Source organism: Urtica dioica, chromosome 4, assembly GCF_054948205.1.
Source record: "Urtica dioica subsp. dioica isolate 48M chromosome 4, U.dioica_male_clone48M_v1_H2, whole genome shotgun sequence".
Classification (NCBI taxonomy): Eukaryota; Viridiplantae; Streptophyta; class Magnoliopsida; order Rosales; family Urticaceae; genus Urtica; species Urtica dioica.
In genome coordinates this window covers 17,872,738-17,944,826 of record NC_142759.1, presented here as the reverse complement: position 1 = coordinate 17,944,826, position 72,089 = coordinate 17,872,738, and the positions used below count along the sequence as shown (strand labels likewise).

The following is a 72,089-nucleotide window of genomic DNA, read 5'->3' as shown; positions in this document are numbered from 1 at the left end:
TATTCTTTTCTATTTCTTTTATAGAATAGTGTGCCTTATTGTGAGAAACAAATAATATATTAATTATGTTATTTATTGAGATTATCATGAAGATATTCTCTACTACTCTATTCATAGAATAATATCTCTTACTGTGAGAAATAAGAAATAAATAATGTAATAATTTATTATTTATTGAGAATATCATTGATATATTTTATATTAATCAATTACCTGATTAATATATTATAATGTGAGAAATAAATAAATATCAGCTATGATCTGGACATTCTATTTATTAAAGTATCTAGAAAATCTTTGATTTTTTTTATTCATATAAGAAATATCTCATATTTATTAGAATAAGATAAAAAAAATCAAGGAAGTGCATATTCTATTTGGGATAAGCTAGAAAGCTATAAATAGGGGCTTAGGCCAATGCAAAAATCGCCCATCTACCTTGTTCCTCACTTGGAATTTTTGCCAGCCCCTCCCTTGGTGTTGCAGATGTTTTACCTCTCTCCCGGAGCTGGAAAATTCGTTCATACCATCTCCCAAAGAAAGAAAGAATTATTCCGACATCTTGTTGGAGTAATTAGTGAGAAAGAAGTTATCTCACACCTTGGTCTCTATCCTTCCGGAGATTACATATTGAAATATTCTGGTATCGATCAACAGATGGGCAACCGAGGAATCTGAGGCGCTTGAAGATCCGAAGTTCCAAAGAGCAAGGAGTCGTCTAGGAATCCGAGAGCTTGAAGATTCGAAGATCTAAGGAGTAAAGAGCCACCAAATCATCCGAGAGCTAGGAGATTCAAAGATCAAATCAGCAAGGAGCAGCGATATGAAGATCCCTGGAGCCCTAATGCAAGAAGAAAGAAGATCTAAAGCTAGGAGCGTGGAAGATCTGTAACTGAGCCGAAAGATATGTAATCCAAAATTCTCGTATGGTATTGTGTTAACAATGTTTGCTGAATATTTAGATATGTTGTTGTTGAATGATTTTGAGTATCTTGGTAATTATTGTTTACGTTAAATATTAACGATTGTTCGTATATTCTTCTATTCCGTACTAGTAAATATATTGTAAGGTTAAGAGATTGGTTACCCAATAAGAAGTATTGACACGATTGTTCGTGTTCAATACATGAGAACCGTAATTAACCCTAGGGAAATAATTTACCCATCAAATAGCATTAGAGCGATCGTTCGTGTATGGTACCCAACATACATTTCCCAACAATTGGTATCAAAACTATTGTTCGTGTTTGATATTATTGGAGCGATTGTTCGTGTCTGATACCACTTGATTTCCCAACAATGGTGTGATGACTTGGGAGCAGCTGCAATGACTATAATCTAGTGTTTCATGCAAGAACAGAGCACATGGAGATATACTTGCACTTCATTAGAGACATGGTAGTGAGAAAGGAGATCGAGATTCGTTATGTGCCTACAACATATCAAAATGTAGATGTACTCACTAAAGGACTATTAGTCAAACGTTTCCTTAAGCTATGAGATATGCTTGATGTTCAAAGATCACCCTATAGCTTGAGAGGGGATGTTGAAGTCAATGCTGACTTAGCTGAGGAACAAAGTAAGGCAGCTAAGCAAGCTGTGATTGATGAGTCTCATGACAGCCTGGCATAACGATCAACACAACAGAGTGTAACAAAATTTTATTATTGGCTAATAGAGCCTTTGTACATCGTGTAAAGTATATACATGTGTTGTAATCTATAAAATTCATTCAATGAAAGCTTATCCAAACAGCGAGCATTCTCTCTCTAACAATCTCTTCTTTCTTCTTCCGATGATTTCATCTCACCGATGCGCCGTTGAAGGACACGGGTTGAGGCCAAGTAAACATTTGTGAAGCACACGAAGGTTTTCAAGAAATCGAACTAGCTTGATACTCTCAACGGCGTTGAGATCTCCGTCGTCGTCAACTCCCACGGCCCGGCCTCGGACGTTTGGGCATTCGGCGTGACCACTATAGAGTTGGCTCACGGAGGACCGCCTCTTTCAGTTGTTGCGGTTCCAAATCAGAAGCTGCTATTCTGATTTTGAGTTATTTATTTTTAGAACTCTTATTTTTTATTTAAAAATAATTTTATTAATGTTATATATATATATATATATATATATATATATCAATTCACTTATTAAAACTGATAAATTGACAATTTATTATGAGAGTCCACGTGGCATTTAATAGGTTAAAGGTAACAATGGTGCTACACACTTACGTTATGTATTTTTGCCATTGAAAAAAAAAATTAAAACAATAAAAGGAGATTGAGTATTTATGCCAAAAATAACCCATTTTATTATAACAACCATGTGGTATTGATCAATATTATTTGAATCAATTTATTGATTAGTGGAGCATCAAAGAAAATTCACACAATATAGGCCTTATGTGTTTGAAATATATAATCTTCGAAGATTTTAAATGCTAGCCAAAAAACAAGTTTAAGACAGTCTAATTGAATTGATTTCTACAATTTTTTTTTCCATGTTGAATAATATCCATTTATAGAAAAATAATATGAATGTATTTAAATCAATGTTTAAAAATAATATGAATGTTCTTGGTCATCTCCTAAGTCCAGTGTTGTGGCGATTAGTGTGGACACGACTCTTGACATCCGGATGTGCTATTTTGGGATGGTTAGTAATCTCCTGTCACTTTTTACAGTCAGAGACTCTCGCCTCCTTTAGCAGAAGCTGCGTGTTCAATCAGATTCCATGAAGGCAGTCAATTGATGCAATAAGGATCCAACATTGGCTTCAGATCTTGGTTTTATTCTGGTATCGATTTAAAGGATTTTTTTCTTCATTTTATTTATATATATTCTTTCTTCCTAGAAACAGAAAATGCGTTGCCCATAACTTAGCAAAATATGCTTTATCCCCCGGACAAGGATGTGCGATGGTTTGGGGCTTGTCCATCCGCGTGCCATGAGTTTGAAGGACTTCTACGACTAGGAGAAGGAAGAAGATGTAAATAGTACTTTTGCGTCTTTTGTCTTTATGTTAATGTGTTTTATATTATATGGTACTCAGAGATAGATAAAAGATACATAGTATAAAAAAAATATTGCAAATTTTCATAACTGCCTATAATTAATTTATTTTGGCTTCTTAAAAGAAAACCCTGAAACATATTATAATTTTGACCATAATTTAAATAATTTATAAAAATAAATTACATATCCTTAATTAAAAAGAGAGTAAATAAGATAACATTAATAAAGTACATAATATTAATGAAACGTAATACATACTATTTAAAACACTATACCAATTATACCAATAAAAATACGAGTACAATCCTAATAAAAATTAAACTTAATAAATACGACATTATAGAGAAAATAAAATACAAATGCATGCTTAATCAAATAAAAACACAAAGTTAAATTACTTGAACAATACTCTTTTTTATTTTTTTTACTTTATTTTGACTATTTAAGTTTGTCTATGAAATGTAATGTTTATGTAATCCTTAACCTATGAATATGATCCCAAAATATGTTTTTTTTTTCAAGGTGATTTCTTAATTAATTTTGTAAAAATAACATAATATTTAATATTATGATAAATTAATTTGATATAGAAAAATAATATAACATTATTGATGTAATAAATTAATAGAGGGATTGATATGAAGTAATATTGAGGAGTATAAAAATGAAATATTCGTTTTGGTTTGAAAATTAGAATGAAATATTCGTTTTGGTTTGAAAATTAGTGTTGTAGGGCTTAAGGTGAAAACACTTTTTGATGTGGTAGATGTGAGTTGTACTAATTTAGTGTAAAATTTGTACCAATTTAGTGTTAGAGGACCGAGAAAAAAGTGATGTTCTGTGAAGATATGACCTACGCTCTCCGTACGCCTCCGCCTCCGTACAACTCCGTCCGGCTGCTGGTTTGAGTGCTGAGAGCCTGTGAGGGTGGGAAACACAGGGAAACAGGGGTTTTGTTTCGTAGGATACTTGCAAGTAGTCCTTGGAGGGTGGTTTCTTTGTACATCAGCCTTCCTACTCAATATGAGTACGTCGAGTAACACCGCGAGTGGTGTTAATGGGGGAGCGAGTCAAAATCTTTACCAAGACCAGCCTGATTCGCCGGACCAAACGGTGTCGATTACAGCTGAGGAGTTTTCGGGGGAGACTGATCCATCGGCTAAGGCTCATTCTGTTGGAGGAGGTGAGGTTCTCCTAGCTAAAGTTCTGTCGAGGAAAGTGATTAGCAAGTCAACCATTGTAGCTATCCTCTCTCGGGTGTGGAAAAGCACAGGCAAATGGTCAGTCAAGGAAGTGAAGACAGGGCTCTTCCTGTTTAGCTTTGTCAAACGTGCAGATCGGGATGCCTTTCTCGCCCGTGGACCATGGACGGTGAAAGGAGCCCAGATGGTGGTCAAACCTTGGCCAAAGGAGCTGAATATCGAAGAGATTGACTTTTCAGTCGCTTCGTTTTGGGTCAAACTCCTGGATGTTCCTCCTGCATTTGCCCTCCCTACAAACATCAAGAGATACGCTGGGCTCTTTGGGAAAGTCAACGAGGGAAGCATAAACAGGAGAATCAGAACCTTTCCAGAGGTGAGATTCCAGGTGGAGGTTAACCTTGAGAAACCTTTGTGCCCGGGTTTTTTCTTGGACAGAGCGAACCTTCCGACGATTTGGATCCAAGCGAAGTTTGAAAATCTTGGGCTCTTCTGTTACAGATGTGGAGTCGTGGGGCACGAAGCCTCTGAGTGCCTCCGAGCCCAGGACTGCCTAATTCGTAAACAAGGTTTCAAGGAGGTCCCCAAGTTCGGAGCGTGGTTGGATGTGCGTTCAAGGATTCACACCTGCTTCACCGATGGCGGTCGGGCTCTCTCGTCTTCGTCGAAAGCCGCTCCGGGGGCGCCGATGGTGGGAGGGGACTCGGGGGTTGTGCCGAGAGTGGAAGACACGCGCCAAGTTACGCATCTCGCGGGCGGGGATCACGAGAAGGCTGGTTCGAGCAAAGCCTTGGTCAACCCTGAATCCTCGGAAAAGCAGGGGCTAGACATTTCGAATGATGGGATAGAGGAAAGACCGCTGAAGAGAGCAAAAGGAAGGTTGCAGAATTCCTCTTCAGGATCGCCGATTTGTCCTCTTGCTACACCTGCTACCCGTACGGCTTCCTCAGCAAAGCGCAAGGCTCGAGAGTTATTTGAAACGAAAAAAAGAGATGAGGCTAGCAGGGTTTTAGGGGAGGAAGTGGGCCTGGGCCTGGTCTCTCTTTCGGCCTTGACCAAAGCCCAGAGTGCCTCTAGTCCATCTGGGTTGAGGAAAAAGGCCTCTGAAAGGCTGGGGACTTTTACCCAGTCAACTGGGCCGCTTCCCATTTCGCCCATTGGCCCGGGTAATGAAATACTTCCTTCGGACGCTGGAGTGGGTAAGGTGACGCACCAGCTGGTTTTTTCCTCTACACCACAGGGGCCCGCGCAGTTGAAGAAGTCAAAGAGAAGCCGCGGCCTTAGCTCAGGTCATCAGCAACAAATCCTCGCCAATGATGTTGCCTCCTCTCCGGCTGCCCTTTCTCCGACAAGAGATATGGGTAGCGGTATGGTTCCCTCTGCAAAAATATCGGCAGCCGCCAAGGGGTAGGCTGACCGGGCCCAATGAAAACCATAATTTGGAACGCTCGTGGGTTGGGAAACTCGCGAGCGATGGGCCGCTTGCGGAGACTTATCCGCGAGAGGCGTCCGGACCTCATTTTTCTTTCGGAAACGAAACTAAAAGGAGCACGGATGGATAGACTTAAATGGAGAATCGGTTTTGCTAACGAAGTCGGTGTCCAGGCTATGAGGCGAAGTGGAGGGCTCTACTTAGCTTGGTCCGACGAGATAGAAGTGGCGGTGCGCAGCAAAAGTAAAGGCCATGTTGACGTGGAGGTTCGTGATAAGGAAGGCAGAGCATGGAGATTTACCGGGTTTTATGGTGAGCCCAAGGAGTCTCAGAGACATATCTCTTGGGACCTCCTCCGGAGACTTGACGACGGGACTGGGGCGCCGTGGCTTTGCGGTGGGGACTTTAATGAGGTGCTTTTTGATTTTGAGCACGTTAGCAACACTAGTAGACGGACTAGTGACATGGAGGACTTCGCTTCGGCGCTGGAAGATTGTGGCCTCTGTGACCTCGGTTTTAAAGGGGAGCTGTTGACGTGGAACAATAAAAGGAGCGGGGAGGCGAATGTGAAGTGCAGGCTTGATCGGGCTTGTGCGAACGCGAGTTGGAAGAGGCTCTTCCCAGCAGGGTCCGTAGAAGTGTTGGATTTTTGGGGGTCCGACCATCGAGTCCTTTTGATCGAAACGGAAGCTAGACAACCAATCTCTGCTTCCCGGTCGATCTCTAGGGCGCGTTGGGCCTTTGAACCGGGATGGCTTACGGACGATGGGTGCTTGGATATCATCAAACATGCGTGGCAACGGGGTGAGAGGCAGGATAGGCTCGCTAGAAGCATGGGGTGTCTGGACGAGTGCCGGGCAGCTTTCCGGGAATGGGCGCGTACCTCGTTCGGGTTCCGTGAACGGCGCATAAAGGAATTGGAGGCAAGGCTGAAGAGAATTAACAACGAGGTATGTTCTTTGTCCAACTGTAGGGAGGCAAAGCGTCTGGAGCATGATCTTGAGGCCTTAGTTCTTGTCGACGAGTATTATTGGAAGCAACGAGCTCGTTTGGACTGGCTCAAAGGTGGTGACAAGAACTCGGCGTACTTTCACGCAAGGGCCTCTAGACGGAAGAGCCAAAACTCCATCCGAGGAGTGGTCGACGAGAAGGGTCGGTGGGTCTCGACCGAACCGGAGGTGAGGGGAGTTTTTGAGAGGTATTTTCACGACATCTTCCGATCGAATGGGGCCTCCGAAGCGGAGTTCAAGTTAATCACGGAGAGCGATGTGACTCCTCTATCGGAATTGCAAAGAGCGCCCACGGAGGAAATTTTCACCGGTGAGGAGATTGAGAAGCCGCTTTTTGCTATGGGACCCCGAAAAGCTCCGGGCCCCGACGGCTTCCATGCTCTCTTCTTTCAAAAGAATTGGAACGTGGTGGGCCCTACCGTCAAGGAGGAATGTCTCGGCATTCTTAATCGAGGGGATTGTGTTAAGAAGTGGAACGAGACAAATATCGTTCTAATTCCGAAGACAAAAAAAACCAACCAAGGTTTCGGATTTTAGACCGATTAGCTTGTGTAACGTTGTGCTCAAGATAGTTACCAAGGCGATCGCCAATCGTATTAAGGGATGCTTTCCGTTGATCATATCCGAGATGCAAAGTGCTTTTGTCCCGAACCGGTTAATCTCGGATAACGTGGCTATTGCGTTTGAACTCCTTCACTCTATGAGATTGCGAACGAAAGGCAAACGAGGGGTTTTGGCGCTCAAGCTAGACATGAGCAAAGCGTATGACCGGGTAGAGTGGGGCTTCATAGGAGCAATGATGAGAAGAATGGGCTTCGGGCCAAATTTGGTTGACGTGGTCCTCAAATGCATATCCACACCCGTGTTCTCCGTGGTCATCAATGGTAGAGTAGGCAATGCTATTATTCCCGGAAGAGGATTGAGACAAGGTTGTCCTCTCTCACCTTATCTCTTCATTCTTTGCGCGGAAGGTTTTTCCGCTCTTATTAGAGGTCACGAGAGGTTGGGCCTTTGGAGGGGGTTTGCTTGTGGCACTTCGGCCCCATCGGTGACTCATCTTTTCTTCGCCGATGATAGCCTTCTATTTTGCTCCGCTACCGAGTCTAGTTGTCGTGCTATTCGGTCGGTTTTGGCTACCTATGAGCGGGGATCGGGTCAAGTTGTCAACTTGGAGAAGTCGGTTTTTTGTTGCTCTCGGAACGTGGATGAAGGTCATATCCCGAGGTTCGAGTCTCTCCTTGGAATATCCGCTACACCGGAATTGGAAAGTTATCTCGGCCTCCCGATGCGAATTGGTAGAAGGAAAACCTTGGTTTTTAGCAATATCACGAGCCGGATTCGGAAACAACTCCTTGCATGGCGTGCTAAGATTTTCTCGGCCGGAGGAAGAGAAATCCTCATCAAGGCCGTCGTTCAAGCTATCCCTACCTACTTCATGAGTCTCTTCAAGCTTCCCTCTACGCTCATCGATGAAATTCACCGGTTGATAGCTCGGTTTTGGTGGGGGGGTACGGGGGATAAAAGGAAAATTCATTGGAAAAGGTGGGATCTTCTCACGCGACCTAAGACCGAAGGTGGTCTTGGATTCAAAGACCTTGGGACTTTCAATCAAGCACTTGTGGGACGACAAATTTGGAGGATTATCAACTTTCCGGATTGCTTGATGTCACGCATCCTTAAGGCGAAATACTTCCCCCACTCTTCGGTCCTAGAGCTCAAATGTAAAGACCATTTTTCCCATCTAGGGAAGAGCTTGAGTTGGGGGTTGGAACTCATGCGGAAGGGGGTGAGATAGCGGATTGGTAAGGGTGACTTGAGAGCTTTCTCGACGCCGTGGATACCTAGAGCCGGGGGTTTTTCTCTAACCTCGGACGAACCGGAGGACGGGTTTCCTTGGAGAGTGGCGGATTTTATGTCTCAAGGGGGCTGGAACCGTGATCTTGTGTACACTTATTTGTCCCCCTACGACGCGGAGGCGGTGTTGAGTATTCCGGTAAGCGAAGCAGAAAGCGAGGATCGGTTGGTGTGGCACTATGAGGATAATGGACTCTACACCGTTCGCTAGGGTTACCGGTTGGCGAGACAAGAGGAGTGTGGAGGCCCCTCGAGCTCGAATGAGGCGGAGAAGTTGTGGTGGAAAAAGTTGTGGTCGCTCCATATCCCTCCGAAGATTAAACATCTTGTTTGGAGATGTTGGTTTGAAACCACCCCCACCTTCGGCAACTTGAGGAGGAGAGGTGTGAACTGTCTGCCGTTTTGTACTTTTTGTGGGGAGCTCCCGGAAAGTGACGTCCATGCGGTGTGGGGATGTGCTCGTGCTCAATCAATTTGGCAACGCTCCTTTCTTCACAAGTGGGTGGATAAGTCCGGTCCGCTTCCGTTCAAGGAGATATGTTTTCGGGCGAGTACAAGCATGTCGGATGAGCATTTGGGATTCTTCTGTGGTCTCATTTGGGCATGCTGGTCAGACCGAAACCAGCGGCTGTTCGAGAACGTTGTGAAGACTCCGGAAAGGTGGGTCAGCGAGGTGGCGGGATGGCTGGAAAGTTTTAAATCCTTTGCCGGCAGGGTGGAGCGGGCTTCGGTAGCAGCTACGAGGGCCCCGGAGGCGTGGATTCGACCGAGCAGGGGAGAGCTCAAACTCAACGTGGACGCGGCTTGGGAAGCGGGTTCAAAGCGTGGAGCTGTGGGGGGAGTGGTCCGGGATCATGAGGGCACAGTCCTGGGAATGTTTGCGATATGGCCCTAGACTCGGTCGACTCGGCACTGACCACAGAGTGCCACGCCATCCGGGAAGGACTCAAGTTTGCAAAGGTGAGCGGCTGGAACATCTCGGCAGTGGAGACGGACTGTGCTCGGGCGACTCAACTGGTGGCGGGGAATTTTTGCCTCGGCCGACAAGGCGCGATTATTGCTGATATTCGGCTCCTGCTGAATTCTTTTGATTTATCTGTTCGTTGTAACTGGATTCCCAGAATATGTAATGCAGCGGCTAATTTGGTTGCAAAAACTCGGATTAACTCTCCGATGACAGACTGTTGGCTTTTGTCCTGCCCTCAGTGGCTATCAGGGTGTATTTCTGAGGATATTTTCAAATCCTCTGTGATAATGTGAAGCTCAGTTTTTTCCTCAAAAAAAAAAAATTTAGTGTTAGAGATTGAAAATGATCTACATATTATTGATATAATAAATTAATAGAAGGATTGATATGCAATTGATACGAAGTAGTATTGAAAAATATAAAAAGATAATATATTTTTTGGCATGGAAATTGATGTTGTAGGTTGGAGATGAAATTATTGTTTCATATAATTGATGATTGATGTGATTTTGTATTAATTTAGTGTTAAAGTTGTATCAATTTAGTATTATGAGTTCAAGATGGATCTAAATATCTGAATTCTAACATATTGATTTTGATGTGGTTTTGTTGTGGCTTATTGCTCGTAGATTTTCAACCTAAATGTATAATATATATCCTTAAAACTAATAAGAATAATATTGAATTTGTTGACTTTTTTACGTAGAGCATATGTTTTGTAAATATATTTCTTAAGCTTGATGTGGTTCTGTTGTAGCTTATTGCTTGTAGATTTTCAACCTAGTGTGTATAATATATATATATACTTAAACTAATAATAATAATAATATTGAATTTGTTGAATTTTTTCGTAGAGATTATTTTAAGTATATTTCTTAAGCTTATAAATTTTCAAACTATTTTTTCTTTTTTTAATATACGATAAAGTTAAATAGCCACATACAATAGACAGTTTTTTGTTTTGTTTATTATTATTTTTTTTTACTGTAAACCAAAAGTACAATTCAGCGGTACAATAAAGCATCAACCAAAGTGTCCATGATATCACAATAGTTTTGTAACTCCAATTTCGGAATGAGAGCTTCACGTATTGCTTTATAAAATAGATTTCAGATAAGTTGTTGTACTTGTAGCCTGCAACACTATTCATTTTGGCGTGCGTTTTTTATTTATTTTTTATTATATAAATTTTTGTTACTGATGTAAATTATTTCAAGTATGTGCATAACCTAATATGTTTTTGATTGATTTTTTATTTATTCGTATTTTATGCACAATTTAGTGTCATAAACAGTGGTAATAGTCTATTACCTCGACTGGGAATCTGCTTTCTGCAAAAATTTACTGTTCATTCAACGTTCAAGCCTCAAGTAAAGGCAAGTACTGTCTGCATATTGAAAACCACAGGTTTTGATCCTTTGGACATGAGTCATGACTCATGACATGGAGAGTTATAAATTCTAATAAATATTACTATAATTTCTTGTTATAATATAAATATTTACTCGAACATTTTTTTTAAGATATGAACTAAGCAGAGGTCCAGAACAAAGGAGAGAGAGAGAGAGAGAGAGAGAGAGAGAGAGAGAGAGAGAGAGAGAGAGAGAGAGAGAGAGGTTACCCAATAAGAAGTATTGAATCGATTGCTCGTGTTCAATATATTGGAACCGTAATTAACCCTAGGAAAGTAATTTACCCATCAAATAGCTCAGAGCGATCATTCGTGTATGATACCTGTTAACGCCGTTTTCGGGTTAAACACTTAGAATCACACGTGGCTTGATCTAGGGCCGGACCCTATGATCACACGTGGATCGAGAGATGGTGAAGTTGATTGCTTCTTGAATTGTTTCGTCTGAAGTGGTTTTCGGGTTCGCTTTATTCTCCGAGATCTTCGTGTTCTTCGGTTTCTTCGAGTTTGTTGTTTTCTTTGGGCCCTTGGAGTCCTTCGGTTACTTCGGATCCTTCGGGCTAATCGAGCCTCTCACCTAAGAAACAAAAAACGTAAGCTTAAAGAGACGCGGAGGGTTTCCCCTCGACGCGCGCTCCGACGCTCAACATTAGTCCAATCGTGGTGCCGAGGTGGGTGATATCATGTTCGTCTCTAAGGATTTCAGAGAGAGGAAACGAGTTGTGATTTGGGCAGCCTTTTCCCAAGTTTTTCTCACTTACCTTATGTATTGTGAAGGTGGGGTATTTATAGGTGAGCTTTGAGGCTGTGGCCAAGATGGAGAATCATTGAAGACCCTTGAGAATGGCCTAGAATCTGAGCATCTTCGTCCAAAAACGTGACACCGAGCATCGTCATGAGACTATCGGCATTGAGTCTTGCCGATAGTCTATGGGATGATCGATGGTTTGTGCGCCGAGGTTTTGCACGCCGATAGTCTGATGGGCTCGTGTTCGCCGAAGGTCACGATCGCCGATAGTTTCACGCCGATAGTCTCGGCCATGAAGTTCGCCGATGGTCTAGCGCCGATGGTTTTGCGCCGATAGTCTCGGTCGTGTAGGTTCGCCGATGGTCTAGCGTCGATGGTTTTGCGCCGATAGTCTCGGTCATGTAGGTTCGCCGATGGTCTCGTCACTTGGAGGCTCGCCGAAGGTTTTCATGGACGATGGTTTTGCTTGCATCTTGTCAATAAATTTATTGACAAGTCGTCGGTTCGAGAATTTTTCCTTCATAAATCGCCTCGCACGATATTATTTATGAATTTTTCTCAACGGCATTCTTGATGACTGACTTTAGGATTTTAGCTCGTTGAAGTATCTTGAGTTGTTGGTCTAAGAGTTGTTACGTAATTCACTTCGAGATTTTTCATAGAGCTTTTTTGTCTAAGGATTATCCCCTAGTTGACGTTGCGGGACTTTTCTTGAGATGTCGTCTCAAAGCTATTCACGGTTCAACGCCGTTCATGGGATTTGGTTAGGCATCGATTTTAGTCCAATCTCGACACATCAAGTTAATGGGCTTCGTTATTGGAGGGATAGCCCAATACTTCGTGGGCCTATTTTTTCGGTGGTCCGCTAATTTCACATCTTGGAAAATAACGTAATAACAATACCCAACATACATTTCCCAACAATTGGTATCAGAGCGATTGTTCGTGTTTGATACCAACTTGTAACTTTCCAACAATTGATATCAGAGCGATTGTTCGTATCTGATACCACTTTACTTCCCAACAATGGTGTGATGACTTGGGAGCAGCTGCAATGACTACTAATCTAGCGTTTCACGCAAGAACAGAGCATATGGAGATTTACTTGCACTTCATTAGAGACATGGTAGTGAGAAAGGAGATCGAGATTCCTTATGTGCCTACAACATATCAAAATGTACATGTACTCACTAAAGTGCTATTAGTCAGTCGTTTCCTTAAGTTACGAGATATGCTTCACGTTCAAAGATCACCCTATAGCTTGAGAGAGGATGTTGAAGTCAATGCTGACTTAGCTAAGGAACGAAGTAAGGCATCTAAGCAAGCTGTGACTGATGAGTCTCATGACAGCCTGGCATAACGATCAACACAGTAGTGTAACAAAATTCTATTATTGGCTAATAGAGCCTTTGTACATTGTGTAAAGTATATACATGTGTTGTAATCTATACGATTCGTTCAATGAAAGGTTAACCAAATAGAGAGCTTTCTCTCTCTAACGATCTCTTGTTTCTTCTTCCGATGATTTCATCTCACCGATGCGCCGTTGAAGGACACGGGTTGCGGCTAAGTAAACATTTGTGAAGCACACGAAGGTTTTCAAGAAATCGAACTAGCTCGATACTCTCAGCGGCGTCGAGGTCTCCATCATCGTCTAGTCCCGCGGCCTGGCCTCGGACGTTTAGGCGTTCGGCGTGACCGCTATAGAGTTGGCTCACGGAGGACCGCCTCTTTCAGTCCTTTCGGTTCCAAATCAAAAGCTTCTATTCTAATTAGTGTTGACAATTTATTCGATTATGAGAGTCCACGTGGCATTTAACAGGTTAAAGGTAACAATGGTGCTAAACACTAACGTTATGTATTTTTGCCATTGAAAAAAATAATAATAAAAGGAAATTGAGTATTTATGCCAATAATAACCCATTTTATTATAACAACCAATTTTATTATAACCACCATGTGGTATCAATGAAGGCCTTATGTGTTTGAAATAAATAATCTTCGAAGTTTTTAAATGCTAGCCAAAAAAACAAGTTTAAAACAGTCTAATTGAATTGATTTTTACATTTTTTCGATGTTGAATGTTGTCCATTTGTAGAAAAATAATATGAATGTATTTAAATAAATATAATGTTCTTGGTCATCTCCTAAGTCCAGTGTTGTGGCGATTAGTGTGGATGCGGCTCTTGACATCCGGATGTGCTATTTTGGGACGGTTAGTAATCTCCTGTCAGTTTTTACATCGCCTCCTTTAGCAGAAGCTGCATGTTTATTCAATCGGATTCCATGAAGGTAGTCAATTGATGCAATAAGGATCCAAAATTGGCTTCAGATCTTGGTTTTATTCTTGCATCGATTTAAAGGATTTTTTTTCTTCATTTTATTTATATATTCTTTCTCCCTAGAAACGGAAAATGTGTTGCCCAAAACTTTGCTTTATCCCTCGGACAAGGATGTGCGATGGTTGGGGCTTATCAATCCATGTGCCATGAGTTTGAAGGACTTCTACGACTAGGAGAAGGGAGAAGATGTAAATAATACTTTCGCGTCTTTTGTCTTTATGTTAATGTGTTTTATATTATATGGTACTCAGAGATAGATAAAAGATAAAGGGAAAATAACACATTTATACCCTGTGTTTTAGTGAAATGTCGAGTTTAACCATCGGTTTTCAAAAATGTCGAGTTCATACCATTTGTTTAACTAAAATGACGAAAGTATACCCTCCGTTTTAACTAAAATGACGAAATTATATCCTGAAATAGACAACAGTGTCACGAATATTCTTTTTATTGACTTTTCATTGACGTTGACTATAATATTTATATATAAACACCAATTATCTTTATTCATTCGCGCCATATATGTAATTTATTTAAAAACTAAAAAATAAACAACGGTCTCTTAATCGTGAAGAACACAGAAATAGGTAAAGGGGTAAACATCGATAGTTGATAGTCATCAAAATCGCATATTCGAACAGAGAATCCAGGATTTAGAGTTACAATTCGAACACAGAATGAAGTCATTTCTTAGGAGGTATGAGTTTTATTATTTAATTTCAATTTAAGGCTATTTTTATTTCAAAATTGAGAATTTGGAAGTTAGGGCACTGATTTAGATTTGATTTGGTTTTTCTTAAATAAGAGTTAATATCAATGAAAGAGAGATTTGTGACGCTGTTATTCATTTCAGGGTATAATTTCGTCATTTTAGTTAAACAGAGGGTATAATTTCGTCATTTTAGTTAAACAGAGGGTATAATTTCGTCATTTTAGTTAAACAGAGGGTATGAACTCGACATTTTTGAAAACCGAGGGTTAAACTCGACATTTCACTAAAACACAGGGTATAAATGTGTTATTTTCCCAAAGATAAATGATATAAAAAAATATTGCAAATTCTCGTAACTGCCTAAATTAATTTATTTTGGCTTCTTAAAAGAAAACCCTGAAACATGTTTTGGACTCCTAAGTCTAACTATTTGAATTCTAACGTTTTGATGTGGTTATGATGTGGCTTATTTCTTGTTGATTTCAAAACTGCCTATTTAATTCATTTTGGCTCCTTAAAAGAAATATTGAAACGTACTCCAAAAACATCTTCAACCCACACTAAATTTGGTGTAGGAATGACACATTTGGTGTGTGAATTGCTCCAATCAACAGCAAATATTCCATCAAATTGATGCAAAAAATTTGATGTGATGAATAGTTTGTAACACAATTTTTTGTTGCAAATACATCTCCAACAAAATAATTTATAATTTTGACCATAATTTAAATAATTTATAAAAATAAATTACATATCATTAATTAAAAAGAGAGTAAATAAGATAACATTAATAAAATACATAATATTAATGAAACGTAATACATACTATTTAAAATACTACACCAATTATACCAATAAAAATACGAGTACAATCCCAATAAAAATTAAACTTAATAAATATGACATTATAGAGAAAATAAAATACAAATGTGTGCATAATAAATAAAAACACAAAGTTGAATTACTTGAACAATACTATTCTTTATTTTTTACTTTAATTTATTTTGACTATTTAAGTTTATCTATGAAATGTTATGTTTATGTGATCCTTAACCTATGAATATAATCCCAAAATATGTTTTTTTTTCAAGGTGATTTTTTAATTAATTTTGTGATATTAACATAATATTTAATATTATGATAAATTAATTTGATATTGTTGATATAAAGAAATAATATAATATTATTGATGTAATAAATTAATAGAGGGATTGATATGAAGTAATATTGAAGAGTATAAAAATGGAATATTCGTTTGGTTTGAAAATTGGGTGTTGTAGGTTGGAGGTGAAAACAATTTTTTATGTGATAGATGTGATCGTTGTACTAATTTAGTGTAAAAGTTGTACCAAATTTAGTGTTATGGATTCAAGATGATCTGCATATTATTGATATAATAAATTAATAGAATGATTGATATGAAGTAGTATTGAAAAATGTAAAAGGATAATATTTTTTTTGGCATAGAAATTGATGTTGTGGGTTGGAGATGAAAATATTGTTTCATGTAATTGATGATTGATGTGATTTTGTATTAATTTAGTGTTAAAGTTGTATCAATTTAGTATTATGAGTTCGAAGATGATCTAAATATCTGAATTCTAACGTATTGATTTTGATGTGGTTTTGTTGTGGCAGATTTTCAACCTAAATGTATAATATATATACTTAAAACTAATAATAATAATAATAATAATATTGAATTTGTTGACTTTTTTTCGTAGAGCATATGTTTTGTAAATATATTTCTTAAGCTTGATGTGGTTCTGTTGTAGCTTATTGCTTGTAGATTTTCAACCTAGTGTGTATAATATATATATACTTAAACTAATAATAATAATAATATTGAATTTGTTGAATTTTTTCGTAGAGCATATTTTAAGTATATTTCTTAAGCTTATAAATTTTCAAACTATTTTTTCTTTTTTTAATATACGATAAAGTTAAATAGCCACATACAATAGCAAGTTTTTTGTTTTGTTTATTTTTTATTTTTTTACAGTAAACCAAAAGTACAATTCAACGGTAAAATAAAGCATCAACCAAAGTGTCCATGATATCACAATAGTTTTTTTAACTCCAATTTCGGAATGAGAGCTTCACGTATTCCTTCATAAAATAGATTTCAGATAAGTTGTTGTACTTGTAACCTGCAACACTATTCATTTTGGCGTGAGTTTTCGATTTATTTTTTATTATATAAATTTTTGTTAGTGATGTAAATTATTTCAAGAATGTGCATAACCTAAATATGTTTTTGATTGATTTTTTATTTATTCATATTTTATGCACAATTTAGTGTCATAAACAGTGGTAATAGTCTATTACCTCGACTGGGAATCTGCTTTCTGCAAAAATTTACTGTTCATTCAACGTTCAAGCCTCGAGTCAAGGCAAGTACTGTCTGCATATTGAAAACCACAGGTTTTGGTCCTTTGGACATGAGTCATGACTCATGACATGGAGAGTTTAAATTCTAATAAATATTACTATCATTTCTTGTTATAATATAAATATTTACTCAAACATTTTTTTAAGATATGAACTGTCCAGAGGTCCAGAACAAGGAAAAGAGAGAGAGAGAGAGAGAGAATAGAAAAAGAACACGACGCCCATTCTCCGACGATCTGAAGGAAGCTTGGCCGGTCAAAGATGAGAGAGGTTCCAAAGTTTTTCTCCATAATCGAAAGAAAAGCTCTACAGAGAAACAAAATTGTGAGCATTTTGTCTGATTTTTATTTATTTAATATTATAAAATATCACATCGTCATACTTGTATATAGAAACGCAAAGTTGTGTTGTGATTTTCTTAAGTTCTTATTATTGATTCTCACAAAAGCTATCCAAACGAACCGTTCATCACAGAGTTCATAAAAAAAAAAAAATGTTTTTGTCTTGAATGTGCCGGAAAAAATTCTCTGAAAAAGTCTGTTGAGAAATGTGGGTGTATTCTAAGAAATTGTGTTGCTGAAGCTTTCAGATAACTTGAAGGACAAGTAACTCATGTAATGACTATTTTTTTTCATATAGCTAGGATTTAGTAAATTTTGATTCTTTAAAAGTCCCAAAACTTTTGGAGTCTTTCGAATTTTGTGTCAAGGATTGACCTCCTTGTTGTACGAAATCGACCGATAGTTTGTTTGTTATGCAATCACGAGAAACCGTTGCTCATCTGTTCCGGTAGTGCCAATTCATGCCAGGCCTCAAAATGAAGATTATATCCCAGATTGGAAGCTGAGAGGAAAACTGGTTTGCTATTTACTGTCATGTTTTGTTGATTTTAACTTCATGTGGATTTCAAAGAACTTTAAATATGTAAGTGGGCCACCAAGAATGTGGAGGCTGAAGCTTTAAAAGAAGTTTAATCAATGAAAGATATCACTTTCCTAGCCAAGTAAAAAAAAAAAAAAAAAAAAAAACTATATAGTTGAGGAATTTTTTTTAGAGAGTATGAGTACTTGGAATATCTCATTTTTGGTTATCTCTAACTATCGAGATTGTTTTGGACCACTTTGCGAGATAATGTAATCTGTATATGATCACACGTGTTTTCAATTTATATTCTTTGGTGTTGAAATGTTGCAGCTAATACCTAAGAAGATTGTGAGAAAATGTGGAGATAGTTTGACAAAAGAAGCTTGGTTTAAGGTTTCATGTGGTTTGGATTGGAAGATCGGCTTGACCAAATCAAGCGACGGCAAAGTATGGATTGATGAAGGCTGGCCCGAATTCTCAAAACATTATTCACTAGCTTTCGGCCACTTTTTGGTTTTTGGGTATAAAGGGAATTCCCAATTTCAAGTGGCCATTTTTAATGATCATACCATAGAGATTGACTACAAAAGCTTCAACAAAGACAATGAAAGGGTCGATACGCCGCCAAGAACGAGTTCACGTCAATCTTGTGGTACTAATTATTTTGTTAACGCTTGATGAAACTATTTGTATCTTATAACATTTTGAAATATGGTTTGCAGGAAAGTTGATTTCGCTTGGTAAACGAAGCGAAAGTGAGAAATTTACTCCTTTTTTGTGTTGTAAAGCAGCAAATAGGTCCGAAACTCTGAAGTCCGTTACTGGTTTTGAATCTAAGTTTCCTTCTTTTATTTGTCGAATGGAATCAACCCATGTCGAAACAAGAATTTATTTGGTAAACAACTTCTCTTGCGTAGTACGTTTTTTTTTTAGAAATTTCACTGCATTGATTTTTAAATGACATTTTTTTCTTGTCAAGAATGTTCCGAGGAATTTTGCAGAATCTCATCTCGGGAGAGGTATTAAGCATGTCAATTTCAAAGTTGTGGATGGAAAAAACAAGTCTTGGCAAGTGAAGTACAGTTTCAACGGGTTAAATAGACCAACGTTCGGGATTGGATGGAGGGCCTTTGCTCGGGACAACGCTATAAAAAAGGGTGATATCTGTGCCTTTGCAATGATTAAAACGATCAAAATGATCGTATTTGAAGTTAGCATCTACCGAGAAAATGGAAAGGCTAATTTCACTTTGTTACCCGGTAATTTTATTTGTTTTCATTGCCTAAAGAATTAATAATCCGATCCCAATTGGAACATTAATTAATTTTTTATTTTTCCAGTGGTTTGGTCGAAAGAAACAAAAGCCACATGCCTGAAGAGAAATGCAAGTAGCGGGAAAGCCAAAATGTCTCCGCAAAAGAAATCAGCCGTTAAGGAAGAGCCAGACGAGCTTTTGGTTGGAAATGATGGTAATTAAGTGTATATATGTAGAATGTGCATAAGCTATCTCGTATTTATTGCAAGCTTGAGAATATTACATTGGCATTTTTATGATTGAACATGAAGTAGATACCAGCTGCAAAGTCAAGTGGACTAGCAAAGCCTCTGAAGCGGCCAGAAAATTCCATTCAAAACATCCATTCTTTCAAGTGCATTTTCCATCGAGTCGCATTGATATCAGAGTGGTAAGTAACTAAAATAAACGAAAAGTAAATAGGAATCAGAATAGTGTTACGTTGATGAGTATCTTATGCCTTTGTTCGATTGGGTTACGTTGCAGCGCTTGCCGGTTTCTTTTGTAAGGAGTTATTTAGAGGCAAAGACACAAGTTGTGAGTCTTCGGGTTGGTAAGAGGTCTTGGGATGTGAAGTTGCTGTATTACCATTCATACAACTTTGCGAAGTTCTCACGAGGTTGGTCTGTGTTTATGGCGGACAACTCTTTGTGCTCGAGAGATTCGTGTATCTTCGAGCTAATCGATAGAGGCCAAGCTGTGTTTCAAGTCTCCATATTTAGGCACCAGCTTTGAGTTGTTTTTTACTCGATAGAGACATATAATCTTTTTGTGCTTTTTGTTTTTGGGTCCATTTTGGTGGATTGAAGACTCTTGTAGTTTTCAGTCTGTGTAGAGACAAATAGCTCTTTTGTAATGTATGGGTCTGATGTCTGTATTAATTATGCACTTTGCCTATTTAATCATATGTTTTACTTGTTTGACTTTGAACCAATGCATGTCCTAATGGTTCGTGTTTTAAGATAAAATTAAATTTTGTGCGATAGAGTACTGCCCCATTAAATATTTTGATGTTGAGCCGCTAAAGCTTAATAATCACCGAAGCTCATTTCAACGAAATGATTTAAACAATTAATAAACGATATTTATTAATTGACTTTTGTTTATTATTGTTGTATGACTTTTGTTTTTTCAAATTTGCTAGAATATCATGCTATTTTTAAGTAAAATTTGATAAAATCTGAAAAAATTAATCTTAAAATTGAATTTTTATTTTTTTTAGATTTGTTTTTATTTCCAATAGTGACAAAGACTTAAAATTGGAAAAGCATGTGTAGATTTTCAATTTTGGACAGGTGTAGTATTAATTCAATTGCTACTTTGCAATGGGGATCATCATAAATAATTATAGATAGTTTGCACAATGAGAATTTTATAAATTTGCAAAAAAAAAAAAAAAAATTATTTGAATTAACAGCTATACAGTATGTTAGATCATTAAATGTAATCAATATATAAAAGTAGTACATTTATCCACGATTGACACTTCAATGAACACTGGCGAAATTTGAAGTATTTTGGATCCCGAAAGTGATTAGCTTGAGAAAACTTCTCTTAAATTTAGGGTTCATTTAAATAGCCACAATTACAGTTTGACATTACCAAATAACTAATATTTCATAAATTTTAGATAAATAGTCACTTTCGTATATTTACAAACATAAATTTTTAATAAATATTCACTTTAATTTATTAGTCCACGTCATCTTTATGATTATTTACTTAAGATTTAAAAAACGTTGACCATATAGCAATTTCAAACATTTAAATTGACTATTTATATATTTTTTTTTTGTAAAAATTAAGGATAAAATGGTTCCGTTTTAAAACAATTACGTCAGCGAGCGAGAATAATCGTCTTATCATCGAAAATATTTTTTCTCAATAGTTCATATCCATATATTTTTCTAAGTTGACAATAGTGAAGTTAAAAAATACATGTAGGGTGTTTTTGTAGTTAATAATAATAATATCATATTTAAATAATATTATCAAAATAATAAAAGACAAATTGCAAATAGAATTTATTAAATAAATTAAATATATAGACAAGAATAGATCAGCAAATACAAAACCGGATGAAAACCTCAACCGGTATAGAAAAAGACGAAAGGGAAGGTCAAAGACTGTTGGACAGTTTTTTAAATTGTTATTGCTCTCTCACAAATGCTAGAATCGACGAGCAACCACCTCCCAGGATACAACGGCGGACAAGACGAGCTTTGGCACCATAAGATTCGGGTTTGGTGAACTAGAATAACTGTCAGAAACTATCACCGGACTACAAAGGGAAAGACCAAACAATTTCGGAGAGGGAGAGAAGAATATTCAGAAAGACTTGCTTTTGGTGTAATTTGGAATGAGAGCTCAAACCTCTTTATATATGCAAGGCAACAACGGTTTCAACCTTAGAGCATTAAGGCTCGACCACATTAGTGCACATAAATGTTGAGTGGTTACACAACGGTAATGCAATCAAAGCTCGTTTACAACAATATTAAAATACAAAATCGTAGCCTCATTACTGCTCGTTTACAAGCTAATTAAACCATTGCCTTAATACCAAATATTTATTTAAATGAATAAACAAAATATTTTTGGGAGGATAAATAATAGTTAGGCCCAGCCCTATCAACGAGCCGGCTCCGCCCGGACCGCGGCGGCACGCGCACGTGGTGGACTTAGGTTTTCCTAAGCAATTGTCCCTCAATAAAACTAGATCACCCTTGAGAACTCAAACCCTTTTAAACAAATTAGCTATATAACATTACTCATTTGCTCATTCCCATTTCATGTTGGCATTTTGTGAGATCACTTATAACCACAACAGATTTCATTTTCCTTCACAAATATTGATATTTTTCAATACATTTTGAACATCAATTTCTCATTAACTCCAATTTTGGCAAATAATTTTTTTTATCTTAAACTCGTTGCAACGAGGATTACGAATACGCTAGAATTAATCAATTTCGATGAGTGGACCCCACTCAACTAATTGCCACAATCAGCCTAGCACCAGGTATTAAATATTCTTTAATACATATTATTCCAACATTTTTTAAGCATAGTTCACCAAGCTTACCAATTCTATTTTATAATTAGTGATATTAGTATATAGGAGAATATTATTATTAGTCATATATGATCATTGGCAAGTAGAACATAACAAAACCGGTAGTCTGTTTCGTTTTGGCATTGTTTATGGTACCTAAATTATGTTTCGGTACGGCTTTCGTAACTAGAATTTCAGTACTGTTTCGATACAACCGAACAAGTTTTTTTTTTTAGAAAAAATATTATATTTTTGGTTTAAATTTTTTTTGTTTTGCAAATAGTGACGGAGTTAACCAATATGGAATGTTCCCTTACAGTTCACCAAAATTTAATCTTTATCTAAACTTGAAAATTTCGGTCCATTAAAGACTGAAATTTCAGTTCGGCCAGAACAAAATTTTCGTTCAGACCAAATGTCCATCATTATTCATATCCCACCAGTTTTTGTCAAATGTTATTTTCATACATGGATACTTAGTTATTTGGTATTTGTTTTTTTGGAGAACATAAGGATTATTTAGTAATAAAATTGTATAATTGACTTGATAACACAAGGTATAGTGTCTAATATAAATTTTATATAACATTTATGGTAAATTAACTCTGATATTGTTTTGTTAAATGTTAAAAATTATCTCTTTATTAATTTTTTGATTCTCTTTTTGCGTTCTAGTTTATCAATGTAAGCATGATATAATTATGTTATATTAAGTGGGATAGTTTAAGCAGTGAGCATCATCATAGGCAACCGACGACAACGAAAGGACTGTTTCCGATGACCCACACTTTTGAACCTTATCGAAACCAAAACTTTCGGCTGTTAACATTGAAAATTCCGTGTTATCGGTAATGGTATTTCCGATAACGTAATAATCTTATCAAAACTATTATTAGACGCAATATGGACCGTTGGATTTCAAATACAATCGCCCAGATTTAATAAATAAAAAAAAATCCAAACCTGCGGAACTTAGCAGAAGGCATGGCTTCTATAGGCACACTTCCGGTTCCGTCGATCTATCATAAGCTCACCTTCTGATACCGCTTGCCACCGGAATGATACTTTCGGTGGCATTAACTTACGTATTCTAGGAATCATGACCTAAATTGATCAAGCCTAATCTAAATTAATAAGATAAATTTTTTTTTTTTCTTATGCATATTTTGGTAATTTAACAAAAAAAAATCGATCATGGATAATATTTTAATAATTATGATTATTATAGAAATCTATTTATAATTGAGAACTGATATTTAGGGGCGGCCCCATACTTTTGTCCCTATTTTTCCTTGGATGACAAATATCATCTATCTATATAATTAATTCAGGGTCTATTAATTATATAGTGATATTTACAGTTTTACATTGCTATATAACCAACGTTTCATAAATTTTAGATAAATAGACACGTTCATGTATTTACACATATAAATTGATGTAAATACCTCACTTTTTTATTTCAATGAAAAGACAAATCATAAAATATCACGTCATTTTTATAGTTATTTGCTTAAGATTTATGAAATATTAGCTATATAGCAATCTCAAACGTTTTAATTAACTAGTTACCCAATTTTTTTGAATAATTTATGATATGATTGTGATAAATTTATAAATGCGTAATATATAAGAGATATTAGACTAAAATCCACAAGATGAGTGATATTTTTTTCGTTAATTTATTACGAAAAATATTGCCTAGTAATTAAATTATAACGAGACAAAAAAGAATGCTCAATACGGTTTCTCAATATATAAGTAATATCAAGAATCGTCTATATCTCTAGTCTACAGTCTATAATCTATATGTTATGATGTCTGTGTTCCTCGGGCAAAGTGGAAAAACAAAGTAATTAAAAATAGATATATGATAAATTAAAAAAAAAAAATTACTTGGCACCGTTTGGCACAGCTTTGTTTTTTTAAAAAGTGCTTTTAGTTTCAGTTTAAAAAAAAAAACTGTTTTTTTTAAAACTGACAGGTGTTTGTTAAACTGTTTATAAAACAGTTGTTGCTGGTAACAAAAACTGATTTAGTGTTTGGTAAAATAAATATATTATGGTTAAAAGACTAAAATAGACACGTTTTTAAAAATTAAATAATTATTATTAATATGATTCTTACAATGTATTTCAAATTTCAATCATTTTAAAAGAAACAAATTTAACATAACGTTGACTCCTTTACTTACAATGGATTTCGATCATTTTGCAAAAATCATTTTATAAGTGATAACAGGATACATGTGCTGTCCCTCAAAACAAAAAAAGGATATACATGGACTGACCGTGATTAGGTTAACTTGACTCCTTTACTTAACTCACGAGACTTTAACGTAAAGTTGTACAACCCAAGGATTTAAAAACCGGGGGAACCGGACGGGAACCGGTCCGGTTCCCCCTTTTTGGAGCTCCCCGGCACCGGAACCACCAAAACCGGAACTTTCCGGTGGTTCCGGGAAAACCGTCGCGACCCAGACCATTTTTGCCCGCTTTCCGACCGGTTTCCGACCGGATCCCGCCGTCCCGCCCATTTCCCGACGCGACGAAGGCCAAATCTTCCCAGATCCCGCCGGTAACCCGTTTCCCGGTCCACTTCCCGGCCAAATTTTATTTTTTGATGATTTTGAGTTTAAAACTTGAAATTTCTTGATAATTTTTGAAGATTAAGTATAAATTGATAGTTGTGAACTTAAATGTAGTGTTGATTTAAGGTTTGTGTTCATGATTCTAATTTTTTGTAATTAATCCGAATTATTTGGTAATTTTTTTATTATTTAGTGATGATTAAGGTTATGATGAAGTGGTTTATTGATTTATGAAGATATTTTGTGACTTGTTTTTAATTTTAGAAATTTTGTGTTGATGTTTGTAATTTTTTTGGATTTAATCCGAATTATTTGATAATTTTGTGATTAGTTAGTGACGATTAAGGTTATGATGAACTTGTTTATTGATTTATGAATAAATTTGTGACTTGTTTTTAATTTTAGAAATTTTGTGTTGATGTTTGTAATTTTTTTGGATTTAATCCGAATTATTTGATAATTTTGTGATTAGTTAGTGATGATTAAGGTTATGATGAACTTGTTTATTGATTTATGAAGAAATTTTGTGACTTGTTTTATCCTACGTACTTTGTATATTTTTTTGTATATTTATTTTCTGAATTCCCCTCGGTAAATACCGGTATTTGACGGTATTCCTCTACGGTAACGGTAAGTTCAACGGTACCGGTTTCCTTTTTTTTTCTCGCTTCCCCCGGTATTCATTTACGGTACGGGCGGTTACCAGTAAATTCGAAGGCTCGGAACGGTAACGGTAACGGTATTTCGATCCTTGGTACAACCGCGTGGTCTTCAATTACCTCGAAAATGATGAAAGTGTAAATGACCGATTCATATTATCATATATCTGATTCTGATTCTGATTCTGATTCTGATTCTGTTATCATATATCTACAGTCATATTATGATGTCTGTGTTCCTCGGGCAAAGTGGAAAAGCAAAGTCATGTTATCATATATCTCCGAGTCCGACTATGATTCTGATTCTAAACCATAACGAGGCTCTCCAGTCTTTGCTTTGGGGCATCAAAGATGAGTGAAGTTCCTCATTTTTTCGTAGTAGTTGAAAGAAAAGCTCTACAGAGGAACAAAATTGTGAGCATTTCATTTGATATCCGAGTTAGTATAAAACGCAGCATATCATCATTTTTATATTGCAAAACGCATATTTCTTCAGTGCATGTTAGCCTTTTATGATGTTTTTTAAAAAAAAAAGAGATAGTCTGCCTAACCAGAGAATCATCTTGTTCAATATCATTGCGGTACAGTGTAATCCTGATATGTAATCACGTATTTAAATTTAATTACTTTGGTGTCGAAATGTGGCAGCAAATACCAAAGAATATTGTGAGGAAATGTGGTGAAAGTTTAACAGAGCAAGCTTGCTTTAGGCTTCCATGTGATTTGAATTGGAAGATCGGTTTGACCAAGTCTAGCGACGGCAAGGTGTGGATTGACAAAGGCTGGCCTGAATTCTCAAAGCACTATTCCATAGCTTTTGGCCACTTTTTGGTTTTTGGGTATCAAGGGAATTCCCAATTTCAAGTGGCCATATTTGATGATACTACCGTAGAAATTGACTACAGTTGCTTCGGCAAAGAAGTGAAGGAAGAGCCTAAAGACGATGAAAATATGGACACGTGTCCAAGGCCATGTGCTACTAAATCAAGAAAGAAACCACAATCGCCGCCGCCGAGAACGAGAACTAGTCCGCTCAATGGTCAGCCTAGTCCTTACTATTCTTTTTTACATAAAAACTGGATGAAACAGTGGTTACTGCAATCTTTTATTTGTATGTTTAGTGTGGCATTTTAAAAGTTGATTTACAGGGAAGTTGAGCGCAAAAGAAAAGTGTGAAGCTCTAAAGAGGATTAGCGGTTTTAAATTGAACCGCCCTTATTTTATCCTTCACGTTCAACCATCCTATGTCCAAGTCACAATGGTAAACAAATGCATGAGTACAAATTTTTTTATATTTTTTTTAAAGAAATATCATTGTATTTATTTCATACATATTTTTATTTCTTTCATGAAGTCTATCCCGGTCGATTTTGCCAAATCTCATATCGGGATTGGTAGTAAGCTCATGATCCTCAAAGTCGTAGACGAGAAAAACAAGTCTTGGCCTGTGACGTACACTTTCAAAGAGGGTAGCGATAGAGCAAGGGTTTGTGCTGGTTGGAAGGCCTTTGCTAAAGACAATGCTCTCAAAAGAGGCGATCTTTGTGTCTTTGCGATGACTAAGACGACCAAATCGATCGTATTTGAAGTTACCATCTACCGAGAAAATAGAAATGCCGATTCCACTTTGGTACCCGGTAAGCATTGTAGCCAACCGTTTTTTTGTTTTGTTTTCATTGCCAAAAGAATAAAACATTCAATCCCGATTGGAATATTCATGTTTTCTCAGGGGTTGGACCGAAGAAAACTAAACCTGTATCCCCTAAGAGAAATGCGAGTACTGGAAAAGCTGTAATGCCTTTGCTGAAGAAATCCACTGCTAGTGAAGAGCCTGAGGAAATTTTAGATGAAAAGGATGGTAAATAAGTGTATAATGCATATATGTGTAAACTATCAACTATCTTGAGTATATCATTGCATTCTTATGATTGAGCTTGAAGTAGATACCAGTTCTGAAGTCAATTGGTGTAGCAAAGCCTCCGAAGCAGCAAGCAAATTCCGTTCAAAACATCCGTTATTTCAAGTGGATTTTCCGTCATGTTCCATTGTTATGCATGCATTGGTTAGAACCTAAAATAGTAGTAAAAAAAAAATTGGAAATCCAAATTGTATCCGGTTCATAAATCTCTTATATTAGTCTTTGCTCGATCGGGCAGAGTTGACCAGGTTCTTTTTCAAGGAGTTATATAGAGGCAAAGTCGCAAGTTGCGAGTCTTCAGGTGGGTGAGCGATCTTGGGACGTGAAGTTGGTATGCTATCATTCCAAGGGAAATTGTTCCGCACAGTTCTCTCGAGGTTGGTCTGCGTTTGTGAAGGACAACTCGTTGAGCCAGAGAGATTCGTGTATCTTCGAGCTGATCGAGAGAGACCAGGCCGTATTTAAAGTCTCGATATTTAGGGACCAAGTTTGAGTTGTTATGTTACTCGATAGAGACATGGAATCCTGCTTTTTGGTGGATCGAATGCTCCCATAGTTTTCAGTCTGTACATGTAAAATTATAGATGGTTCTTTTGTAATGGTTGGGTCTGTATTAGCCATGTTTGCTGACTTGCACTTTTCTGATTCTTAATCATTTAGATGTTCCTCTCGTTTGAACCAATGTATTTCTTATCAAACTGTGTCTCGTCTTACGTAATTGCACTGGCTTGAGGCATTTTGAACACTTGTGGTTGGCCGTATAATATGTAGTGTTAAATTATTTGTTTTTGGTTTTTGCAAATTAGGTTTTTTTTTTCCTCTAATAATCATGAGTTTTATTTCGTTTCCTGTTTTTATTTTGAGAATGATGATTGGTAGAAGAATTAGCTGTATATATTGCTTCTTCAACCGAGTAGCTGTGAAATAGGAAGGAATAGGTTCGAACCCACAGTTTGTTAAACCTTTAATTTGGACAAATATATATATATATATATATAGGTCTCGACCACATCTTAGCCATATATAATATATATAAAAAAAAAAAAAAATTGACCTGTGAAGAATGACGATGAGCGAGAACCAAATCAAGCCCGCTGTCCAACATCGACTTAAATATATAATGCATATGGATGGATATATGTATGGCAGTATACGGTATAAATAATCCAAAATACCTAATACATCCATTTTGAGCTCAGCAGAGTGATTACTCCAGAGTTCACTTGTGATATTAATGGTTCATTTTGCATTGCTGCGTAGCCTAATTAAATACTTACACTAGTAACTTGGTCATTGTGAAGCTGCCTCTAGTATCACTTCAACAAAAAAAGCCTAGCTATGAGAAAAGAAAGTATCTAAGGGGAAGAAAGAAAAAAGAAAAGTGGAACAAAGATAGTTATTGCAAGTTTCAAGAGTTTCATATATATACAGCAACCAAGGACAGAATGGCAAACTGAGTGTTTAGCCAATAAGTGATGATATGTTCTGAGGTGGATAAATAGATAAACAGCCTGGAAAATGAACAAAGTGACCAAATTTATTTGTCGAGAATCCATGTAATTAACAATGATTGTTATAGACCTGAGGTGTCAGTACATACAGATAACGACGCTGTTCTTTTCGGTCGAGATCGTGATGCATTTGCGGTTCGTAATATTTGGAGATGTTAAAATGCCAATTTGCTCTGTTCCCGCCATAACAATCACGCTTATGGGGCGGTCTGGGTTGTATCTGGAATCCACATCGCCATGGGATATGAAGGACTCGCCGTTGTGTGGGACAACAATTTTCTTTATTGGGCTCTTGCTTGGATATTGCTCTATCCACATCTCGATTTCTTCGCCGTACATGTTCTTGATTTTGGTCCTTTTGGGTTTGAAAATTCCCATATGATTGAACGCAAACCGTTTCCCTACAAAAAATAAAAGTATAAAGCAAATTTTATAATATAATAGTAGTTGTGATTAACAATATCATAAACCTGGACCACATCTCGATTTCTTGCTTGAATGTATTTTTACTCAATGAATTGTAGCAGAAGTTTATATACACAGGTATTCAGCTGATCTCAGCCATTAAATCTAAACTGACAATCATTAACTAACCGTTCAGATACTATACTATCAATAATAGCTTAATTCACCCCCTCAATCCAAAGTAGGGAGACCATGTTTAGCTAGGAACAAAAATGCACAAATTGTGGTATGTTGAGTGAGACACGAGCCATATAGCTTTTGAAGTCGTAAAAGGGAGATCGAGATGCGTGACACTACGTTTTGCTTCCTCCTGGAACAGGAAGCGATCACTGATTCCAAAGAACACACATAATCCAATGGTTGATTTTGGGTCATTTAAGTTGCTCGCCCATTTGGCATCGACATTGGCGGCCAGGTTCACTGTGATAGAGTGCCACAGTGACGACGCCGAAGTGGGTGTTTGTAGTCCAATGGTTTACTTTTAGAGCTTGGAGACACTGGCTGAGCTTGTTAATGGCGAAAGAAATATCAGGTTTGGTCATGGTTAGGAATCGAAGAGAACCTATTGTGCTTCGATAGAGAGATGGTGGACAAGGATTCGAGTTAGACATGTTTGGTTTTGATGAGAATATCCTTCAGGTACTTCTTTTGAGTAGGAGGAGTCTCGTGAGGCTTCAAAACCAAGGAGGAAACTAATGCACCCAAGGCTCTTGAAGGTGAATGATTTTTCCGAATCTTTTTTCTAAAACTAGACTTGGAGGCAATCTTAATTGACTCTAACATATTGTTAGGTATGGAATCGACATGTGGGATTCCCACATCACTAAAAGTATGTGAGTTTATAATCTATTGCAGCATGGCAAGGGTCAAAATAATAAAGAAAAATACCAAAATAAAGCATGAAATCTGTAGAAACAGTTCATCAGGAACAATAAAAAGGAAATAGGCCACATGGTACAAACGCTTGAAGCTTTAGTTTCAAAGGCAAAGGCAATTTTTTGAGATTGACCTGTTAGAATCCATATCTAATTAGCTCCAACCCGCGGACTTGTCATCGGAGCCTTGTCCTTAACAAGACAACTGTCTTGGTAAAATTCGATTGGCACATTATCATCATTCGTAAACTGAGCCATGTGAAGCAAATTCTTTGTGATGGTAGGGGCATGAAGTATTTTTCAGGAGCAGATTGCCACAATTGGTAGATAACTTACGGGGAAGGATGAACGATTACCTATTGTAAGCTCATCTTTTTAGAACAGTTGTGACGTGACTTTGATATGATATTAGATATAAGGGAAACTAGATAATATTAGAAAATTAGGGGGGTTAAGATAGTACAATTAGAAATTGTATTAGTCTTTAAATAGAAGTAAATTGTGGGGGAAAGGTGTTGAATCATTTTGGAAAATATTCTTGTGAAAGGCTTGTGGGAGAGCCACGGGTCTCTCGAATTGCCCGGAGCCCATATTTTCCGATCAATAGCATCTTATTCATAACAGATCGGCCCACTGATCATGGCCAATTCGATGCTGACCTTGGCCATGATTAAAGGCGTAGGCTTGTGAATTGATATTCTGTCGAGGCTGAGACGGATTTGGAGCGGAGTGGTTCTGAGTTGAGGCAGCCTTGAAAGCCTACACCGATCATGTTGAGCTTCATTTCTTCATAGTTTGGAGCACGAATCACAACTGAAGCAATCTTTGCTTTGGATGATGTGCGAAAGCTTGTTCCAAGATATTCCAAACATCAATGCAGGTATCAAATATACTCTATCAACATGGCCTACCATAGACTCGGAAATTGAAGCAAACAGACAGCTTAAGATCGTGCCTCTTCCACATGACAAATCAGGAATCGAAATCCGATTAGTAGCTCCAACGGATTATTCAAGAGATTTAGAAGGACAGAAAATCAAGCCGATGAGGAAATCGCTGAGTCTAGAATTCATTGTTGTTCTGATAAAGTCGGAGGTTGAACGGATTGACGTGAAGAGACAGAATTTCGGTACATCTGTGTTTGACTTGTGAATGATTGAGTTTGTGGATTGATCAGCAATGGAGAAGAAGGAAAAAAAAATGAAGGTTTGAAGAACTAGCTTGGATACCATAACAATATCATGACACTGGACTAGAATTTGAGAGAGATACAGAGGAGAAGAGGCAATATTATGACTTGATGTTTCTTTACTCAATGAATTGTAAAACTACTACAAAAGTTTATACACAGACATGTATTTCGCTGATCTCAGTCGAACTGACAAAACCGAACTAACAAATCAGATGATATATTATCAGTAGTAGCATATTAATGATAATAATGTTAATCGCGTTATTGGATTAGCATTCAGAACCGTCCGTGGTTCGATTTAGGGTCCGGATTCTATGACCGCACGTAGGTTAGGCGTGGTGAAGTTCTTCTATTCTCGTCGTCTTTGTCTCACCGGAAAATGGTTTCCGGTTTCTCGTCACTTCGCCAATAGTCGGATTCTTCGTCTTCTTTTCGTTCTCTTCTTTTGGTCTTGATTCCTTCTTCTCTTCTCTCCACCTTTGTCTTTTTATTTTTCTTGGTCTTTTCCGATCTTTTGAGTGCTTTGAGAGCTTTTGTGAGTTTTGAGAGCTTTTGTTCTCTTGAAAATTCTCCCCCTTGGTAAAAAAATGAGGGAGATATTTATAGAATTTTGAGTATGCAAAGTTATGGAAACTTGGTCGGAGGGATTCTCCGGTTTTGTGGATTTTACCGGAGGGATCCTCCGGTTTTGTAGGTTTTACCGGAGGGATCTTCCGGTTTTGTGGGTTCTACCGGAGAGATCCTCCGGTTTTGTGAGCTTTACCGGAGGGATCCTCCGATTTTGTGAGTTCTACCGGAGGGATCCTCCGGTTTTGTGAGTTTTATCAGAAGTGTCCTCCGGTTTTGTGGGTTCTACCGGAAGGATCCTCCGGTTTTGTGGGTTCTACCGGAGGGATCCTCCGATTTTATGAGCTTTACCGGAGGGATCCTCTGGTTTTGTGAGCTTTAACGGAGGGATCCTCCGGTTTTGTGAGTTTTACCAGAGTTGTTCTCCGGTTTTGTGGGTTCTACCGGAGGGATCCTCCGGTTTTGTGAGTTTTACCGGCGGGATCCTTTGGTTTTGATGGTCCTGGCGGAGGGGTCCTCCGGTTTTGCGTCGTTTTTACATTTGGATTATCGTTTTTCCCATACGAAAAATGACGCCATGACAAATAACACAGAGATCTGGGTATTAATAAACTATAAACTACGAAGAAGAAAAACAAAGAATATTTACTCTCGTATCTTTTTCTTTCCACCAAAATAAAAAAGCATACGTACCTGAATACAGATTTTGTGACCGGGCTACGGACTCGGATGTTCAATGAGAGAGAGTGCCCGTAGAAGAACTAGTAGACTAGAATTTCTTGATACTATCGGCGATATCGTAATACTTTATTGATACTATCATATAATCTTCATCTCGGACGTGGTTTTTTTTTCCTTCTCTTTTTCTCTCCCGCCTCTCTCTCTTCTTCTGATGTTTTTTTTTTTTTTTTTACTTTTCCTTCATTCCGTCGCTATTTGCCACATATATATCTATATATACAAGGGCGATGCAACCGAGAGATGAACCAATGCCCCTAAACTCTTAAAAACTAATTTTTTTCCCCTTAATTATAGAATAATTAAATTTTTACCTTAATATTTTATATTTTTAGCCCAAAATTATATAATATTTTTTCATATTTACCCCTCTCCTGAATATTTTTTTTACTTATACGCCCCTTAGAAAATTTAGAATTTAAAATAATCAAAATAAATTTTGTATCAATTTGGATGTCGTCACTTTAATCCTTCCTTAGCCTTATTAGTAATCATCTACTTCATAAAATTAAATAACTACTGGATCAATTCAGATCGGCAGATGCACAAAACCCGGTGTGTCATGGGAATATAACTTGAAGCAGCTACGTAAACATTTATCGTTTACTTGTCCTATTTTTTTTTGGGAGAGAATGTTGCCTCTGTTTTACCAAAAAATAAAAAATAAAAAAAAGGTTAATACTTGATTTGTTTTTCCTTTCCAAAACAAACGATAAATTTGATATATAGGTGTTATAGAGGGTAAGAACTTACCTGGGAGACAAAAACACAGCCGTGTATGAAGACTGAAGTCTGATCATCTCAATAAGAGGTTTTGAATTCATTGCTCTTCTTGTCAAACGCAAATAAATTGTTTCCGTTGCAGGAACACGGCCTTGCGAGCGATCTTGCCGCGCTTCTTGGCCATGGCGTCGCCGAGGATGGAGACGCCGTTGCGGCCGTACTCATCGTCGACGTGGACGGCGATCACTTCTTCCCACCCGAAGTGGTCGACGAGGTCTGCCACGGCGTACATGATGTGGTGGTCGCTCTGAGTGGTGCGCACGTAGAACGGGTATTGCAGCGCCGAAAGGGTCGGGTCGGTCGAGCCGAACGATAAGAGCGGGACTTTGAGCTCGTTCATGGCGTGGGAGATCGTGTGGGCGATCCCCGACGACTGTGGCCCGATCGCCACCACCACTTCTGTCTCCATCAGCTGCAAAGCTACATTCGTGAGGGCATAATAGTCATTAATTGCTCTCCCTCTTTCCCCTTCTAAACATCATTTTTGTTTCACTCCACAACAATGCTAAAGAAACAAACTTTTTTTTCATTCAAGAGATATGAACTTTAAAAAAAATGAAGGAAAACCATTTAGAGAGCAAAGAAACAAAGCTTAAGGAAAGACAAAGCCTTTGAAAATATTCGAATCATGTGACCAAATGATCTCTTTATTATACAAAGCGAAAAAAAGCTATATATCTAAATATAGAAGAATCGAGTACAAAGGTGACTTCTTTGTGAGCTCAAAGCATTTTTCAGAACCAACAACATGTCTAAACTCTAAATTATTGAAAAGCAATATGTCGGCTCTTAAACAAAATACCAAAAAAATAAATAAAAATCAGTTCTTTGATAAAAGAGTTCAAGGCAATTGTTTTTTTTTTTTTTTTTTTTTGTTACCTTCAACGGTGCCAACAAATCCACTGCAATTTGTGTCCCCGAAAACGACATTCAATTTGGCCCCTCCGAGAATGGTTGAATCGGCGTTGACGTCGTCCACGGCGGCCTTAATCGCCGGCATGGCCGACCTTCCGATCACCGAATTGAATGTGAACAAAACTCCGATATTCACGCTCTTAGGCCTTGAAGAAGAAGAGGGTGACCCATTTCTGGGTTTCGGACTGGGAGACGTGCTGTCAACATCTGATGCAACACGCTTCAAAAGTCAACGTGCAGGAACAGGTCAGCTGTCTGGCGAGTCCTTTTTCTCAAGCCCACTGGACACGCAAGCCCAAACCAGACTTTATTGGAGGCTCAATCTTGACCCGGACTTAAAAGAGCCTAAAACGAACCTTTAAAAAATTCTCAAAATAAAGCCTTTTTAAAAAAAAACTACACATAAATCTATGTGTACTCTTAATTTTAAAAGCTATATCATTGATCATTAGCTTCAATTTTAAGAGTAAAACCAGGCCCGGCCCATGCCTTAGGCAACTTAGGCCAATGCCTAAGGCCCCATTAATTTTTGGCAGAAATAAAGGCCCAATTTTAAAACTTAAAAGACTATCCGTAGTAGTGTGTACGATGACTATCACTTATACTACTAATAAATAATAATGGACCTTTGTTTACAAGAAATACAAAGCCAATTTTGAAGTGAAAGTGTAAAAAAAATAGCATATCTCAAAGGTCATTTTTTTTTTTTTTTTTGTAACCTTGCTTGTGTGTGCCACTGAAGAAAAAAAAAAGTAGGGAATTGAAATTTTCCAAAAGCTTGGAAAAGAAAGAGAGCTGTGATTTTCCCACAAATTTGGGGAAACAAAAGAAAAATCATGTTTTATATTTTATTTTCTTAAAAGTCTAATTTTTTTGGGTTTTTTTTTCTTAGAGAGCTGTGGTTAGTTAAATTATATCTTTTTATTTGTGTCTTATTTTTTTCCTTTATGAGCCGTGAGAACATAAAATAATAATTATAGCTGAAGATTATATTTTTTTTTAAAATGTATCATCGTTTCTTTGATACTCTTTTTAAGAAGGCCTAATTTTGTGTTCTCGCCTAAGGCCTCAATATGTATTAGGCCGGCCCTGAGTAAAACCATATATTTACAAATACAATAGTCTAATATATTTTAAAAAAAATATTCTAAATTGATTGGACCCGGGGCTAGACTTTTTTTAAGAACTCGGGCTGGATTCGATGGTTACCCCAAACCCAATTCAGTCCGTCTCTTTATGGAAGAGCGCGCGACTTGGGACATCTCTACACCAAACAACCAGCAATGATCGAATTTGTTTGTTTCTTGTCATCGCTTTGGCTTTCCGTATCCATGCAGTATCATGTCTTGACCCTCTATCCCGACCTCATTTTCTTATATGAAAATTAAAAAATTCAGCACTTAACTTGCCTCTCTAAAACAAGCCACTAAACTCTCAAATGGAATTTACATCGATCGTATCGGATTTAGTGGAGGCCTTGCTCTTCTCTGGAATGACAAGATTAAAGTCTATGTTAATAGCTGCTCTCTCGATGCTTACATCATCGGTGTCGCCAAAAATCAATTGAATTTATTCAGCATATATGGCAACCGCAACACTTCCCAGTGCTCCCACCCTTAAAAGCGTCCTCCATAATCCCTGATACATGAGCGACAGACCGTGACAAAGACACAAGTTGTGAGTCTACCTAAAAACCCACCCTTTACTTTTGCTCATTCTTCATCAAAGTCTTTTGTTCTTCTCCTCCTACCTGAAAATACTTCTCGTGTTCATCAATCAACTTTTCAAAGTCACGAGCTCAACATTTACTACCAAATTAACCTTCCAGAGTCACGAGCTCATTGGTTACCAATAAATAACTAAATGGTTATGAGTCTGATCAACCCACGAAACATTAAAACTCGTCATAATTAAATTCCAAAATTGGAATAAATACCTAGAATCTATGTGGCAAGATTTAAGGTCTATGACCACACATGGATTTGAAAATTGTCACCACCCTGGTTCCCTTATTTGCCTTATCAGCAAGTCGATTCCCAAGTCTCTAGTCATCTGAAAAAGAGAACAAGTGTGCTAGTGAGGCGCAGAGGATTTTCACTCAATGCAGTCACCAATGCTCAACATTAGTGAGATTGTAATTTGAGGAGTTAGGTCAATGGTAATCACCCAAAAAATGAGAAACATGTTTTGAATAACAAAAAACACAAAAAATTAATATATATACACAAAAATAATTTTACATAAATCTCTTGAAATTTGGGTGTTATATTAAATTATAGAAGTTTCATAAATTAGTCTATATAATGGGTAGGGACGGACCCATGCAATCCACGGGAGGTGCCCAAGCTACTCCCAACTTTTGGAAAATATTCCATATAAGTATGCCTTTGTTTTCATATGGTGATTTTTCAAATGCCTTCATAGCTGAGCTTTGTACGCGTTAAACTCCTATATTCCGGCTTGAATTTCATGCATTCTCGAGTTATTTTTTGTGTGTTTGATGTGTTTTTTTAGTTTATTACAGATTTGAGAAAGTATTTGAGTATTAAGGACGTTTGTTGAGCATCACGTTACGTTAGGAGCAATTTGGAGGAGATTCGAAGACTTTTCGAACACGTTAGAGCGGAACAATAAACACGGCGTCATCTTATGCATGATTTTGAGATTCTTTATCAAATATTCTGGAATAATTCTTTCTACCATTGGATAAATCTTTCTCTTAACTTTTCAACGCATATTTATTTGCAAGAATCGGACATTGGAGCTAAGAGTTATGAGCGTTTAAATTACGGTGCGCATAAAAAAAACGTGGCGCGCCGCGCCGACGAGAAATCCGAAAATCGAGCATCCGAGCAGCAGACGCGGTCCGCGAAGAGAAAAAATTCAAAAGGGTGCGCCGCGCAGTGCAAAAAAATTGCACTTTTCTGATTCGCGTCTTTACTCCGTTTTGAGCCATTCGATCTGATCCTAAGGCTCTAAAGCCATCGAAAATACCACAAAACACTCTATATATTAGACTCCTCATAATAAGGAGGAATGTTTTATTTTAGGTTTTTACTTATTATTTGGCTAGTTGAGAGAGAAAAGGAAAGTGGAGAAGAAGACCACCATTAGTTGTCGTTCACCACTGCAATTCGGATGCGACATTTTGGGCACCGAGTGTGATTTTCGTCGCACCTGATGCCTATATTTGTTCTAGTGTCTCTATCCTTGGAACTTCCGTGGTTATTTATGCTTTTTTTTTGGTTTATTGTTATGAATTACTTTTATTTATTTTCTCTGTTTGTTTTCTTCTCCGCTATGAACTAATCCCCTTAATTAAAGGCTATGATGTAGCAAGTCTTGAACATGGTTATGGATTCCATTTAATTTATTGAAGTATGTATTCGCTCTATATTGCTTTGTTTAATTCAATTCTATTCTTAATGCTTGGATGAGATTAGCTGTCCCGTTCATGATATTTATTCTGACTTGATGTTTTAGAAAGATTAGGTTGATTATATACTTAGATTGAATTACTGTAATACATTCCTAGTTAGACATAGCTAGGTTGTTATAGAATTGTGTGTACGTTCATATGTTTAATGTTTGTCTTGATTTTAGGAGTTGATATAGAGAGATAAAATACTGGTATAGGTTTAGATTGTTAGATGCTTGAGAGAGAATTAGTGATATGATCAACGTGAGTGTGATTATAAGTATGAGTTTGTAAATCATGCGTTATTTTTTTATGAATCCAAACCATCGAATTGACTTGTGAAACCATAGTCCTTGCCTTCTCCTTATCGCAAAACCCGTCTTTATTTGCTCTATTTAATTTAGTGATAATCATTCTTCTCCATCTTTTAAGTTCAATTAATTTCTAGTTAATTTAATTATTGGTTAAGCAAAGTCCTCGTAGGGTCGACTCGTACTTACGAACTTTATTACTTGAGCAACGACGTGCACTTGCATACGGAAATATCGCAACATGTCTCTAATTTTATAAAATTTCATTAATACCTGATTTTTTTATAAGATTTTATCACTATCTCATTCGTTTCGATTTTAAAATAGTTTTGCCGAATCTATACACTACTAATAAAAGAAAAACAAATGAAACCGTAAAAATTATTAAATAAGTCTAATGATATTATAACTTCAATATAAAAGTGTAAAACAATGAGCTATCTTCATAATAAAATAAGGAATCCTCGAAATACAAATGAAAAGTGAGGTATTCAAAAACAAAAACTTCTAAATTGAGGAGGCTCGAGTAATTTTAACATTTTTAGATATTTAAGATTGTTTTTTAAATTTTAAATATAATTGGTCAACAACGTAAAATGTGAGTCTTTTTTTTTAACAGATATGTTGCTATATATTAGGTAAGGTTTAGTTTCACAAACCAAATCGTAGTTGACTTGCTTATTACAAAATTCTCGTTATCTAAAAAGGAAAAAAATAACAATATATATATATATATATATATATATATATATATATATATAAGGTTAAAACGGAAATACAAATTTAGGTTAAATGTCACGTCATCAAATTTGACCATTCAGCAATAGACTTTGAAACGAAAAAAATTCTAGCATAGGTTTAGGTTGCTAGATGCTCGAAAGAGATTTGGTAATATGATTAACGTGAGTGTGATTAGCAAAGTGTGAATGATAATAATCGTTTGAATTTCCATGAATCCGAACCGTAACGTGAACTCGTGAAGCCATAGTCTTTACTCCTCTCTTTGGTCCCTTAACTTATGACTTTGGTCCCCAAAGTACTTAGGTTCCCAAATTCGAATGTTTGATCCCATATATAGAAATTTGGACACCTAATAATAATTTTGGAGTCCAAATCTTGAACATTAGACATCAAATAAGAACTTAGGTCTCGAAATAAGAACTTAAGAACGAAAATAAGAGCTATGGATCCTAAATAAGAACTTTGGACGTATTTGAACTTAAAATCTAGAACCTTGGACCTAAATCTAGAACTTTGAACCACAAATTTAAAACCTTGGACACGCAATAAGAACATAGGGCTCAAAATATAGAGCTTTGGACTCTAAAGTAGAACTTAGGTCCCAAAATCTGTAACTTTTAACATTAAGTAAGAACTTATGACCCAAAATCTATAACATTTGAAACCAAATATACAACTTTGAAAACCAAAAGAGAAACTAGGACTGCAAATTCAAAAACTCTAGACCACTAAACTAGAAATTTAGACCTTAAATCTAGAACATAGGACAACATATCTAGAACTTTGAACCCAAATCATGAACCTGGGATCTAAAATCTAGATCTTTTGATACCTAATAAGGACTAAGGACCCCAAATCTATAATTTTTGACTCCTAATAAGAACTTAGGACACCAAATTAGAACTTTGGACCATAAGTCTAGAACTTTGGACACGTAATAAGAATTTTAGATTCCAAATCTAGAAATGAGGACCCCATATAAGAACTACGGACCCAAAATATAGAACATTGGACCCAAAACTTGGAACTATGGACACCTAATAATAACTTAGGACCGCCAAACTAAACTCCAAATCCCTAAACTATAATTTTGGACCTTAAATTTAGAACTTCGTCCGCCAAATAAGAGCTTAAGACGCAAAATTATAGCCAACGTTTAGAAACTTATTAAAAAATAGCCAAACAGACGAGGTGTCACTTGAATAAGCCATTTAAATTTTTCATTTTGTCATTCAATTTTTTTTTGCTACAGTGATTCGTCACTGTTTCTCTTTCATACAGTTTTTTTTTTCTTATCAAAACTTCAAAAATCCATATATTCCTCATATGAACTTGAAATTGAGTAATTCTAAATCCCACGGATTCGTGGCGAAGAGAGCTTCAAAAATAGACTCATTGTGTTAGATGAAAAATCATGTCTACTACTGTAGAATTCCGCCGGAGTTCACAAATTGGTACATTAATTATCATTAATTGTCGAATTTGTAAATTATTTACATTTTTTTTGTTAATTATAACATGTTTAATATAAGAATATTTAAGTCAAATATAATTGTCATTGGCTATTTTCCTAAACATTTGCAAACATTGACTACATCTGAAATTTATAGTTTAGTTTAGACTACAAATCTACAATGCCTTAAAAAAACAGGCAGTGTAGTAAAATAGCCAAAATGAAACTATGAAATTTGTTTTTAGCCTACGTTGCACAATTTTTAGGAAAATAACCAACATGTTTACGTGACAATAATTAAGGTCTGATTTGCCCTTATTTATTAACAAATTCGTCATTTTCCCTCTCTTATTTTTTTCCTACATTTTTTTACATAAAAACTTCAAAAACCATATATATCTCATATGAACTCAAAATTGAGTGATTCCAAACCCTACGGATTCGTGACGCCGAGATCTTCAAAAATAGATCCATTGTGTTTGATGAAAAACCATGTTTAATACCATAGATGTAGAAAAATCACGTTACTACCTTAAATATGGAAATAACTGAAATTTTTTGAAATTATCAAAAAAATAAATGGAAATGTAAATATGATGCATCAATTTTTCATCAAACACAATGGGTCTGTTTTTTAAGATCTCGACGCAACGAATTTGTAGGATCTGAAATCACTCAATTTCGAGTTCGTATGAGAAAGATACGAATTTTTGTAGTTTTGATGTAATTTTTTTAAAAACAAATAAGAGAGAGAGAAAGTGACGAATTTGTTAATAAATAAGGGCAAATCAGACCTTAATTATTGTCACATAATCCATATGACTATATCTCTAAAAATTGTCAAACGTATGCTAGATCCAAAATAGTTGCTTAGTTAGTTACAAATTTCTAAAAAAAGTATGTTAGGTTTTTCTTTTTCTTTTTTTGGTAACTGATGAAGAGCAGTGGTGGACAATATGAGCATTTGGACATCCATATTGTCCATATTCTATAAAAAAAGTTTTCCAACTTTTTATGGGATGAAAAATTCTATTCCAATTTTTTATGGATTCTACATTTTTTTTTTCTACGAAAATGGGATGGAATTATATATATATATATATATATATATATATATATATATATATATATATATATATATATTTTGTTGAGAATTTTATCTTTTTATAATGTTACATTAAGGGTTTTTTTTTATAAAAGTTTTTGTGGTTATGGTTTGGTTTGAAAACAATGACAAAAATTAAAAAGTAAATAAATTAAATTGAAAAATTAAAAGCTTCAAATGAAAAAAATAATATAAATAACATATTTGATTATTGAAAAATAAAAATAAAAAGGACCAAACTTTAAATCCCCTCGTTCAAATTGACATTGACATTTGAAAATCACTCAAAGAATTCGGTAATTTCAAATTCTTCTTGTATTCACTTCTCAGTTTGTTACCAATCTTTTTCTATTGTGAGTGCCTCGACTGTTTCTCGGGAGATAAGCTTGCGCGTCGGTCTTCAAGAATCCTCCCCGGGCTACTAAAGGCGGTTTCAGAAGAAAAGGGTGGAGACAGTATCATTAGGTTGTCACATGCCATCTTTGACAATATCGAAAAAAAAAACAATTTCATGTTATTTCCAGCAATTCAAGAGATCGATGGTATTATCGTCCATTTTCACCCATCGAGTTGAGTTGTAGATGTTGATCTCAATATTCGAGGATGAGTTCTTGCATTTGGAGATGATTGCGGAGATAATTGACCAGTAAGTCGTCGCATTAGTCTCAAAGTACCGGCTCCTCTAATAGATGAACTTCTTTTCGTGAATGGGTACTGAATTCACAATTGGGACACCACTTGTTAAGTTTGGGAAGAGAGAGAATAATGCCGAATAATAAAATAAGATTAGTTTTAAATTAAGAATAAGTGATTGCTTAAAAAAGGAAGCAAAGTCATTTAATTCCCAAGTATCAATTCGATGGTTAAAAAATCAACCAATTAAATAAGGGTTATTAAGTTATATAGCTACACGGATATAGTGGATTGAGATATAGCCCACCTTTGGTTAATTTCTTGTAAATAGCCAAGTAAACTTATTAACAGATTAATAAAAGCCTTATTTAACACAACCAAACATATATTTTAGGTAGTTAATAGGCTGCCACGTATGCAAGTGGACTATTTACAAATTATTTACCAAAGGTTGGCTAATTTACAATTCCTATAGTTTAGGTGGCTTACGTAGCCAAATTTTTATTAAATAAAGTAATATTTTAAAATCGGTAAAATTTATTTATTTAGTCACGTCAATCAAATTGACTATTTTTCTATAAATCTTAAAACATTGACTATTTTATAATTTTAACGTGACTTAATTTGTCTAATTTTTTCGTATTTTTTTGCTCGGATAATTTTTCTTATTATTATTATTAATTTCTTAATTTGGATATATTTGACACCTGTGTCAACTTCTTTTTTTTTTTTATATATATGAAATATCACACTCCATATATCAATAATATTCAACGTAATATTTTTCTTTATGATTTCAAACTCAAATAATAATTAATGTGAACTAGCTAAACAAATTGATTTGTGAATAGTTGATTTGAAAAATGTATGTATGTATTTGCTGGGAATATATATTTCATTATTTATAAATTAGGCTGAAAGCCGCTGAACAATGTCGTTGATTTCCTGATGATATAGGATACTATCAGACATCAGGAAAACGCACGCATTCGTCCTGTTTAGCTACTATATATTTTGTAGACTTCCTGACCAAATATTTTATCAATATTATTTATAAGATTTGTATCTAGTTAGTGACTCACTGACTTGGTTCGTAACTGAATGAATATCAAGAGTCGTCTATATGTTATAATTATTTATTCCTCGGGATTGTAGCAATTAACAAATAGAATAATAGATATATTCACATCACATAAGAAGAGAAGAGAACACACAGAGAAAAGAGAGAGAGAGAGAATACCTCCATTCTCCAATCGTAAGAAGCTTGTTTGTTTGGCCGATCAAAGATGACTGAGGTTCCACGATTTTTCTCAATTATCGAAAGAAAAGTTCTACAGAGAAACAAAATTGTGCGCATTTTACCTGTTTTTTATTTTTTATATATATATATTATGTAAAGAACATAGCATCTTCATATTTATATTTAGAAACACAAATTTGTACGGTGCATGTCAACTTTGTAAATATAACTATTTTGTGATGTTATGAAGTTATTTCATTTGATTCTATGAACTTCTCATATCATAAGAAGTTCGTTGGTCAACATATTGTTTTTGCCTTGAGATGTGCAAGAAGAATCCCTTAAAGTGTGTGAGGATAGTTTAACTTTAAGAAATCTAGTGTTACTGAAGCTTTCCTGATAACTTGAAGGGTAAGTTAACTCAAGTCATCATTGATAGCACAAATCTTTTGGGCACTTCGGAATTCAGGACAAGCCCTGTACGAAGGTTGACCTGAGTCACCTGAATTCTCTTATATTAAGTAATTTGAAGACTTTTTTTTTTTTTTTTTTTTACAAGAGTGTGATGCTCAAGAATATTTTTTTTTTCATCGTTACAATTAGATTCATTTGCGTAAAATTTTAATTATCAAGATTATTATGATGCACTTTGTGAAACAGCGCAATATTTATTTGATTTTGGTGTGGAAATGTGGTAGCAAATACCAAAGAAGATTGTGAGGAAATGTGGAGATAGTTTAACAGAGCAAGCTTGCTTCAAGCTTCCATTTGGTTTGGATTGGAAGATCGGTTTGACCAAATCAAGCGACGGAAAGGTTTGGATTGACAAAGGCTGGCCTGAGTTTTCAAAACACTATTCCATAGCTTTTGGCCACTTTTTGGTTTTTGGGTATCAAGGGAATTCTCAATTTCAAGTGGCCATATTTGATGATCATACCATAGAGATTGATTACAAAAGCTTCAACAAAGATGATGAAAGGGTGGAAACGTTACCAAGCCCATGCGCTACTAAAGCAAGAAAGAGACCTCGATCACCTCCAAGAACGAGCTCGCACCGATCTCATGGTACTACTAATTTTATTAACACTTGATGAAATTATAGTATACCACCATTTTTTTATAATCTTATTTGTATGTTTAGTGTGACATTTTATGAATATGATTTGCAGGGAAGTTGGATTCACTTGACCATCAAAGAGAAAGTGAGAAATCTGTGAATTATTGGACATCCAGGAGAGACAAAAAGTCAAAAGCTCTACAGAAGATGACTGGTTTCAAATCTAACCGCCCATTTTTCATCCGTGAAATTCAACCTACTAGTGTCGACCTAAGATGCTCTCAGCTGGTAAACTATTTCTTTTTGTATGGTTTATTCGTTAGAAAATATGATTGTATTGATAATTTAATTTCATATGCGTTCCTTTTATTCTTTTGTGAAGACTATTACAAGGAGTTTCGCCAAATCTCATCTCGGGATTGGTATGAAGCCCATGATCCTCAAAGTAGTAGATAGAAAAAACAAGTCTTGGTCAGTGAATTACAGTTTCAAAGGTTCCAATAAAGCCAGATTTGGGGATGGTTGGAAGGCCTTTGCTCGGGACACTGCTATAAAAATAGGCGATATTTGTGCCTTTGCAATGACTAAGGCAATCAAATCGATCGTATTTGAGGTTACCATTTACCGAGAAATTGGAAACACCGATTTCACTTCGTTACCTGGTAAGCGCTGTAGCCAATTATATTTATTTTCATTTGCCTGTACGACATCATATAATTTTTCATTACCAGTTGGGATATTAATTATTTCTTCAGGGATGGGATCGAAGAAACCAAAACTTGTCCGCCCAAAGAGAAGTTTAAGTACCAGAAATGCCAAAATGTCTTTGCTGATTAAATCAACCGCTAAGGAAGAGCCAGAGGAGCTATTAGTTGAAAAGGATGGTAATTAAGTGTACATGTATACATATTTATTCGTGTGGCATATGGTAATTAAGAATAAAATTGTGCCTATATATATGTATTTAATATTGATTGAACTTGAAATAGATTCTAGGTGTGAAGTCGAGCGGAGTAGCAGAGCCTCTGAAGTTGCCAACAAATTGAAATTATGTTCAAAACATCCACTTTTTCAAGTTGATTTTCCGTCGAGTTGCAACGCTGTGCATAAATTGGTAAGTAAACATAAAATAAATAGATGTAATAGAAACATGAATTGTATTCTATTGATGAGTATCTTTGCTCGATCTGGCAGAGCATACCAAGTTGGTTTGCAAGGAGTTACTTAGAGGCAAAGACACAAGTTGCTAGTCTTCGGGTGGGTGAGAGATCTTGGGATGTGAAGATTCTATATTATCATTCAACGAGATATCTAAATGTGGCATTTTCTCGAGGATGGTCTACATTTATGAACGATAACTCTCTGCGTCAGCAAGATTTGGGTATCTTCGAGCTGGTCAAGAGAGACCAAGCTGTGTTTCAAGTCTCCATATTTAGGGACCAAGTTTGAATGGTTCTTCACACAAATGGTGTTACAAATACAACAGAACTATGGAATGTTTTGTGCTTTTTTAGGGGTCCAGTTTTTAAAGTATGTACAGATAGCTCTTTTGAACTGCCTTAATCACACTGGCTGATGTGCACTGTGCCCACTTAATCATTTGTTTTACTTTGACTTTGAACCAATGTATTTCCTAATGGTATGTGCTCTATGGTAAAACTTAATCTTAAAGCAATTTAGTGGTGTTACTAAATTAGCATTTGCTAAATTGCATTTTACATAGTATACATTAGGAAATAGAAAAAAATCTTATGTCATAAGTAAATGTACTAAGGTAAGAGGCGGAAGAATAAAGCGTTAATGCAATCTGATCTAAACCTTGTTGAAGCATCTCATCATGTGACAAGTGAGCTGAATAATTCTGTGAGGACTGGTAACACTGAAAACATTGTGGAGAATATCAGCTCTCCTGCTCTCCTGTGATTACTGAGCTTAACTTAGCTGAGAGATCTATAACTGTTGTGAACTCATTGGAAACCATGGGTTTGGATACTTATTGACTTCCGTTGCCTATCACTGATGACTCTGTCTATCATGATGGAAATACTTCTAAAATCACGAAACAACATCACCACGCTATGTCCTTAGATAGTCTAGCAGGTTATACTATAGGGTTAAAAGGTATTGAATGAATTATTTGCTTATTTCAATACTCATTTTGAAACGCAAAAGCTTAAAGCCAATGATTAGACCTTGAAGAAGAATAAGAAAGGTGATGAAGCTAATCTGAGGAGATCGGTTAGGCACAGTAGTGGCCAAGTCAAAAGTATCTATGCCAATATTCAATGATTCAATCAATCATTTGGAATATCCGTGTGGTGGAGTGCGTGATAGAGATAAGGTGGAATATCTCAGTCTTATCTAGAGATAACCATATTAATTTACTGGTTCTTCTTGAACCCAAAGATCGGGCTACTTACCTTCCTCGTCTTGCTTTTGATCTCGGTTTTCCTTTTTATGCAAATGGTGGTATTATCAACAACAACATTTGGGTTTTTTTGGAAAAATCCTATATCCATTATTAGTTTTGATTCTCATTCGCAATTTCTGCAAGTTGTGGTCGAGATTCAAGGGTTTGTTCTTCAGTCGATGCTTTCTTCGTTTAGAGCAATCACAGTGCATCTCTAAATTGAAGATAGAGATAGAGATGAAGTTGCAATGCATCTTCAAACACTTCTCCATTCTTCATATTTATAGATGAATTGAATAGTGTATCTCCAAATATGGAGATGCACTATTTTATCTTTATATTTGTTCAAAACTTTTAAAAATAATATTATCAGCTCAAAATTTAATTTATAACTACAATTTAATACATTATATGTATTATGTATTTATTTGTAAATTAGTGTATTCTAAAAATTATTAATTAAAAAACAACTCATACTTGAAAAAAGAAATTAAAATTACTACAATGGAAATCACAATATTTTACATAGACAATTAAAAAAACATCAAGACATTTAAAAATTACATAATTAAAAAACTTAAGTCACAATACTACATAGACAAAAAAAAATGGATCAAGACATAACTAAAAACTTAAAGGCACAATACATAAAAGCACACTATTTATTTGTATTAATGTAATGCATTTACTTATGTTGTGGTGTGTTTTTTTTATTTTATTATGAAATGTAATATTTTAATTATGTACTCTATTTTCAATTAATATATTGTCATATTTGTGCAATTAATGAAAAAAAATTATTTTAATTTTCGGATATATTATTAATAATATCTATGTATTTGGACTAGTATGAACAAAATTAATGGTGTTGGTAAAATTTGTAATATATAAAAAAAATAATGAGTTAAAACTCAATTATAAAAAAAAATATGGTGGGATCGAGTGGAGATGATCTTATACTTAGAAAATTCTTTGAAGAAAATGTAAAATAACGATGGAGTGCAGATAAAATATATTGTTCACTGATGTAAATATGTAAATTAGAGATGAAAAATAGAGATCGAGTGGAGATGATCTTATACTAGTTGCAATGCTCAGATTAGGAGAGAACTTTGGAGTGGTGTTATATCAAGACTGAACTCTGATCATGCCACTATTATCGGAGGGGATTTCAATGTTGTGGCTGATGAAACTGAAAAAATTGGTAAACGTGGAGTTAATCAGAGTGCGGTTCGAGCTTCAATGATTTTATCAATGACGGTGCTTTGATTGATCCTGGTTTTAATGGCTCTGCCTTCATGTGGTGTGATAATTTCTGTGGGGGTTAAAAATCTACTTTCAAAAATATTATCTCATATTGAGCTTCAATTCAGACCAAGCCCATTACCATTTTTGCAGGTCAGACCGCATATCAGTCTTGGGCCCAGTTCGACTTCGACAAGTCGGCCCAAGATCAGATATGTTCCAGATCGGCCCCGACCTAGTCACACCTTCCAGTATGACCACGTCATCCTGACCAGAAGAATCGGTCAGTCAAAGGGAAATCGCGCCACGAAGACCGGGTCTAGGACCAATTCAACCCCGACAGTGCGAAACGGATCAGGCAACACGTGTCTTCAACGAAGGAGTCTTGCATCGTCTATAAATAGGGGATCAGATGTGTATTTGCGGACAGGAGTTCAGAATTTATTTCCCAAAATTATCAACAGTTTAATGTTTTCAGTGCCGAATTTGCCTACAAGACTTCGTCACTTCCCCCTATTGTAATTCATTTTTGTGATCAATAAAGATTATTAATAATTCCCTCTTATTATTATCTTTCATCTTTAAATAGTTTCTTATACGACGTCTTCTGGAACCCCGATAAAATATATATCATATATTAGCATTTTAATATTTGTGATTGTTGGTCGATCCAAAAATCGACATCAACAATTTCCGTTTCTTGGGCCAGATTGGATCGTATCCTTGTTAATGGTAAATATTAAAGCACCTATCCGGCTATCCAAGTGGTTCATGCCTCGAATTCATAGTGATCATTGTCCGCCTCTTGATTCCGCCAAAAGCTTATTATTTTAGGGAAATTGTTTTACCGTTTGCGCGATAGCAGCTTTGCAGACTTTTTCCCATGATCTTGAATGAGTAATGTACCTACAATTGATATAGAGTATATTTCCAAAGTCTTAATAAGCTTATCCATATAGAAATCTATGAAGAGCCTCATCCGAAAACGGTAATTTTAGGGATAATATTAATTGATACTTGAAAAGCGACAATTCCGAGCTCTGTGATTAAATATTGGCAGTTGGCTAGGATCTGCAAAATAAGAAAACAAAAAATTCCGAGCTCCAATCTCTACGACTACGATCAAAGTTGTTAATTGATTTTTTTCTTCTCTGACATTGAAAATCAGAGTCCGGATTATCAGGTCAAGAACGAGAAGAACTTGGTGAATCTCTTTGTGCACAGGAAAGTTGTTCTTGGTGGTGGTGAATTGTGAAATAGAATAAAACTAAAATAAAATAGAAAGAGGATCAAAAATTAAATTTAAAAATAAGATTTACGAAAAATGAATATAGTATGTAACTAAAAAAAAATAAATGAGTATAGTACTCCCAAATGATTTTGCTTGAGTGAACCTTAAGTGAGGCTAGTTCCTGCGAGATGATAACGAGGGCTCAAGGCCAATTTAATTTGTTCTAAACTGTTTGATGATGCATTATATCACATTGTAATGAAAATAAATTAGAATTACTAAAATAGACAAAAAAAAAAAAAAAGGGCGATAAATAATAATAATTATAACATAAAATCTAAAAAGAATCAATCGGAAAATTTTATAATTAGGGGCCTCCCTATATTGACTGTACGTCTGGCGCTGATTAGAATACTCAATAATGTGGACTGCTCGGATTTATGCTGAGCGAACCACTAAATAAAGAAATTCCATTTATTCATTTATTATTGCCGAGTAGTGTGTTCTTTGAATATGTTCATTTGTTAGCTCCATCCATTGGTCTGGAATGTTTGATTGTAACTTGAACCAAAAAAAAAAAATACGTTTCTTTAATTCCAACAAAATGAAATTCATCGGAAGAATCACTCACTTAAAAAGAATATACGTATAATAACGATTTCGTGGATTTCATGGTTTGGCTTCCGATTCCTATGTTCGAAAACTATATAGATTGCATGCGAAGAGTTATATAGAATTGCCGTTTTAAATGCCGAAGAAAGTCATTGACTTTCGTTTGCGTCGCCGCTGCCGGTGACCTAACCGCCGAGCCGACGAACGCTATATTTTTCGTTTCGTCATTAGTTGTCGTCGAAACGACAAGTCTTTTTTATGAACGACAATCGTTATTTTTCGTTTAACTCAAATCTTTAAAAACGTAAAAATATCATCACATTTTGAGAAATTCCCAGGAAAAGAAAACCCTTTGCCTTATAATCGCCGAATAAGTAGAAGGTTGATTTTTGAAAAAGCCTAAAACTCATATCTAGATCGAGAATAGCTAACAAGTTTAAAAAATTTTAGACCTTCAATATTAATGGTGGTCTAGTCTTTAATGGTGCTTTGAAGAGTTTTTTGTTTTTTTTTTTTTGTTATATATTAATATTGAGAAGACGAAGAGAAGGAAGTGAAAGAGAATAGGTTTGGAGAGTTGGACCTAAAGGTGGCCATATGGGATCGCGCGGGACCCCGTTTTCCGTATTTTTTGTACCATATGGGAAATGGGAAAAAACCGTATTAGGAAATGTGGTACCGGGACTTTTGTCCCAGAACCATCCGGGAAATGGGACGGAACTGAGATCCCCGTTTAACACCATTTAGTACCATATTTTTAAAATTGTATTTTTTTAATTGAAAATATATGAATTTTATTTATTTTTAAATGTATTCATGATTAAAATAAAATGAAAAAAATAAATATGGGAAATATGGGAATCCCGGAACCGCGAAATATGGTACCGGGAATTCCCGGTACCGTGGAAAATGGTTCCGGGATTTCCCGGTACCATTTTTTACAGTTCCGGGAGTCCCATTTCCCACAAAATATGGGACGGGACTAAGGGATCCCATTTCCCGGGTTCTATATGGCCAGTTTTAGTTGGACCCCAACTTTAAATGAACACTTTCTATCGGTAGTAAATATACAAGTAATAATAATAATAATAATAATAATTTGAAACAAAAACAAAATAATAATAATAATAATAATAATAATAATAATAATAATAGTAATAATTTGAAGCAAAAACAAAATAATAATAATAATAATAATAAATATAGTTGTATACACGAATCACGATGGTGTACATTTATTTTTTGATAAGAGGATGGTGTACTTTTATAATAGCAAATGGTGTACTTTTATAATGGTGTATATTTTAGAGTGGATGAAAAAATATATACAGAGATGTCTAGATATATTTAAGTTTGAAAAAAATGTATTTAAATTTTTTTGAAGACATTTTTATCTTTCTGATAAATAAATAAAAATCGATACAAATGAACACTATTTATGTTTAGGGTCCAATCTGTATTTTTTCTTTAAAAAAAAAATTTCTAAAAAAAAATCACAAAAGACTGTTTATTGAATAATGTTTTATGAGTGTCCACCTTCCTCTACTTTATATACTATATGTAATGCATAAGAAACCATTATATATATATGTATATATATGTATATATATTCTTTTAACTTTGTAATTGGTCTTTTTAATATATATTATTTCCTATTACTAATAATAACTATGTGAAATTTATTGTAACTAGCCAAGTTTGACATTCTTATTGGGGGAATAGCCCAAGATTCATTTTATTAAGCAAGTAGAGCCCATATATTCGGCTCAGACCATAATGCCTTCACTTCCTTCGCGAATAATTTAATTAACATACTAGAGTGAGTTAGGTTAATTAATTAACTTATTGGTTGAATATTAGCCTAGGTTCTGATTTTTTTGTGAGGAAAGTTAATTTACTAAATGATTGAATTAAGAATTAGGTTAATTAATTGAATGCTTTGAATATCAATTGACTTAAGTTCTTATTTTTGTAAATTTTTTGTGAATTTCAAATCCTTCACGAATCAGTTAATTAATTAACCTAACTCACTCCAATACGTTAATTAAATTAACCTATTCGCGAATTTACAGTGAATCAACAAAATCATATATTTTTCTTTCTCTTCTTCTTTTTTTGCAGCGAGGATTCGTCGAGACCTCCGTCGAACCGGTTCGACTCGAGGCGGAGAGTCAGCAGTCTCGGGAGACGAACGAGTTCGGTCGCCGGAATCTCACCGGTGAAATGGTTATGCGAGAAATCCAGTCTTTGGACTCGCCGGAGCTTCGAGATCCCGGAGAAGAAGGGCGTGACAGCGGCGGATGTGGTGGAGGAGTCGTCGTCGCAGAGGTTTGGGGCGGCGGTGAGAGGGAAGGAGTTAGGTTTAAGGGAGGTTGTAGATGATAGGGGTAGCTTAGGTAGTCTATTAAAGTTTGGCTATTTACTTAATAAAATATAACATAGGCTAATCCCTTAATATTGCTGAGCCAATTTGGTTATTCTTAAAAGTAGCCCAACAACTAATATAATATATTGATAAACATACCCTTTCCAAATATATATATATATATATATATATATATATATATATATATTAATAATACTAACGTGAATCATATTTTGAGAGTATCACAACTAATATATATATATATACATATATATTGTATTTTAACATATTCTACAATATTATTTTCTTTTGATTTTCCATCGACATGTTGATTTTTCATAGAAAACGGAATTTGAACGGTAAATGAATTGTCATTTTTTACATTTTTTTTTCGTTTGATTTTCTAAAAATCCTGCAGTGTCATCGTTTAAGGGAAGAACTAAAGATCCAACTGCTCAAACGCTTTCTCCAAATAAAAGAAGTCTAGAAAGGGCTTTCTTTTTTCTTTTTTCCTTGAACAAAGAAAGGGCTTTCTAGTTGTGTGATAAATGGTATAACAGATCATATAACTAGGGATTGAAATACCGGAGTTACTGGAAGAATACTGATCGATATACCGGTTTTTGGCACTTACTGGTAGCGGTATGAACAAAACCGCTAGATACCGAGAAAATCGCCGGTTACCGAAAGAAAATCAAATCTGTTACTGAAACTCCGAAAATCAGGTTTTTAAAAAATTTCAGTCAATGATCGTGGGCCGACTTTAGAAAATTTTGAAATTTTAAGCTCATGATCGTGGGTGTTAAATAATAGAGGGTTGATTGCTCCAATGGATGCGTTAAATTGCAAAACGTGATATATTGTAAAAAAAAATATTATAGACTATTTACGTTTTTATCTTATGTATGAAAACACTTTTTTTTATAATGATGTGTTCACTGGATACCTCTCGGTAAATCCGACATTTTTCCGTAAACCACGTCAGTAACGGTAACTTCATCGGTACAGTTTACCTTTACCCTCACTGGATACCCCGGTAAATCATAGATATCTTCCGGTAACCCAGGAAAATATATGAGTCTCGGTACGATATCGGTAACGGTATTTCGATCCAAGCGTATAACTAATATGGCAATGCGTGCTACACGTAAGGTTATCATATAGAAGCAACGTATAGTATAGTAAACATCATGTGAAACAAAAGAGTTCTGAGAGAGAGAGAGAGAGAGAGAGAGAGAGAGAGAGAGAGAGAGAGAGAGAGAGAGAGAGAGAGAGAGAGAGCGCAGTATAGCACCACACAACAGAGCTATTAACATTTGGTTAATATTAAATTGCCTACATATAATCTACTTTTTATTTACAATTATTTAGCGATATAAGCCACATAACATAAGCGTTTGCGTTTTAGCTAACGTTTCGTAAATTTTTTGTAAATAGCAAAAATATTTCGTAAATAGCATAAAATATGACGTAACCAACATTATTTACACATATTTATTAGAAATTTAGTCTGTGTTTATTATCATTCCGATAGCGTAAATAGATTTACGTGGCTATTTACAAAAAATTAACGAAACGTTGGTTATTTGAAAATTTCTAACGTTTCATATGGCTAGATAGCCGCTGGACCCTTTTATTTATTATTTTTTAAAAAAATTATTCATCTACAAATCTCTCTTATTTGTACTAAATTGTTTCAAGCTATTCGAATCACACAAAAAATAATATTTATTTTGGTATCCTCCTCTTAGGAGCCAAATAGGCTTGCTATTTTGTATAAATTTTATTGAATTTTTTGTAATATAATTAATTTATTTGAATATAATATAAAAAGCTATTTTTTAAGTTATCGGAAGGCCATCAGTCGAGTCGCCTGCTTATCTTTTTCCTTTAATGTCATATTCAACTCAAACTTCATTTTTCTCGCTCAGTGTAATTTATATAGCATCAAACATTATTTTATCTCAATCCGAAAGGATTTGAGATGAAGAATTATCAATACTACAACCTTCAAACACAAACACGAAGCAAAACAGACAGGGACAAATTTTGTATGTTTAGACACAAAATTCTCAAAATTCATTTGTAGTGATATTTCCCCCTTCTTATCATTTCGGTGGACAATAGACACGACTTGAAAATATACTACAAAATATATACAGACACGACAACTCGTGTCTATTTGAAAAAAAGCAATTATCACACAAAAATATAGACACAAATAGTCGCACCGATTCAAATTAAAATATTCATACACGATTAGTCACGTCTAGAAGTAAAACCCCAAATCGATTTTTATAGTTCGATACTCTTCACAACAAATTGCTGATGTATGGAGCCTAATCGATCAGCTTGACAGCTGAAGACCTTACGAGTTACGACGATGATTCGCGAATCGACCTGTCCGTTAGCCCTAGTTTTTTCCTATATATATTAAGTGCGCCGATTGTGTTTGTAGAACGCAAAAGAGTTGTACATACTTTTCTTTCGATTTTGGGTATTAGTGAGAATCTGCATCGGCAAAGTGGATGTAGCTTTCGCATTGAAAGTAAATCACTATAAATCTGTATGTGCGCTATTGTTCTTCGTATTTATGTGTGATTCGTTTTCTGATTTTAAGTTAGAAATTGAGGATGAATCCTAACACCGGCATGTCTTTCTCTCCGTATCCATTGCGTGACAACGAAGAATCACTACTCCCGACGTCCATGAAGGACCATTCCACCATATTAAGACCTCTCTCTCTCTCTCTCTCTCTCTCTCTCTCTCTCTCTCTCTCTAATAGCTAAAAACTGTTGATGATGAAGAATCACTAAAAACTTATATTTTTTTAGTTTGCTATTATGTTGTATGTTGAAATTTAAAGGTTATTCTATGGAATTTATATTTAAATGTCAATATAATTAATGATGTAATCTAGTCTAATAATATAAATTTATAAAATAAATCCCGAAGAATATGTTATCCATCAAGCAAATTTCAGAATAAAAAAACGCACGCGACGTACTCTTGAAAATGATTTTATGAACTTTTTTAGGCCGCACTGGCCAACATTGACTAAAAAACTGTATATGCCTCATATACCAGTATGAATGTATGGCAGAACATAACATAATGATCCAATATACCTAATATATATGTATGTATGTATGGCAGTATATAACATAGACCATCCAATATAACTAATTACAAAACCATAGATAGTGATTGCAAAAGTCAAATGATTTACATACGCAACGAAGACATAATAACAAGTGGTGATTCCCAAGGCAAAGCAAGCAACACACACAGAGGGGAGTGACATGAAAGGCAATAGTTGTGCTTGTGCTGGTGGTGGCCGTGGAGAGAGCCTGAAAAAGGAACACAAGTGACCAATTCAAATAAAATCCATTTATGCAGCACAATGTATGTTTGCTATGTATACACTTGAAGTAACCTAAATGTAAACGTACCTGAGATCGGCGTCAGTTAAAATGAACTGCAACCCTGTTGTTTTCCTCCGAAATCGTGATGGACTCGGAATTCTGAATATCGGTAGATGGTATATAATGAATTTCCCCTGTTTTTGCCATAACAGCCACATATTTGGGGCGGCCTAGGTTGCAAGTGGAATCGACTTTGCTGTGAGATATGGGGATCTCGCCATTGTGCGGGACAGCGATTTTGTCGACTTTGTTGAAAGGTGGATATTGAAGTGGATGTTTATCCACCCACACCGTGATTTCCTCGCCATACATATTCCTAAGCGGCGTCTTGGATTTGCAATTTCCCTATACAAACATAATGATATAGAGGTCTGATTTAGACAAGAAGGCAATGAGGATGATGTTGGGTCTTATTAGTAAACTAAAAACTTGGACCGGTAAAATAAATCATGCAAGAAGAATAAAACGATGGCGGCAAATAAGAAACTTGGATAACGACACTCGAGAACGCACAAGGCTCGGGACCTAGGAACCACGTGCATAAAGGATTTAGTCTTAGAGCTCGTTCCAGGAGACAACGCGGTTCGTCTCAGGACTCTCTTGGTTATGAGGAGTTTGCTTTTACACAGAGGAAGACTGAGAAAGAAGCAGAGGTCAAAGTGGGGTCGGATAACCGAAAAATAGACCTCAAAGTTCCAGACAAACTCTCAAACAAATGGCAAAAGCTCCTAATCCAGCTCAATCACAAGGTCACAATCAAGAAAATCACAAAATAAAACCAAACAGACTTGACAGTGAAACACTAAAGAGAAGCTAACAGAGAAAAGCCTCACATAATCCACCCAAACCCAACTAATTCTTACTGCACAAGATATTCTAAATAACATTCGAGTAGATTATATAGATACATACCACTGCACAACACATTCGTTATCACAACCTGTCAATCTCAGAGAAAATAATGTTAAAAATTAGTTATTTTTTCTCAACAGTTTCTGGAAAAATGATATTTTTCCTTCTTTTTATATTTCTTGTCGAATTTTTTTATATGGATTTTGATGAATTAATTCATGACAATAAAATGCTATTTAAAATATAAATTGTGATTTCTAATTAAGTCCAAAAAAATCCTTAACAAAATTTATTTTAAAATTTATTTTTATTTCCGGAAATTTTCGATGAATTCCATTAATCTTCAGCATATATATCTATGAGCCAAGCCAGAAATTGAATATAAGGGGGGGGGCCAACGTTCAAAATTACTACATAAAAATCAAATATAAGAATTAGGAGAGGCAAAAAATTTGAACTTAAAATATATTAAAAGCATTTATATATATATATATATATATATATATATATATATATATATATATATATATATCATGTTATTTAATTATAAAATTTTTAGAAGGATCAATTGCTAAATTTATAAGAATAAAAAAAAAATAGTGACAAATAAATAAATTATTTAATATATAAAAAAAAATACTAGAAGCTCTATAATGTAAAAAAACTAAAACTTTAGAGTGTTGGGTCAAGGCCTCGCCTTACGTCACCTACGATGACGGGATGATGACGCAATCTAGAAAACTTACCATCGCTAACGGAAAACATTCTGAGCAAAAAAATGTAGAATGAGAAGGTGATTATGAATTGAGAAATTTCATTTTCTAGACCCAAAAGTTATGGAAATATCTCAATTAGACCTGCTAGTTAAAAAATATCCAAATTTGGACTTTTGTACCAATTTTGGACGAAAATACCCTTAATTCAAAATAAACCCTCTCTCCATCTCTTTCATTCTCACTCTCACTTTCTCTCCACATCAAAGAACACCAAATCCGATGAGTTCCAACACCCACCACACCAAATCCGACCGAAACCACCATAAATCCGACCTCCACCGAAAATACCTTTGATTTGAATGAGATTTGGAGGTCAATTTTTTTTTAAATATGGGAATTTCCGATGAAGATCATCGGAATCCATCGGATTCGGTCGGATCCGACCGAATCCGATGGATTCCGATGGTCTTCATCGGAAATTTCCGATGGATTCCGACGGGATCCGATGGATTCCGACACGTTCCGACATGTTTGAATTTTTTTTTTAATAATTTAAGATAAAAAGAAAGAGTTTTTTTTTTTATTTTTTATTTATGAACAAAATATACTAATAAAATATGCTAATAATTAGTTGTTTTTTCTAATTAATGATTAGTTTTTTTAATTATGAACAACATAATTAGTTGTTTTTTTTCTAATTAATGATTAGTTGTTTTTTTTTTATTATGAACAACATTACTAATAATTATTTGTTTTTTGTAATTAGTTTTTTTTTTAATTATGAACAACATACTAATAATTAGTTTTCTTTTTTAATTATGAACAACAAACTAATAAGTAGAGAATGAATTTTGTTTAGTAGTGTTATATGGGCTTTAAATAAATAATAAAAAAAAAATTCTTTCTATTTATCTTAAGTTATTAATAAAAATTCAAACATGTCGGAACGTGTCGGAATTCATCGTAACTCGTCGGAACGTGTGGATCCCGTCGGAATCCATCGGAATCCGTCGGAATCCGTCGGATTCGGTCGGATCCGACCGAATTCGATGGATTCCGATGATCTTCATCGGAAATTCCCATATTTAAAAAAAAAAAAAAAATCACTTCCAAATCTCATTCAAATCAAGGGTATTTTCGGTGGAGGTCGGATTTATGGTGGTTTCGATTGGATTTGGTGTGGTGGGCGTTGTAACTCATCGGATTTGGTGTTCTTTGGTGTGGAGAGAAAGTGAGAGTGAGAATGAAAGAGATGGAGATAGGGTTTATTTTGAATTAAGGGTATTTTCGTCCAAAATTGATACAAAAGTCCAATTTTGGATATTTTTAACTAGCGGGTCTAATTGAGATATTTCCATAACTTTTGGGTCTAGAAAATGAAATTTCTCTTATGAATTCGGGTAATCGAAAATGAGAAACTTCGAATAAGAAACAGAGAATCTTAAGCGCCTGGGTCTCTAACATGAAAATTGTATTACAAGAAAGAAATGAGTCAATGACTACAGAAGAAAAAGGGAGAGACATACCATGAATTCGGGTAATCGAAAATGAGAAACTTCAAAAAAGAAAAAGAGAATCTTAAACCCCTGGGTCTCTAACATGAAAATTGTATTACAAGAAAGATATGACTACAGAAGAAAAAGAGAGAGACATACCATGAATTCGGGTAATCGAAAATGAGAAACTTCGAAAAAGAAAGAGAGAATCTTAAACCCCTGTGTCTTTAACATAAAATCGTAATACAAGAAAGAACTACAGAAGAAGAATATAGACATACCATGAATGCTTATGATTCTGATAGCATCGAATTTCTCCAACGTGGTTATACGGGTTTTACAACTTTGTTTAAAAATCCGACACGTGGTCAAACCAAAAGACGACACGTGGAATTTTTTAAATTTTCTTTTTCCTCTTTTTTTTTTCTCATCTGTCTCTCTCTCTTCTTCTGATGTATTTCTCTTCCTTTCATCATCTTTTTCCTCAATTTGTAGTTAGCAACAACCATTTCATCCGGGATGATAGCCAAGATTATTATTTAATAAAAAAATTAACAAAAGCGTCTAAAAAGTGAAAAAGACGAAGTTATTTCAGTATATAATATAATTCTGATGTATTGATCTCTTCCTTTCATCATCTTTTTCCTCAATTTGTAGTTAGCAACAACCAGATTATTATTTAATAAAAAAATTAACAAAAGCGTCTAAAAAGTGAAAGACGAAATTATTTCAGTATATAATATAATTCTGATGTATTTCTCTTCCTTTCATCATCTTTTTCCTCTAACTTGTAGTTAGCAACAACTATTTCATCCTTTCATCATCTTTTTCCTCTAACTTGTAGTTAGCAACAACTATTTCATCCGGGGATGAAATAGTCAAGATTATTATTTAATAAAAAATTAACAAAAGCGTCTAAAAAGTGAAAAAGACGAAGTTATTTCAGTATATAATATAATGAGATATTTATAAGTCATACTTTATAAAAATTATATATACATGTATATAATAATATATTTTAAGATTCATATTAATCGGACTAAAAAAATTATATATAAATGTCTATAATAAAATAATTTAAGATTCGTAGTGTCTTCCAATCGAAAGCAATAATTCAAAATGAAAGTAATTGAAGATGTTAAAATTAAATATTACAGTGAATATGTATGTAGAAACTAAATTTGGTAGTATTTTTAATCTTCTTTTCATTTAGTTTGAAGTAAGGTTACATGTAATCTTATTCATTAATTTAAATAGTAGTTTAAATTGCGCATATAATTTATTTATTTTTTGGATAAAGAGAACTATAAAAACTGTAATACTATACTTTATTAAAGTATTTGGTTTAAAAGATAAATATTTGATACTTTAATGTTTAAATAAATCTATTTTTAGAAATTAGATGCAAAGTTTTATACGAGTTTTTCTTTTAAATCGAATACAACAATTAAGATTACCTCTATAATGATCACATACAATTAAAGTACGTAGTGATAATAATCATTTAATATATATGTGTTTGGATTTTTGTCTAAATTATCACTTCTATTTATGATAATATAAATAAGGTTTTAATGTTCTAACCCCGAGTCCATATATATATATATATATATATATATATATATATATCTAATCGTTAGTGAAAATGCTATAAATGTTCATTAAAAATGTATCATTTCATCCAGTTTAAATACCTCGATATTTATTTTTCATTTCGAGATTAATTTATATTAGATATCTTCCATCAACTTAAGGATAAAAAAAATTCTAAAGAGATTTTATTTTGTATGATATAATATCATATTCAATTATAGTCATTTTCAAGATAACGCTGGTTACTCAATTAATAAACGTTTGCTCCCACGAGCTAGAAAAAAAAAAAAAAAAAAAAAAAAAAAGAACCCTACAGCTAGCTAATAAGAAAATACTTTTTTTTTGTCAGCCAAATAACACGGCTACATATGAATTCCTAATTTAGAAACAAATTTTATTTAAATAAACCCATAAAACCAAACAGAACAAGAATAAGAACATGTGGAAAGAAAAAAAAAAAAGGATAACACATAGGGTGTCGATCTTCAAGTTGGACTTGTTGAGCTACGACTTTCAGTTAGTTCTATAGGACGTGTTACGTACGTGTGGTGGTCGTGTTGCTCGTCGTATATCTTCCGCAAAATCTTCATAGTCGTTGGCTTCTTGAGATTTATTACCTTAGTGCTTTGCGTTGAGAGAGTTAAAGAAAAAATGAGTGGAAGAAGATAGAGGGCTTTATATTTTTGTTTTGCGTTTTGGCTCATATGTGTATATAAGAGACGAAAATAAATAAAAGTTGGGACGGTGGAAAAGAAAATCGAAGCGGTGATCAATTTTTTTTAAAAAACTTGATAATATAATTGACTTAATGGGTTTTGTGGTAGGTAAATAATATATTGGATGTTATTGTCACACACGTAATAGATTCTGCATAATATTAATATTAGTACTTGATTTTTTAGTGTGTATGTAAAAAGTCATGTGGATTGGCATGCAACGTCACGTCATGATAAGTGATCGATTTCTTATCTAATTAATGTCAATTTCCACCATATTTTAGGTTTCAATCACTAACACTTGTATTAATACTTTTGTGTGTCAATGATTTATGTGCAGTTATAACTTATATGTGAATTGAGGAAATTAGAGCAAAATAACAGACTTTGGTGGTGGAAAGAAAAGAAATAAATCAAGCCAGGAAAAAGAAGCAGGCTCACGGCTCAAATTAAAGTTCACAAAGAAGAAATATATTAGTTTGGGTCGCTGGACATCATCAAATAAAAAGCCCATTGATGTATTTGGCTGTTTGGCTAATAAAATACATAATATCTAGGTTTTGAGGGATTTTCGGGGAATTTGTTTCTAGAAAAAATGGCATGAAGTAGCCAATTCAAACTATGGCTTTTGCAAAATAGCCATAGTTTCATTAGGTTAGGCAAAATAGCCAATTCAAAAATCCTTCCCCAAAAATCCCAAACAAAACACGGTCCTCACACAATTTCCCCAAACAGAACACGTTCGATCGTGGTTGATGAAGAGGCGGTTCCGGTGGAGCCCGATGCTACAGCGGCTGCTCCGGCGGCGGCAGAAGAGGGTGCTCCGGCGGCGGCCAAACAGGGCGGCGAGGCTGCTGTGGATGAGGGGCTGCCGTCGAATCCACTCCTGAATCCCCGTCGATCTCCTCGCCTCCGCCGCCGTGACGGAGAGTCCGACAGGAGGTAAGATCGACAGAGCGATCGGTAACATCGCGAGCGTCGAGGACGCAAGAATCGCGTCGCCAAAGAAGGAGATGTTTCGGTTCTGCTTCAGATCCTCGATTTCCAGATTGTCATTAAATTTAATACTGTCTCGATTAATTTTAATACAGCCGTCATAAACCTTACATTATGTCTTTATAGTTCGTTGGGATTAAATTTAATCCAACCTAGATTAATCTTACTTTGGCTAGTTTGCTAATAATTGACAAACTATGACTATTTTGCAAAAGCTTAAGTTCTATTTAGCTATATAGCCGTTTCACCCTTGTTTCTATTAGACCGGGAGAATTAGATTTGAGGGGTATAAAGTTTTGGACGCATCAGTTATCTGGAGTCAGTCTTTTCTTTGGATTTTTATTTGGCTGCGCACGAAGACCAAGATTGTTGTTCACGTGCTTTCGTTTGATCTTCAGTATTATTATTTGTTTCATATTAGTAGATTATTTGTTCTCTTATTATATTGTTCATTATTCAATACATCAATTCTTCTCCAGCCGTATCTAAAGTAATTTATGATGCAATTGTATTATTTTATTATTTTAATTATGTCTAGCTAATTCTTTTTAAACGGTTGAGGGCTAATTCAAGCCCGAGACATGAACGGATAGTCACGGTCTAGACTTTGCTCAGTCTTATTATTGTGAAATTGTAATTACTTTTCGGATCGTAAACCGTTCTTGTTTATTATAATTTCTATTTGAATTGATCACCCAGGTACAAGTTTTAATATCTATAGCCATGCTAGTGTTTCTAATCCGTAATTGTTGAAAATACTAGTAATTAGTGGTACGACTATGGTTATGAGTTTCGTGAGGATTTTGTAATTTTAGTGTAGAGCTTAACTGAGATTAATTGAATCACGCGTGTGAATTTACCTTATTTCGTTCACCTTACTTCCAAATCTTAATGCTTTTGTTAGATTAAATTTAGGACCCTTGGTCTCTGAATTGTGTGACAATTAGGGTTAGCTATCGGCTCGTCGTCATAGTTAGCTAATATAATAGGGTTGTGTGGAGTAGTAATCGCTTGTTTTTACTATTTATGGTGTTGATTTCATAGCTAGTTTTCTGAGCATTGTCGAAACCGAGATTTGAAGTGATCGTCGAGGGTGCGAAAGAACCTTTAACCGTGCTTTTTATCATTTGATTGTCTCTCTTTAGTTTCTAATTTCTCAAAACCCCCGCTTCTCTTTGTTTTATTTATTATTCCTTAAATTAATAAGTTAAATTGTTTAAATATAGCTCTTTGTGGGTTCGACCCTTATTTGCTACTATACTCTAGTAATATTTAAGGAATTTATTTTTTAGCGCGGAACGACACGCATCAATTGCGTGACTTATCTGTCATGAAAAATGGGACTTCGTGACTTCTATCTCACGAAAAATGAGGATTTTATGACTTCTATATCACGAGAATTTGGAATTTTGTGACGTATGTTTCACGAAACCGTGGAGAGAGCCTGAAAAAGGAACACAAGTGACCAATTCAAATAAAATCCATTTATGCAGCACAATGTATGTTTGCTATGTATGCACTTGAAGTAACCTAAAGGTAAACGTACCTGAGATCGGCATCAGTTAAAATGAACTGCAACCCTGTTGTTTTCCTCCGAAATCGTGATGGACTCGGAATTCTGAATATCGGTAGATGGTATATAATGAATTTCCCCTGTTTTTGCCATAACAGCCACATATTTGGGGCGGCCTAGGTTGCAAGTGGAATCGACTTTGCTGTGAGATATGGGGATCTCACCATTGTGCGGGACAGCGATTTTGTCGACTTTGTTGAAAGGTGGATATTGAAGTGGATGTTTATCCACCCACACCGTGATTTCCTCGCCATACATATTCCTAAGCAGCGTCTTGGATTTGCAATTTCCCTATACAAACATAATGATATAGAGAGGTCTGATTTAGACAAGAAGGCAATGAGGATGATGTTGGGTCTTATTAGTAAACTAAAAACTTGGACCGGTAAAATAAATCATGCGAGAAGAATAACACGATGGCGGCAAATAAGAAACTTGGATAGCGACACTCGAGAACGCACAAGGCTTGGGACCTAGGAACCACGTGCATAAAGGATTTAGTCTTAGAGCCTTTTCCAGGAACAACGCGGTTCGTCTCAGGACTCTCTTGGTTACGAGGAGTTTGATTTTACACAGAGGTCAAAGTGGTGTCGGATAACCGAAAAATAGACCTCAAAGTTCCAAACAAATGGCAAAAGCTCCTAATCCAGCTCAATCACAAGGTCACAATCAAGAAAATCACAAAGTAAAACCAAACAGACTTGACAGTGAAACACTAAAGAGAAGCTAACAGAGAAAAGCCTCACACAATCCACCCAAACCCAACTAATTCTTACTGCACAAGATATTCTAAATAACATTCGAGTAGATTATATAGATACATACCACTGCACAACACATTCGTTATCACAACCTGTCAATCTCAGAGAAAATAATGCTAAAAATTAGTTACTTTTTCTCAACAGTTTCTGGAAAAATGATATTATGATATTTTTCCTTTTTATATTTCTGGTCGAATTCTTTTATATAGATTTTGATGAATTAATTCATGACAATAAAATGCTACTTAAAATATAAATTGTAATTTCTAATTAAGTCCAAAAAATCCTTAACAAAATTTATTTTAAATTTTCTTTTTTATTTCTGGAAATTTTCGATGAATTCCCTTATTCTTCAGCATCACCAGGAATGCTGATGAATTCCCTAATGACGTAGGCCTCGCCTTACGTCACCTACGATGAGAAAACTTACCGTCGCTAACGGAAACATTCCGAGCAAAAAAAAAGTAGAATGAGAAGGTGATTATGAATTCGGGTAATCGAAAATGAGAAACTTCGAATAACAAACAGAGAATCTTAAGCGCCTGGGTCTCTAACATGAAAATTGTTTTACAAGAAAGAAATGACTACAGAAGAAAAAGAGAGACATACCATGAATTCGGGTAATCGAAAATGAGAAACTTCGAATAGCAAACAGAGAATCTTAAACCCCTGTGTCTTTAACCTAAAATCGTAATACAAGAAAGAACAACAGAAGAAGAGTCGTGGATCAGGTGTGGTGTGGATGTGGATCAGTACTGGGGTGGGGTGAGGTGGATTGACGAGGTGAGGTGGGTTGATGTGGCTGGGGTGAGGTGAGGTGGATTGATGTGGCTGGGGTGAGGTGGATTGACGAGGTGAGGTGGATTGATGTGGTGTGGTGTGGAGGATTACGATTGCTTGCGCGGGAGTTAAAGAAAAGGGAAGCTGGAGAGTCGTACAACCGATTAAATCGAGAGAGTGGTGAGTTTGGGGCTTGGGCTTTATTGGGCCAAAAAAATTATTTTAAAATTTTGGGGGGGGGGGGGGGGGGGGGGGGGGGGGGCAAGGCCTCCTCATCATTCAACGTAAGTCCGCCACCGACACCACACTAGTACTGATCCACATCCACACCACACCACACCACATCAATCCACCTCCACAGTCGCAATCGCGCTCGTCGTTCGGGTCCACCGTCCACACCGCTCGCCACCACCGTCGGTCGCTCGTCTAGTCGTCTTCGCTCAAAGCCCAACCGGATTTCAAGAGTCTTCAAGGTTTTTTTTTCTTCTTCTGCGAGCTCTACAAGAACGTTTAGTGATTGTGTTCTGATATGTTGTTCAAGTTTTTTTTTTCTTTTTTTTTTGTTGCCAAAGTCATTTATTTTTGTGCACAGTGTGTGCGTGCTGTGAAATCAACCAAAGTTTTATTGTGTTTGATTTTGTGGACATTTTTAGTCGGTTACAGTGAGTGAGAGAGAGGTGTATTCATTATTTTTATGTTATTCCCACTTGCACCAAATAAAAGTCAAATTACTTGACGGAAGGATTCAATATTGTGGGAATTTTATTTTATTTTGGGAATCTATTTTTCTTGTCAAGGACGTTTGAAATCTTTCTCTTATTGAAATTGTTGATATGAAATTGTATGTTATGAATCAATGTTGTTCTAAATATATTTCCGATTTTCATTTCTGCTACTCTAAAATGAAGATTCAGTGTTGTTCAAATTTTAGAATTATTTATCTGCTAATCAATAGAGGTTGTCAGTTTTTTTTTAATATGTTTTTAGAAAACTAATTTTCAGTTTAGACGGCCACCAGCCCACCACAACTCACGACCAGCGTTGCACCAGCGTCCACTCGCGACAGCGACGCACTCCTCTGTCCGACACCATCATCACCGCAACAGTAACTCCTCTCTCTTCGCCGCAGTTTGACTCTCATTTCTGTCTTCGGCAATGTAATTCTTTAAATTTTATTTTTTTAAACTGTTATTTGAGATTTGGTTAGGCTGTTTTAATATCAAACTTGTTTATTTTTTAACTACTTAAAATGTACTTAGTATTGGATGGTTAGTATTGAAGAAGTGATATTTAATTTGGTTTTGATATTTCAGATGACGAAAAGAACAATCAATATGTTCTTCAAGAGACTTTGACGCTTACGAAATGCTACAATTACGCTCGGACTTGGTAGGATTTGATTATTATCGAGGGCTTCCAGAATTTATGGAGTTGATTACACTTTCCGATCTATGTCGTTGGATGAAATTAAAAGAGAAAGCTGAATCATATCCCCTTCTTTATAGAGTGATAACTCTTATCTTGACACTTCCCGTTTTACTGCTACAACTGAGCGTTCTTTTTCATCTATGAGTATAATCAAGAATGCACGCCGCAATAGGATGGAAGATGATTTCTTGTGTGATAGTCTGCTTGCGTATATCGAGAAAGAGATCGCTATGCGATTTAGTCTTGATGAACTTGCCGACGATTTTCGTGATATGGCAGAAAGACGCTCTCAATTTTGAATCTTTGTTGCTCAGGTTTGTTTTCTAAATTAGCTAGTTACTAATTATTCTCTTTTTGGTATATTGTTACGTGAATGTTATAAATTTCTAATATTTTGTTTTCATCGTCGTGCTACAGGATAACTAATATATTGAGATTTTGTGAAAACCGAACGAATACATGCGTATTTCAGGTTCAGTTAGACTTATTTTGTGGATTCATAATGACAGAAAAAATTTATATTTTTTGTGGATTTGATGATAAAAAAAAGCATATGATAATGTATTTTTTCGTGGATTTGATTACAAAAAAAAAAATTCGGCCCCCCTCATTGTGAAGTTCTGGGTCCGCCACTGTGCACAGGCAGCCCCCCATTCACCTTTAAAATTGCCTTGTTAAAGGCAACCTTGCCTTGGGGAGGATTACATGCCCTCTCATGCTCCTCAGGGATCGAAAATATAATATCGCTAGGAATATCGAATTGTCGACGGGTACCCTTGAGGTATTTCTCGTAGACCCTCGAGGTCCAGGTCGTGGCCGCATAAGTATCTACACCAAAAGTGCGACCGCTGGTCCCGACTCGTTTCGATTCCAGGCACATTTTTGGAACAGGTTCAACCCATGTAGTCGGAATAGTCTCGTCCCTTAGCACAGTACTCTGAGGACTCTTGGACCGCACTATAACGGTGGATGCACTGAACTCGGTAGACATCTCTTCCCTGCAATACAGTGAGGAAGGATAAAAAAAATCATGTCCTGAAGCTCTTTATTTATGAGCTCGGATGAACTGCGGGCCGATGAAAGACTTCAGATAAGGCAACCGCATAGGCAGGTCCCAGCGGACTTCAAGAACGTGATACCACTAGAAATCCGAAAAAAAGGAATACTACCATCTGAGGCAAGAATAACGTCCTCGGGATCGGGATCCGTCCTCCGAACTACTCGAGGATCAAAATTTAAGTTCGGACGTGAAAAACCGCCCATTTTCTAATAAATACCAATCAAAACTATAATGCCTAAGAATTGGAACTCCCAGGGGGTCCGAAAATCAAAATAATATTTTTAACCCGCATAAAACTCCTGAGACAATCCGAGCCATAAAATTAACATTCAGCAGATAAAACGATCAACCACAAGGGATATAACCTTATTCAGGCCAAATGCATGAAAGATAAGATCGCAGAATCAAGGATTCGCCGAAAAAAACGCTCGAGAAGTTCAAAAGAAGAAACACACGCTCAAAACCTGGAGAAAGCAAGGATTCGCGAATGATATATTAACGTATATTTATACACTATATAATTAGTAACTGTCTTTCTATATATGTTCATTGATGATTCGTGGGTGGGTATTAACGTTAGTTGTCGGAGGCGAGAACATTGTTCGTCGATGTGATGCGCATGCGGTGGGAATATCGAGCACATAGTTTTTATGAGATTTAGATATGATTTTTTGTAATTTTTTGGGTATTATGAATTAGATAATTATGCTAAAACTTTAAAAAAATAATTATTTTTGAGCTATATACTTAATCCGTCCTTGATTAATTTCTTAAAAATTATTAATTTCAGACTATGTAGCATACTTGTTATATTTCAAGATGAAAGGTTTATAATTCTCTCATAATTTTTTTCGAAAATGCCCGGTTAAGGGTACAATTAAGCTAGTATTAACTATTAATGTTATTTAAATTTAATTTTTGGTTAGGTGCTAATCTTTACTATGAACCTAATTTGTTAAATTATAAAACATATATGCGTTTTTATATACAATTAAATTGTACTCGTCAGAGAAAAAAAGAAGAACAAGAATATATTTGGTTGTGAACGAAACAACATTGACTGGATTATTAAGAGCTTTAACAATTTTGTTGGAATTGAACTTAATATCACTCAAGAACGAGATACCTTCTATGTAATGCAAGCAACTAAAAGAAAAAAAAAAAAAAACACATATTTTGTTGACGAGGTTTAGTGTAAGCCTAATCCCATGAAACTCTTCAGTAAAGACGTCGATTTGCACTTTTATTAGCCCCTATACAATCTCATTCAATCTTCTCCAAGCCCTCAAACCCTCAATTTACAAAGAAAACCCAGCAAAAAATACAAGAGACATAATCGTCATCAATCATTACAAAAGCGTTCTACTCGCGCCACTAATTTTCATTTAAATAAGTGGCAAATGCTTACCATAATACGAGTAGACCAAGGTTTGGCTTTCCGGGGGAAACCGGCCGGATTTCGACCGGGATTCGCCGAACCGGAGCTCACCGGGACGAAACGTGAAGAAACCGCTGCCGTGTCATGTTTTCGGGGGAATCCGGCCGTTTTCCATTTTCTTTTGTCTTCATTTGCTCAAATCCCCTCGTATCATGATTTCCGTCAACTTTACTGCACTTCCCGACGGATTCCGTTCGTCACTGCCTTCGTTTTTAAAAAAACCGAGGTTTCCGAGAGGTATGAGTCTAGGGTTTCGGAGATTTGGGGATTTTTTCAATTTTTTCAAAAATTTGTGTCTTAATCCTAGAGATGAATTGATTAATTTGATGAGAAATTCATGATTATTGTCATGATTATGTTGAATTTAAATATATTTGGTGATGATTGTGATGTTGATCATGTTTATGATGAATTAAACTTAATTTGATGATGAATTAATGATTGCGATCATGTTTATGTTGAATTAAACTTAATTTGATGATGAATTGATGATTGTGGTCATGTTTATGTTAAATTAAAATTAATTTGACGATGAATTATGGCGTTCGATTCTTCATTCACGAGTAACGAGAGACACTTCACGTATAATTAATTACTATGTAGTGTGTTTTATATTTTGTCGTACTGTTGTAATCAAGGTTTGACTTTATGGTACTTTATGTTGAATTTTATCTTAGTTTGAACTTTGTGTTTTATATTTTGTCGTACGTGCTGTAATCAAGGTTTGACTTTACGGTACTTTATGTTGAATTTTATCTTGGTTTGAACTTTGTGTTTTATATTTTGTCGTACGTGTTTTGTAATCTAAGTAATTTAGTTTTGCAAAATATGAAAAAGTGTTTATTATTGCAAAATATTTGTCTGAATACCCATCGGTTTCTTACATTTTTGTTGGTTTCCTCTACGGTAAGCGGTTTCCTACCGGTACCGGTTTCCTTTTTTTTTTAATCCCATTCGGTTTCCACTCTGATAAGCGGTTTTCTCCTAAAATTGAAGTACCGGTACGGTAACGGTAACAGTAAGGCGATCATTGGAGTAGACGAGTAGTGGTAGAGCCAAAAATCACAATAAAAGGGGCAATTTTTTTTAAAAAAAAGAATATAGCTAGTTTTGGTGGAAGGACTCACGCTAAGAACTATAAAAGTCGCGCCTAAATATTGGCGCGAGTTCCGTGGCCTAATTAAAAGCTTATGAGCCGTTTTAGTTAATTTGACACTTTTCACCTGACAAAAAAATTGAAACCTAAAATATATTCTACTTTGTGAAAAACTAAATTTAAAAAGACTTGATGAATTATACCAGAGTTCTCGTTCCTTGAACAGTCTTGTCGTGAAGGAATGCTCTTGCGGTCAGGACACCTGTAACGAGGGGATGAGATGATTGTGGCAGTATTTGTGGAACTTGCGGGTGCTAAATAAGGTGAAATTTTTTCTCTGAAGAGCCTTCACGAGACTCTCTCGATGAATTATAACCATCGCCGGCGCGGTATTGCGGTGGATCCACAACGTCCTCGATGTGTAGAGGAAAATGAGACTGACTTATTTTTCCTAGCCATAGCCAATCTTTGATCGACTATCATCGTCTAAAGTCAGTCACTACCTTGTCTGGGAACCACTTTGGTTATATTTGTCTCACTTTTACTTCATCTCTCTCCCAAAGAGATATTTTGAGGTACTCTCGAGCCTGGACTCAAGGGTTGATAGCTCCCGCAGCCCCTCAACGGTACATAGACTTTACTGACATGACATTCCGACTCGATGATGGGGTATCTGGCTTAGGAAAGACGGGATGCGAGTCAGCAGCGGTGACCGAAGGTATGGAGATTATGCAGGGATTACTCTTCGCAATAGACCATGGCTGGAACCACTCGAAGGGGGAGTCCAATGTGAAAGTGTTGGTCGATCTTATAAACTCCACAAGAGGTGAGGGTCCACTGGATTTGATCTAAGACAATATCCGAACACTCATGAGCGACTTCTTGTGTTGCAAATTCATTTTATTCTACGGCTTTCTAATTCGGTTTCGCATGTAGTGGTGGCCAAAATTTGTAGCTATGTTAAAGCATTTGATTGTGTTGTATAACTTTAATTTGGTTTTGCGCTAAAAAATACAACTTAGTTTTTGTGCTAAAAAATAAATCAATCGAATCGGTACAATTGAAGAGCATCACACATAATTATCCAGGTTTAGTCCAATTGACCGTCTTGCTTTTCTCAACTAATTAAGAGCGAAAGTATTGTCGCCCAAGAACTATATTCAAACATACACTCACAAGATCGATTTAGAACTCGATATTATCTCTCCTCTTCAAGTGTTTCGCGATTCTTAAAAGGCTCTAATCCCCAATTCCTAACTCTAGCATTTTACGCAATGCATTTACAAGCATAATTACTAAACTAATGTTAGAACAATAACTAAACTAACAAGGCGGTTGACGTGGTTCTCGCCGGAGTCAACAATATCAGAAAATTTACTAAATAAAGTTCGATTTATTGTTAAAGAATGGGCTAAACTCTTGTCTCGAGACTCTGAACTGTTGGTTGAGAATAAGGAAATAGATAAGAACAAAAAGTAACAGATAAAATCAGAACAAAATATGTAGATTTGAGAGAATTGATGTTGAGTTTCAGAAAATAGGTACAATTATTGATGAAATGAGCACTCCATTCTTTGGACCCCTTTACACGTATATACTATGCTTTCCAACGTAAAAATAAACAATATAAATATTTACGTTTATATTCGTATTTATTACATGATTAACAACGTGTCCTAATAAATACATCAGCTGCGTAATTTGAATCTAGCCTTGGAGTCCAATCTTCTTGATCCGGCTATCCCCGAGATGCCTTCCGCTCAGCTTGACATTGATCTGATGCTTATCGCCAATCTGTCGTCAAACTGATCATAAACTTGACCTCATTTTAT

General features: G+C 35.6%; 4 protein-coding genes and 1 long non-coding RNA gene across 11 annotated transcripts; 3 read left to right on the top strand and 2 right to left on the bottom strand.

Annotated features, from left to right (window-relative positions):
- The first annotated feature begins 17,274 nt into the window (after positions 1–17,274).
- LOC149400966 (B3 domain-containing transcription factor VRN1-like) lies at positions 17,275–20,127 on the top strand. 3 transcript variants are annotated; one of them, XM_089611298.1, is made up of 7 exons: positions 17,275–17,404; positions 18,275–18,584; positions 18,667–18,839; positions 18,924–19,203; positions 19,285–19,413; positions 19,514–19,629; positions 19,725–20,127. In XM_089611298.1, exons 1-7 carry the CDS (start codon positions 17,342–17,344, stop codon positions 19,971–19,973), a joined length of 1,320 nt encoding a protein of 439 aa, XP_089467424.1. In that variant the 5' UTR covers positions 17,275–17,341; the 3' UTR covers positions 19,974–20,127. The 3 variants fall into 3 exon arrangements, with proteins under 3 accessions (XP_089467424.1, XP_089467425.1, XP_089467423.1); XM_089611299.1 differs by having other exon boundaries at positions 18,275–18,596; positions 18,924–19,101; XM_089611297.1 differs by having other exon boundaries at positions 18,275–18,596.
- Positions 20,128–25,729: 5,602 nt separating this feature from the next.
- LOC149400965 (B3 domain-containing transcription factor VRN1-like) lies at positions 25,730–27,910 on the top strand. Of its 2 annotated transcripts, none has more exons than XM_089611301.1 (7): positions 25,730–25,956; positions 26,191–26,581; positions 26,691–26,803; positions 26,897–27,179; positions 27,272–27,400; positions 27,486–27,604; positions 27,680–27,910. In XM_089611301.1, exons 1-7 carry the CDS (start codon positions 25,894–25,896, stop codon positions 27,767–27,769), a joined length of 1,188 nt encoding a protein of 395 aa, XP_089467427.1. In that variant the 5' UTR covers positions 25,730–25,893; the 3' UTR covers positions 27,770–27,910. The 2 variants fall into 2 exon arrangements, with proteins under 2 accessions (XP_089467427.1, XP_089467428.1); XM_089611302.1 differs by having other exon boundaries at positions 25,731–25,956; positions 27,699–27,816.
- A 1,069-nt stretch (positions 27,911–28,979) lies between these two features.
- On the bottom strand, positions 28,980–34,724 carry LOC149400964 (glutamate receptor 3.5-like). The gene is made up of 4 exons (XM_089611303.1): positions 34,471–34,724; positions 33,562–34,011; positions 32,764–33,449; positions 28,980–29,372 (listed from the first exon to the last, which is right to left on the bottom strand). The coding sequence occupies exons 1-2, from the start codon at positions 34,589–34,591 to the stop codon at positions 33,644–33,646; spliced, it is 489 nt and encodes a 162-aa protein (XP_089467429.1). The 5' UTR covers positions 34,592–34,724; the 3' UTR covers positions 28,980–29,372; positions 32,764–33,449; positions 33,562–33,643.
- Positions 34,725–43,432: 8,708 nt separating this feature from the next.
- Positions 43,433–46,073, top strand: LOC149400963 (B3 domain-containing transcription factor VRN1-like). Its single transcript, XM_089610558.1, has 7 exons — positions 43,433–43,516; positions 44,106–44,472; positions 44,577–44,752; positions 44,847–45,126; positions 45,220–45,348; positions 45,454–45,578; positions 45,659–46,073. The coding sequence occupies exons 1-7, from the start codon at positions 43,454–43,456 to the stop codon at positions 45,911–45,913; spliced, it is 1,395 nt and encodes a 464-aa protein (XP_089466684.1). The 5' UTR covers positions 43,433–43,453; the 3' UTR covers positions 45,914–46,073.
- A 9,488-nt stretch (positions 46,074–55,561) lies between these two features.
- On the bottom strand, positions 55,562–65,108 carry LOC149400962 (uncharacterized). 4 transcript variants are annotated; one of them, XR_016296649.1, is made up of 3 exons: positions 65,065–65,108; positions 55,780–56,097; positions 55,562–55,677 (listed from the first exon to the last, which is right to left on the bottom strand). It is a non-coding gene; the product is annotated as an uncharacterized LOC149400962 (long non-coding RNA). The 4 variants fall into 4 exon arrangements; XR_016296647.1 differs by lacking the exon at positions 65,065–65,108 and adding an exon at positions 58,976–59,044; XR_016296646.1 differs by lacking the exon at positions 65,065–65,108 and adding an exon at positions 58,847–58,890.
- Between the last annotated feature and the right edge of the window lie 6,981 nt (positions 65,109–72,089).

Bases quoted from the DNA above. Each gene is read 5' to 3' on its own strand.
- LOC149400966 (XM_089611297.1), top strand. From the start codon at position 17,342: ATGAGAGAGGTTCCAAAGTTTTTCTCCATAATCGAAAGAAAAGCTCTA. The intron at 18,597-18,666 runs GTACTAATTATT...TATGGTTTGCAG, and splicing joins GAGTTCACGTCAATCTTGTG to GAAAGTTGATTTCGCTTGGT. The intron at 19,204-19,284 runs GTAATTTTATTT...TTATTTTTCCAG, and splicing joins TAATTTCACTTTGTTACCCG to TGGTTTGGTCGAAAGAAACA.
- LOC149400964 (XM_089611303.1), bottom strand. From the start codon at position 34,591: ATGCCGGCGATTAAGGCCGCCGTGGACGACGTCAACGCCGATTCAACC. The intron at 34,012-34,470 runs GTAACAAAAAAA...TCACGAATGTAG, and splicing joins ATTTGTTGGCACCGTTGAAG to CTTTGCAGCTGATGGAGACA.
- LOC149400963 (XM_089610558.1), top strand. From the start codon at position 43,454: ATGACTGAGGTTCCACGATTTTTCTCAATTATCGAAAGAAAAGTTCTA. The intron at 44,473-44,576 runs GTACTACTAATT...TATGATTTGCAG, and splicing joins GAGCTCGCACCGATCTCATG to GGAAGTTGGATTCACTTGAC. The intron at 45,349-45,453 runs GTAATTAAGTGT...AACTTGAAATAG, and splicing joins GCTATTAGTTGAAAAGGATG to ATTCTAGGTGTGAAGTCGAG.
- LOC149400965 (XM_089611301.1), top strand. From the start codon at position 25,894: ATGAGTGAAGTTCCTCATTTTTTCGTAGTAGTTGAAAGAAAAGCTCTA. The intron at 26,582-26,690 runs GTCAGCCTAGTC...GTTGATTTACAG, and splicing joins GAGAACTAGTCCGCTCAATG to GGAAGTTGAGCGCAAAAGAA. The intron at 27,180-27,271 runs GTAAGCATTGTA...ATGTTTTCTCAG, and splicing joins CGATTCCACTTTGGTACCCG to GGGTTGGACCGAAGAAAACT.